The sequence below is a fragment of the Cucumis melo genome, chromosome 6 (assembly GCF_025177605.1).
Source record: "Cucumis melo cultivar AY chromosome 6, USDA_Cmelo_AY_1.0, whole genome shotgun sequence".
Classification (NCBI taxonomy): domain Eukaryota; kingdom Viridiplantae; phylum Streptophyta; class Magnoliopsida; order Cucurbitales; family Cucurbitaceae; genus Cucumis; species Cucumis melo.
In genome coordinates, this window is record NC_066862.1 from 6626559 (window position 1) to 6687506 (window position 60948).

The 60948-nt window shown below is 31.6% G+C and overlaps 7 protein-coding genes and 1 non-coding gene across 14 annotated transcripts in view; 3 read left to right on the forward strand and 5 right to left on the reverse strand.

Moving 5' to 3' along the window:
• Positions 1 to 3169, reverse strand: part of LOC103483992 (UMP-CMP kinase) — a 5812-nt gene extending 2643 nt beyond the window's left edge. For 2 of the 3 annotated variants that reach the window (XM_017043616.2, XM_017043615.2), the window contains exons 1-3: positions 2687 to 3169; positions 1567 to 1620; positions 1075 to 1126 (exon numbers count right to left, since the gene is read on the reverse strand). In XM_017043616.2, the coding sequence (XP_016899105.1) occupies positions 1075 to 1126; positions 1567 to 1620; positions 2687 to 2752 (172 nt within the window). In that variant the 5' untranslated portion in view covers positions 2753 to 3169. Of the gene's footprint in view, positions 762 to 1074; positions 1127 to 1566; positions 1621 to 2686 lie in introns of all 3 variants that reach the window. The other variant, XM_051086672.1, reaches the window with a different exon arrangement.
• An 11750-nt stretch (positions 3170 to 14919) lies between these two features.
• LOC103483994 (NADPH-dependent aldehyde reductase 1, chloroplastic-like) lies at positions 14920 to 16559 on the reverse strand. The gene is made up of 4 exons (XM_008440880.3): positions 16230 to 16559; positions 15613 to 15992; positions 15183 to 15541; positions 14920 to 15090 (listed from the first exon to the last, which is right to left on the reverse strand). Exons 1-4 carry the CDS (start codon positions 16515 to 16517, stop codon positions 15068 to 15070), a joined length of 1050 nt encoding a protein of 349 aa, XP_008439102.1. The 5' UTR covers positions 16518 to 16559; the 3' UTR covers positions 14920 to 15067.
• Positions 16560 to 18183: 1624 nt separating this feature from the next.
• On the forward strand, positions 18184 to 29101 carry LOC103483995 (mitochondrial intermediate peptidase, mitochondrial). 4 transcript variants are annotated; one of them, XM_008440881.3, is made up of 17 exons: positions 18184 to 18510; positions 19276 to 19357; positions 19460 to 19512; positions 19634 to 19688; positions 20669 to 20807; positions 20892 to 20946; positions 21423 to 21630; positions 21908 to 22003; positions 23813 to 23932; positions 24061 to 24186; positions 24371 to 24526; positions 25201 to 25317; positions 26136 to 26261; positions 26379 to 26446; positions 26881 to 27016; positions 27105 to 27270; positions 28643 to 29101. In XM_008440881.3, the coding sequence occupies exons 1-17, from the start codon at positions 18308 to 18310 to the stop codon at positions 28891 to 28893; spliced, it is 2157 nt and encodes a 718-aa protein (XP_008439103.1). In that variant the 5' UTR covers positions 18184 to 18307; the 3' UTR covers positions 28894 to 29101. The 4 variants fall into 4 exon arrangements, with proteins under 4 accessions (XP_008439103.1, XP_050942632.1, XP_050942630.1 ...); XM_051086675.1 differs by having other exon boundaries at positions 18445 to 18510; positions 19485 to 19512; positions 20698 to 20807; positions 23813 to 23977; XM_051086673.1 differs by having other exon boundaries at positions 18452 to 18510; positions 19485 to 19512; positions 23813 to 23977.
• A 2693-nt stretch (positions 29102 to 31794) lies between these two features.
• Positions 31795 to 34241, forward strand: LOC103483996 (protein LPA2). The gene is made up of 2 exons (XM_008440884.3): positions 31795 to 32413; positions 33932 to 34241. Exons 1-2 carry the CDS (start codon positions 31963 to 31965, stop codon positions 34078 to 34080), a joined length of 600 nt encoding a protein of 199 aa, XP_008439106.1. The 5' UTR covers positions 31795 to 31962; the 3' UTR covers positions 34081 to 34241.
• Positions 34242 to 40286: 6045 nt separating this feature from the next.
• LOC103483997 (protein EXORDIUM-like 3) lies at positions 40287 to 41706 on the reverse strand. The gene has a single exon (XM_008440885.3). It carries the CDS (start codon positions 41532 to 41534, stop codon positions 40497 to 40499), a length of 1038 nt encoding a protein of 345 aa, XP_008439107.1. The 5' UTR covers positions 41535 to 41706; the 3' UTR covers positions 40287 to 40496.
• Positions 41707 to 53176: 11470 nt separating this feature from the next.
• LOC103483998 (UDP-glucuronate 4-epimerase 2-like) lies at positions 53177 to 54777 on the forward strand. Its single transcript, XM_008440886.3, has one exon. The coding sequence runs from the start codon at positions 53236 to 53238 to the stop codon at positions 54460 to 54462; it is 1227 nt and encodes a 408-aa protein (XP_008439108.1). The 5' UTR covers positions 53177 to 53235; the 3' UTR covers positions 54463 to 54777.
• A 2848-nt stretch (positions 54778 to 57625) lies between these two features.
• On the reverse strand, positions 57626 to 57789 carry LOC127150097 (U1 spliceosomal RNA). The gene has a single exon (XR_007822114.1). It is a non-coding gene; the product is annotated as a U1 spliceosomal RNA (small nuclear RNA).
• A 1181-nt stretch (positions 57790 to 58970) lies between these two features.
• LOC103483999 (40S ribosomal protein S20-2-like) lies at positions 58971 to 60536 on the reverse strand. 2 transcript variants are annotated; one of them, XM_008440887.3, is made up of 4 exons: positions 60430 to 60536; positions 60183 to 60316; positions 59594 to 59707; positions 58971 to 59330 (listed from the first exon to the last, which is right to left on the reverse strand). In XM_008440887.3, the coding sequence occupies exons 2-4, from the start codon at positions 60292 to 60294 to the stop codon at positions 59188 to 59190; spliced, it is 369 nt and encodes a 122-aa protein (XP_008439109.1). In that variant the 5' UTR covers positions 60295 to 60316; positions 60430 to 60536; the 3' UTR covers positions 58971 to 59187. The 2 variants fall into 2 exon arrangements, with proteins under 2 accessions (XP_008439109.1, XP_050942633.1); XM_051086676.1 differs by having other exon boundaries at positions 60183 to 60299; positions 60430 to 60498.
• Positions 60537 to 60948: the final 412 nt, after the last annotated feature.

The window sequence follows — 60948 nt, forward strand, 5'->3', positions numbered from 1 at the left end:
ACTGGCAAAAAACACTTCCACAACTCCTTTGCAAGCCTGCAACCAAAAACCACTTGAGTGATGGTTTCAGGATGTTTCCCACAATAAGGACAAAGAGGAGAGATATCCATCCGCCTATCAACCAAACAAGTAAGCACCGGTAATATCATATGAAAAGCCCTCCACATCAAAATCTTGATTTTGGCCGGGATATTCAACTTCCACAAACGAATCCACCAATGTTTAGTAACAGAGGAATCAGAGCACCCAATCATGTTATGATGAAACATAAACAACCGGTACCCACTGTGCACAGAATGAAAACCCTTTGGATCAAAGTGCCACATCCAAGATGCCACCATCGTCCCACCAAAAGGAAGTCCCGAAACCAGCAGGACTTCCTCTTCTGAAAGTACCAAATGCAGCCAATTGAGATCCCAAAGCCTCAACGTTGTAATGAAAGAGCTTACCAAAAGCGGCACAGCAAGCATCCCACCCTCCGGAGGCCGAGGAGTACAGAAAGAATAAGGGCAAGGCAACCAATGCATATTTTCTTAAATATTTATTTACATCATTCAAAAAATTATTAACCTCTAAAAAAACAATAGTTCCACCAAAAGTCATGTTCAGCTAACTTGCGCAATAAATGATGGACTGAACTATACTTTCTCTTTCCTTTTTTTTTTTCCTTCTGTGCGTGCCATTTTTCCAACAAGGAACTGTGATGACATTCCATTAAGAAATGTTAAGACACGAATTACATCCCTATGTCTTCCAGCTTCCTACAGAGACAGAGATCAATATACGTAATAGGAATATTGAACAACTCCCACTGAGAAACAAACATGAACATTTACGTTTGAAATTGACCAAGGATCACATGTCATTAATAGAGCCATGACGTTTTACTTTCAGTTACTTCGAGACATAAACCTTTCAGGAAAAGAACTACAAAACAGATAAATTTATGTTCTCCCTTGGCTTCTTAGTCACCTTATAGATTAGGAAAAACCATATATAATTAACCACAAATATAAATACAGCTTCCTTCATTGTCAACAAAAATGGAAAGGAGGAAAATGCAGTTAACGTTACCTAATACAAAAGTTATGAATGGTGTTTTATCTCTTTGAAAGGTACCCTTTTCCTGCACTCAAATTAAAAACAATCTAAAACTTCAAATGTATTAGACAGAAATAAATAAACACACACGTGCATTTAAATCCATGTGGGAGCAGATGCTTCAAGGTTTAACCACCAATTTTTCATTTCTTCACATCATAAAGATGAAAAAGAATTTCCTGACACACAGTTCCACTTGATAAAGAGAGAAACTGACATGATATGGTAATTTTGGAGACAATAGTGAGATGCGAAGCAAATTCATATTGCACCTAGCTTTTCTACTCATTTCAGGAGTCAGGAGTTAGGAACCAGGTAGATGGTAGGTTTGAATGTTCAGAACTTGAGGTGCATGCTTTACAGTTGATTCAAAATTAAAGAACAGGGGGAAAAACCTACAAATATCTGAGCAGTTAATCATCTACAATGTTAAATTAACTAGGAGATACAAAATGCATATGTTACCTTTAAGGGTATTTCAGTAGTAAACGCTTCCCAAAACTTGAGTTTACAAACATCCTGCATTGGTATCAGCAACCAAAAAGGTGAAACGGTTGTAGAATTTTAGAGACGAAAATGGGCACATCTTTTATATGTGGCAATTTAACAGCACAAGTTTAAGTGAGACACATTTTAGGAAACTAGCGAAATGGAGTATGGTGAATGATAGAATTCTAAGAATTCATAAACTTCCAAAAATATGGAGGAAAGGAAACGAAGAATAGACGAAATGTCAAGGTTGCTATTCTAATACCATGTTTCCCAAGTCAGACCAGCTTCATTCCAGCATATGGTATCAAGAGATTCTATTGACGTGACTTCTAATGTCTCTTCCACACCTACTCCAGATATTCCCCAATTTCATTTAGATTAACATTTTACAGTCGAATCAATCCCACCAACCCAGTCATTTATAATCTGCTAATTTCTGGACTGTGCAACGACAAATCCTGCACAGACAAGGCCTACGATAGATTGTGCAACCAGACTCCTGACATGAATATCCATTCTCCCATTATTGCTGAGATTCATCTCGTATATACTTAATCCAACTTTCTACATTGCCAAAAAATTTCTGGCCTACAAAGCAAATATGACCCTAAACTTGAAGAAACCAATATTGTAAAAGCTTTAACTCAACATATGAGGAGATATTTTTATGCCAAACATAATCAAGAAAAGATAAGCTTCTCTTTCCGGTTCTCAATTGCAAGAGGTTCTTTCGCCAAGGAAATCGATGTCGCGAAAGAATGAGATAATATGGAATCCAAACTAACCAAAAGCTACCAAGAATACAGGAAAGACTTCCCAGTTCGCTAAGATAGAAACTGAATGATTTCAAACGCTTCCAACTCCAAAGAAGTTGCGTAAGGTAGCCATTTTCAGCGTACAGAGGAAGGATTATTCTTCTAATAAAAATCCAAAATACGTCAACGAAATAAGTTGTTCCCGGAAGAAACTGAATAGGCGTTAGAACATTTCTAGCCTCTCAAAATACATGTGTTCATAGAAAATAGCAATCAATGAATTGACAGCAGCCGCCCATTAGTGGTTGACTCAAGAGATGGAAGTAGATGTAAAATACCTTATTGTTGGCAATAGACTTATGAGCAAACGTGAAATGAGAGGCTGAAACTACTCGTCTCCACATCTTCGGATCTCTGGGAGTCTTCCAGAAGTTGTAGTTTAGTTGATGAGAGAGTGATCGTTCATGGGATTCAAATTTTCACATGAGACATTTCGTCGAACGCCTTTGGTGCATTGTTGAAAACCGATGGTACCCACGTCCCCGAAACGTGCTGTCAAGGTCTCCTTGGGAGGTTTGATCATAAATGAAGTTGAGAGTGACGGAGTGTAAGGGACATAGAGTGGGATCCACGTTGAGATCTCGCTGAAGGGACGGATCAGCTTCGGAAGGACTTGCGAATGGGGTTAGGTTATTTTTCAATAGTATAACCGTCTTCCCCAAATGTCTTTGATATTACGGTATAATATGCTGCCTTGTAATCATCTTTGGTCGAAAATATTTTAGTTTATTTTGTTATATTTAAAGATGTTCTTGTATATATTTTTTTTTATAAATTTAGTTTTTAAGATAATTTTTCATTTGAGTTATTTTATTTCTTATCAAATTTTAAATTTATAATTACTTATGTGAAAATCTAAATTGTTGTTGGTAGTTAAAGGAGAGAAAAATACTTCTGATTTTTTCTAAAAAAAAAAGCTTATTATGTATTTAAGTTATTTATTATTTAGTAAAAGGTTAAATAAAATAAATATAAATTAGTTACTATCTGTTCCCATTCTCACGTCCATGTGTAACTTATAAGTTAGAATAAAAGAGATTAGAATATGAAAGTTCTCACTTTATTTCAAATATTAAATTTTTAGAATTCATGAGTTTAGAATGTTTTGTAACTTCTCTCTTATAGTTATATAAAGAATTTTCTTTAAATTTTTTTAACTAATAATTGAATATTCATTTCTATTTATATTTGTTTTTCTTCTTCTGATACTCACTCTTTGCCTTATAATTTCAACCCTTGGATTGTTTAGTTTAACATTCTTTGGTCTTTATCCTTGCCTTTATGTTTTATTGTTGTATTAATACTTTTTAGTATTAGTAAAGACTTGAAGAGATTTGCATATATAGAAAAGCAAAAAACTCATGTCATGCCAATTTTGTGAAGTCAAGTCCAATAATATAATACTTTTGGTTTGATTTTTTTTAATTATGGTACATTCTTATATTTATAGATTTCATTGTCTAGGAGATCAAAGAAAATGATATACAATATATATATATATAAGTCGATTCGAGTCAAGTGTGAATTTTTTTTTATTTTAGTTTTTTTAATTTGCAGTACAATACTATATTCACTTATATTTCTCTATATTAATGAATATAATCTTCTTTTATGTTAATGAACGTAATCTTCTTTGAAATCTGGTTAAGTGGAGAATTAAAAAAAAAAAAAAAAAAACCATTTTACTCCTCTGTAATCTTAAATTTACAATATTATCATTTGTTATAAAGTCTAAATTGTTCTTAAAAAGTTGCTTTGCATTGATAACTAGAAAATTAAAAAAAAAAAAACATGATTGATAGTTCTTTTTTTTGTTATAAATCTATACTATATATAAGAGGATGGAAGTAGATACATTTTTTTAGTCTCATTTTACCATTTCATTATAATCTTCTTTTTGTCTTGTTTTAGTGGCAATTTTGTCATTCACATGGTTTTAATATTTATGGTCATTTTCACATTCAACAAGATAGAAGTTACATTTCCTTAACTTTTCTTCTCCTTATTATAACTTTTCTCAAAATTTTAAAATTTTCTCTCAAATTAATTATGTCATTTAAATTTATCCAAATCCATTCACATTCCTATTTATCCTTTTATCTTCTATCCTTTAGCTATTCACAATCCTTTATCTCATATTAACTATTTCTTATCTTTTTCAACCTTTCAAATTCTTCATTTTCAAATCTTTGAGTATAAATATCTCATTCTTTGTTTTTATTCTCATTCATATTCACAAGTCAAATTATGCTTTTCTATCATCTTCTATTTTTTTTTTTGTCTATTTTTTATATAGAAGTATGTTTGTGTATGTTTATTCATTTATAACTTTCTTTTTAGTACACGACAAAAATTGGGAAAACTTGAACTACCAACTCCATGATTGACATGTAAATTATATATATGCTCTTTATGCTTAAATCACATAATATTGAGAATCGTTTTTAATGTAAACCTAAGAATCTTGCTCATGTTTTTTTCTTCATTTAATTTTTTTATTAAAGCTATTATAAATTTTGAGATAGTATATTACAATATTTCTAAATTTATTATTCATTTTCCACACATTACAATGTGAATATAAAAAAAAAATATATAAATATGAAAATATTGAAATGACTGTTCTAATTTTATAAAATTAAATTAAAACTATAAATTTTTGGGGGTGATTTTTACATGCATCACACGTGTTGTTTACTAGTATATAAAAAATACTTATTATATATAAAAGTTAAAATTATTTATTATTTGATGAAGGTAAAAATAAATTAGTACCTTTTCACATTCTCACACTCGTACATAACCGATAGATATTCTAGAGATAAATATGTTAGATTATAAAAATTCTACCTCAACATTTCAAGGATTGAATTTCTTGAATTCATGAGTTTGTATCCGTGGATGAGATTCCTTTTTAAGAAAGAATACTATGGGTCACGGGTGAATCCAAACATCTATGCATGTGCATATCTTTATCTTTACTCTTTACTATATTAAAAGGAGGGATATGAGAAAATCTTTTTATTTTTTTATTTTTGTCTTCCTTATCCCTTCTACCTATTAAAAATTCCAATCATATCCATAATCAAACATATCTATGTATGTAACATATTGAAAGTGGAGGTTTCAATTAATATTATTGATCCACATTATGACTTAATAATAAGTAATTGAAAAGGTTAATTTACGCATTTTCCACTGATCATTAAAGCTAATTGAAAAGATACTTGTTATTATATTATAATTATGTATATAAGCAATGAATGAAATCTCTCTACATTTTAAACCCTCTAATTTTTCTCTTAACTTTTCAAATTCTAATTGGATAGGTCACATTTTTCTCTTCTAGATAAATAGTTTCACATATTTCTCAGAGTTTTATTGCTAAGCAAAGAAGAACTGTATCAAATGGCTTTGATTCAAGGTATATCTCAATCTTATTTTCAATTTCTTTCTTTTTTTAAATATATATACTTATGTATTAGCTTGAAAATCGGTTTAAGAAAATGTCCTTTTTTTTAATATGAATTTATTGTATAAACAGGTTTTTATTTGTAAACGAAATCATTACAAGATACATACATTTTTAATATATTACACTTTTGTACCAATTTATCTTATCTTACATGTTTAATGTCTTCATTCTTGCTTATGTTACTATTTTATATTCTTATTGATTAAGAAGTTCTAAAATTAATTAATAATGTATTTTCTTAAAACATTTATTCTTAAATTTACGATAGTAGCATTCGTTTTTTAACATAAAATTGTTGTTATTGAATATTTTAAGTAATCTAAAAAAAATCACTAACGTACACAATCCAATGGATATTTTTTAAAAACAAATAAAAAAAACCACTTAGGACATATTAAAGTTAAAGTGATTTAATTGTTAGTAATTATTAAAATATAAAATAAAAAATATTACTTATAAGTTAAAATGATTTAATTACTACTATTATTAAAAATAAAATAAAAAATATTAATTATTTATTAACTTTTAGTTACATTAATTATCACAACCTTTCTTAACCTACCTATAAAGATTTTAAGAGATAAAAGAGATTAAAACATGACAAATCTATCTCTTTATTTCAATGATTAAATTTCTAGAGTAATTCATATAAGTTATAGAAGCTTTTGTAACTTATATTTTTGTCAAATATAAAGAACTTTTTTCTAACTATTTTTTTTTTGCATACATTTGAATATTCATTTCTACTTAGGCTTTTTTTAATTTTCTTCTTCTTATTCACTCTTAGCCTTATTTCTATGATGTTCAAACTTAACATCATTCTAACATTGCTTAATTTTATGTTACATTATTGTTAATACTTTGTAATGTTAGGGAAGACTCAAAGATATGCGCATGTAGTTGAGCTAAAAAAAATGATGCAATGTCAATTTTGTGAAATCAAGTCCGATAATACTTGTAGCTATTTTCTTTTTCATTTGTAGTACATCATTACCACTACAAGAAATTTTGTTTCTACCGACGACAAGCATGCCGACGCTCCTAAATGTCGTTGGCGGAAGTGAGATTCTCTAACGAATTTTTTAATCATTGGCAATAAATGAAATCATCGACGATCAAAATTAGAGCTTTGGCGTAGATGGATTTTTGCCGAAGACTTATTTTTGACCATCGGCATAGGTAGACATGTGGGGATGGTTTATTATTACTGTCGGCTTAAGTAGACCAACGCCGATGACGTTTAATAGAACGTTGGCGCTTGTTGGAAAACAAAAAAACACTAGTCTCTATATTTCCATTCCCCTTTCTCCCTCCCAAGGCCGCCGCCTCCCCCCCGCCCCCTTCTCCTTCACGATTTTCCTCTTATCTTTCATGAAACGAGTAATACGATATGTCGTTAAGTTTATGTCTCACATCGGACATGTCGATTAACGATTCGTAGGCGAGAAACACTGGGAAAGGGAGTTCACTAGTGTTCTTCTTGACTTTCTTCATTCTTCTCGGAGATTGGATTTAGATGGCCATGATGGTGGATGACGATAGCTCGATATACATCGACAGTCTTCCTTACGATGCAAAAAAGGATAGTTTGTGTAGAATCTTTGATTTGCATAGCGCCATCATAGTTGTTAGGGTTAATTTCTCCAACAATCGGATTTGTTTCTTCTATCTTCTTGTGTGAAAAATTTTCTTTTACAACTGTTGATAATAATGTTACATCGTGTATATCTCAAAATTATAACGTAGATCTTTAGGTGTTTCTGATGGAATATTTGATTGCTTCAATATAGGTTTTTTTTCCAAGGCTATTCGAAGTTCAGATATCAATTCAAACTCAATTGTTTAGTTTATGACTTTTATTTAGAAGTATAGAAATGTTTGAGTTACTGAAAATGGTGAAAAAAGTTGGATCATGGTGAAGATTTTTTGTTATTGCGGAGAATTTGAGTAATTAGTTTACTAATGCTTCAATTAGGCTTGTTGAGTGGCTTTTTTACATGTGGTTTAATGTAATTCTAGTTGAACACTTTGATTTGGTCTTCAAATTATCAATGATCGTTCTACTAAGGAAAAGTGTGTTTTTGACAATGTAAGGCTTTGGATTAGATTATTGAAGGGCGGGTTGTCAGAGTTAATGGAGTGAAGAGTAGACTTGGAATCTTGTCGAACCCTTCATCGCACTGCCCCATTCGTTGTTGTCCTCGATCCTCTAAGCAAGTTTAACTTGATCTATTGTTTTTTCTTCAATGATAATATGATATATATATATATATATATATATATCTAATTCTTATAAGATCGAAATTATAGTAGATTAATTGTTTTGAGATCTAATTCATATATTTGTGCTCGAAATTATAGTAGATTGTGTTTGATTTATGTGAGATATACATACAAGTTTAGATTTGTTTTCTTGGATGTGGGATGAAATATAGGTTGAGACTTATGTGAATATTTTCTAAAATGTAAAATGTAGGTTTTGGTTGTCATTGTTTTAGTTGTAGAGAAAAGTTCATGAGTATAAGTTTAGGTTTTAAGTTAAAATGTAGTTTGAAATGTGAGTCTATATGTTGTTTTTATGATGTGAGATAAATTGTAATTAAGTAGTGACTTATATATGTATTTTCTAAAATGTAAAATGTAGGTATTTGTAGGTTTACTAGTTGGATTATTTTGTTTTGTAAGTTATTAATTGTTTTTGTTATTGTTTTGGTCATGTAAAGTAGAATTATTTAGTATGCAAGTTGTTCTCGTTTTGGTTATAGAGAAAAGTATGTAAGTTATTATTATTTTTGTTATTGTTTTAGTTATGTAAAGTTGGATTATTTAGTATGCAAGTTGTTATTGTTTTGGTTATAGAAAAAAGCATGCAAGTTGTTATTCTAATTAAAGTTTGTAAAGTTTTTGTATATATACATGTGTGTGTAAAGTGCAAAATATACTAGATTATTGAATATGTTTTTCAAGTTCAACTTTCAATGGAGATCACTCCATAGCAAACAAATTAGAAGTTTTTGTACTATTTATCTATTGTTATGTTTACTGTTTTGGTTATGTTTATTTTGTAAGAAATGATTATAACTATTATTGAAACATCAAATGAATTTTAGTATTTTCTATTTCTATATTTTCAATTGTGTTTAGGTAAAAAAAATGGTGAAAACATGATAATACAAATATAAAATATATATTTAAACAAAACCAGACTTTTGTCCACACCACTATTTTAAAATTATTGTCAGCAATATGAGGATATGCCGACGACATTCTCACACTGTCGGCATGCCCACGAATTTTTTTTGCCGTCGGTGAATATACCTTTACCCGACAGTTAATTTCTAGCGTCGACATAATTCCATTTGTTCACTTTCATCGATAGTTTTAGTATACACTGATGTTCTTTTTTTCGTCGTCAGCAGAGGCTCTTAAAACGAACCTACGTTGACGGTTTGTGCCGACGGCTTAATATCGTTGGCAAAAGAGAAGCCGATGCATTTTTGAAGATATGCCGACGCATTTTAATTTGTCATCGGCAAAATGTCAATTTCTTATAGCCACTGATTTTTGTATGTAAGAGAGTAAGAAAACAATATACAATATATTAACAATTGTTTGTTATTTTTTCGTTCAAAAATAAGCATTTCCCACTTTTTTGTCTTATTTTTAAATGTTTTTCATTTTGATTTAAGATAAAAGAAAATTATATAAACCATTTCTTGAATAAAAAAACACAATTTTATCTTCAGATTAAAATTGATTAACAAGATAATTGGTTTTTTAAGACTATTTTATACTCGTTTGTCAAAATCTTAAACTTTATTATTAGATATGTTCATACCTAAATTATTCTTATTAATTAAGTTTTTTTATATGTATTAACTAGACGAAAAAAACCCGCCACCCACCCACATGAAATGTTCTTAAAAAAGAAAATTAATAACTTTCACACGGTAAAATTTTCTAGTATGGAAAAGGTAAAAATAAGTTTATTTGAAAAAATGACAATAAATTTAGGAGAAATAGTTTATGTGAGTTGGAATTTAAGAGGAAAAGAGAAAAATAGTAATATTTAAAAGAAAAAGGGAAAGTAATATTATTTATAAATGGGCCTAAAACATCGTGCAGTTAAAAAAAGAACATGAGTCGTGCCCTACTGCTGAGCCATGAGTCAATCAACAATGTGAACCGTAAGTCACTCCTTCAATTCGAGCCGTTTGCGTTTAGGGTTTAGGGTTTAATAAGGTTTAGGGTTTATGAGGGTTTGTGTTTAGGGGGGTTTAGGTTTAGAAGAGTATAGGGTATAGGGTTTTGGGTTTTGGGTCTAGAGTTTATTTTTGTCCTAGTTGATCCTGATTCGACATTAGAAGTATATTGATTTTTTCCCAATAACCGAATACTTTTGTCTGTAAATATTGCATATTTGATTCCATCCATAAATTTTCTTCCTTATGAGTTCGAGTATGAAGAAGAATGTCAATCTTTACTGTTCATATGTTATGATATGAATATACCACATCAATTCGTTATGTATGGTTGATGAGATTCCATCGATACAAAACCAATTCCAATAGACTTATTGCATCCAGTATGAATTGAATATGTTTCTATTGTTTTCTTTTTATTTGTTTTTCAAGTTTAACTTTCAATGGAGATCACTTCATGGCAAGCAAATTAGAAGTTTTTGTATTGTTTATCTGTTGTTATGTAATATTTGTTATTTTGGACAAATTTACTATTTTGATTATGTTTATTTTGTAAGAAACAATTATAACTTTTATTGAAACATCAAATGCATTTTAGTATTTTCTATTTCTATATTTTCAATTGTGTTTAGGTACAAACAAGAAGAATAGTGAAAAAACAATACAAATATAAAATATATATTTAAAAGAAAAACAGGCTTTTGTTCACACAACTATTTTAAAATTACTATCGGCAATATGAGGATATGTCGATGACATTCTCACACAATCGGCATGCCCACGAATTTTTTTTTTGTCGTCGGTGAAACTTTCACCGACGGTTAATTTCTAGCGTCAACATAATTCCATTTGCTCACTTTCGTCGGCAGTTTTAGTATACGCCGACATTCTTTTTTCCATCGTCGACAGAGACTCTTCCAGCGGACTTACATCGACAGTTTGTGTCGGCGCTTAATATCATCAGCAAAAGAAAAATTAATGCATTTTTTAAGATATGCCGACGATTTTTGTCATCGAAAAGAGGTCAATTTCTTGTAGTATACAACCACTTATTTTTGTATGTAAGAGAGTAAGAAAACGATACACAATATATTATCAATTGTCTGTTAATTTTTCGTTCAAGAATAAACATTTCCTCCTTTTTTGTCTTATTTTTTTTAAAAAAAATCATTTTCACTTAAGATGAAAAATAAATTTAAATCTATATGATTATATTTACCCATTTCTTGAAAAAAAAAACACAAATTTATCTTCAAATTAAAATTGGTTAATAGGAGTATCCTTTTTTAAAACTATTTTACCTATTTGTCGAAATCTTAAACTTTATTATTAGATATGTTCAAAACTAAATTATCCTTATTAATTAAGTCTTTTCTATATGTTGACAACTTTCGAAAGAACCACCATCCACCCGCATGAAACTTTTTTTTTAAAAAATAAGTTTCAAAATTTTCTAGTATGAAAAAGGTAAAAATAAGTTTACTTGAAATTTAGGAGGAAAAGAGAAAAATAGTAATATTTACAAGAAAAGGGAAAGTAATATTATTTATAAATAGGCCAAAAACTTTGTTTAAGGTTTAGAAGGATTTGCATAGGGGGTATAGGGTGTAGAGTGTTAGGGTATAGGGTGTATAAGATGTTTAGGGTATAGAGTGTTTAGGGTATAGGGATTTAGGGTATAGGCTATAGGCCATAAGGATTAGGGATGAGGGTATATTAGGGATGGTTTAGTGTATAGGCCATAGGCCATAAGCCACAGGGATGAGGGTAGGGTATAGGGATGAGGGATTAAGGTTTAAGGTATAGGGTAAATTAGGGTTTAGGGTGTAGGGGTAAAGTAAGGTTTAAGGTGTAGGGTATAGGGTTTAGGGTATAGGGTAAATTAAGGTTTAGGATATACCGGGTATAGGGTATAGGGTATACCGTGTATAGGGTATAGGATATACCGGGTTTAGGGTATAGGATTTAGGGTTTAGGTAGGGTTTAGGGTATAGGGTATATGGAGGATATAGCTATGGAGGGTTTAGGGTTTATATATAGTTTAGGGTATAGGGTTTAGGGTATAGGTATGGAAGGTATAGCTATGGAGGGTTTTAGGGTATAGCTATGGAGGGTTTTAGTGTTTAGGGTTTATTAAGGGTTTTAAGGTTTTTAGGGTTTAGGGTTATAGGGTTTTAGGTATAGGGCTATAGGGTTTTGGGGTATAGGGTTATAGAGTTTTGGGATATAGGGGTTTAGGATATAGGGGTTTAGGGTATAGGGGTATAGGGTATAGGGGTATAAGGTATAGGGGTATAGGGGTTTAGGGTTTAGGGGTTAAGGGTTAAAGTTTAGGGGTTAGGTTTAGGGGGAGCCGATCAATAACTTGGGTCGTGGGCCGTTGGTCGGGCGACGTGGGTCGTGGGGCATGGGTTGTTGGTCGGGCGACGTGGGTCTAAGGTTTAGGGTTTAGGGTTTGGGATATACTGAGTATAGGATATATGGTATACCAAGTTTAGGGTATATCAGGTATATGGTATACCAGGTTTAGGGTATATCGGGTATAAGGTATAGGGTTTAGAGTGTAGGGTTTAAGGTATAGGATTTAGAGTATAGGGTTTAGGGTATATGGTATATGGAGGGTATGGCTATGGAGGGTCTAGTGTTTATATATGGTTTAGGGTATAGGGTTTAAGGTATAGCTATGAAGGGTTTTAGGGTACATGGAGGGTATAGGGGTTTAGGGGAGCCGATCAACAACTAGGGTCGTGGGCCGTGGGTCGGGCGGTGGGGACCATGGGCCGCGCGGTGCGGGCCGTGGGTCGTGGGCTAGGAGCCGTGGACCGGGGTGGGGAGCCGTGGGCCGTGGGTGGGGGGCCGTGGGCCGTGGGTGGGGGGGCCGTGGGCCGTGGGTGGGGAGCCGTGGGCCGTGGTGGGGAGCCGTGGGCCGTGGGTCGTGTTTGGTGAGCCGGGGGCGGTGGGCCGTGTTTGGTGAGCTGGGGTCGTGGGCCGCGAGTGGGGAGCCGTGGGCCGTGAGCCGTGTGTCCGAGCCGCAGCTGCGGTTGAGTTGTTAGCCGTGCAGCTTCCATTCATGTCGCTAGCCGTGCCGGTACCGTCCTAGCGGTGAATTCTGCCGCTTTTTCTCGAGCCGTTAGCCGCGCCTCTTTTGTCGGAGCCTGAAGCCGCGTCGCGCTGCTTTGGATGAAGCCTTCTGCCGTGCCGTTTCTGTCCGAGCTTCGAGGCGCGCCGTTTACGTCTGAGCCGCTCCGCTTTCCTCTGAGCCGGTAGCTACGGCACTTCCGTCCGTGCCTGGAGCCTAGCCTCTTTTTGCGTAGCCGCGGGCCACAGCTCCACTGAGCCGAGTTCCTCGCCGTTTTTGTTCGAGACTGCAGCCTAGCTGCTTCTTTCTGAGCCGCAAGCCACACCACCTCGAGCCGAGCCGCTTCCTACAGAGCCTTGAGCCGCGCCTCTTTATCGGAGTCGTGCCGCGCCGCTTCCGTTCGAGCCTGGAGCCTAGCCACTTCTTTCCGAGCCGCGAGCCACACCTCCTCCGCCGAGCCGTGATCCCCGGCCTTCCGTCTTTGCCCCGAGCCACTTCGGCCGAAGTCATTTTCCCTTGCCAGCCCAGCGCCGTCCTCCTTTTCAATTCGTTTCCTTTTAAAACATTGGTTGAGTGTACAATTTCACTAATAACCCTTCAAACAACAATACTAATATAAATTTTCCGAGAAATCACACATGCATACGAATAAAAAATACTAATATCTAATTTAAAACTCCAAATGGTCGAAGTCACTTCTAAAATCTTAAAAATCAAATTCACCATCAATTTAAAACTCCAATTCCAAAAATGTAATTTCCCCAAATAAAAATTAAAAGGATATTCAACATAATTAAGATTAATAAGTAAAGTTCCATCCTAACTGAAATTTAAGAAAATATAAATTGAGAAATTCGTTAAAGAAAACCAAATTTATAACTGTTTAGAAAAGCATTATTTCTAACTTTAATTTTAAATTTTAAACTGAAATAAACTAAGAGTAAAATCAATAACGAAGTGCAAACATTAAAAAAAAAAAAAAAAAAAAAAAAAAAAAAAAAAAAAAGGGGTAACACAAAAATTTAATAAAGAAAAATTTTAAGCGTCTGTTAGCAGACACACTCAAGGACAAGAAAATTGCATCATCTAGCTGAATTCTTCTGGAACAAACTTTCTTAAAAGCACAACTCTTGCTATTTTATCCATCCTCCATTATTGGTCTTACTCAATATTTACAATTTTATGATTATTTAGCTCTTGAGATGGAGGTGGAACATCAAGCCGTATCCATTTCATTACAATATAACAGCTTCATACAAGGAAACTCTGGACCAATCTTAACTAAACAAGTAGCACACAGGAGAAAATTTTACTCGTTATGTAAATTTCCTCTCTGTCACTAGTGGTAATATGGCCTCATTTCCAGGATCATCAGGGAACAATCTTCAGATGTATGAGCAATTTGTTTCGGCAACAAACACAAATAGAAAAGCACATTAGTCACAGATCCATATGCTACACAACTTTTATGTTTGTTACAATCCAAACCTGCAGCAGGATTTTTAACAGGCTTTTTATCTCTTCCTAAACAGAGAATCTTATGTCAGGCAACATGATCAAATCCAACCCACCATGGAAATAGGAAGAGACACGAGGTACAATCAAACATATCATCATGCCAGGTTTTGTTGATTCCATTAGTAAGAACTTACCAGCGCATCTCGAACGAAACATCACGCCATTTTGGTTTCAGAAAAGATTCTAGAAAAAATTCCGACAATTAATTAGACCACTGTTTCAGATGAAACATCCATGTTCTTGAAAAGGGAGAACTTTATTTGAAGTTCGGATATTTTTTTACATTATTCACATCTTTACCACACCTCTAACAAAATTCCATACAACTATATCATTCATTCTCCAGCTCTCAAAACTCCTCCATGGGAATCCCACACAACAGAACTCAAGCATTCACTACAGTCCCACCTAAAGGGTAAAAAGAAAACACACAAAAAACCCATAAGACATAAATAAACGAAAACAAAACAGAAGAATTTTTCTCTTTTTTAAAAGCTTACCATTTGGGTGGAGGACTTGGCCAGTAATATAAGAGGAATCGGCATTACAGGCAAGGAATACATACGAAGGAGCCACCTCAATGGGCTGCCCAGCTCGCTTCATTGGAACCTGAGACCCAAAACTAGCCGTCTCTTCCTCCTCAAAGGAGGCTGGAATCAACGGCGTCCATATCGGCCCCGGCGCCACGCCATTAACCCTTATCCCTTTGTCAGCTAACTGCAGCGCCAGGCCTCTAGTAAACGCCACAATGGCTCCCTTTGTGGAAGTGTAATCAAGCAGTTTAGCATTGCCTTTATAGGCATTCACCGAGGTCGTATTGATTATGGAGCTCCCTTCTTTCATGTGCTTCAATGCATGCCTTAACTCAAAAAATCCAATATGAATTCCCAAACTTCGGAGCTAATTGCGTTGGAATTAGAAAGAATTTACCTGGTGGTGAAGAAGTAGGAGAAAATGTTGGTCCGAAACACTCTGAGGAGTCTTTCCTCGTCGATGTCTTCAACAAAGGAGGATTTGTACTGCACGGCAGCGTTGTTAATCAAAATGTCGATTCGACCGTAGGCTTTGACCACCTCATCTACCACTCTCTTGCAGTTTTCATCGAACCCCAAGTCCGCCGGTATGGCTAATGGGTCCTTGACTGCGCTGGATTTGGTCGCCTTCTTTATCATTTCAATGGTGTCTTTGGCATCTTTGTCCTCCTGACCCTTGACGTAGGTGAAGGCCACGGTTGCGCCTTCTAAGGCAAAACAGTAACAAACTGCCCGTCCTATGCCTGAGTCCCCGCCCGTCACTAGCGCCACCTTCCCCTGCGCTCAAGGTTTTTACATTTTGACATTTTTCTACACACTTTTTTTTCTTTATATTTTGCTATAATTATAGCTACGGCAATATGGTGAGAAAGGATCCTTAAAGTTGTAGGTAAGTTAAGTTTAGGGCATATCTAATTAAAAAAAGGTATCCTTTTTATCTTTCTTTTTAATGAGAAGAGTGAAGAAGCAATAAGGAAAAATAAATAAAGATAGAGAGGGAACAAAGGTAAATGCCTGAAGCTTATTGGCAGGGTTGTAATCAGGTGAAGTGAACTGAGGAGTTGGATCCATGGCATGCTCTTTGCCAGGTTGAGCTTGTTGCTTCTGAGGAGGAAACTGTTGTTGGCCTTCAGACGCCATACTTCTCACCCAACAACGTCGACTAACAATGGAACTATTAGTATTACTTCTACAGCTGCAACCTGTAAAGTCAGCACCACAAAACCCACCCAACAAACAACAAGGAATAACTAGAGGTCGAATATTGGGGTATGAACAGAACCTAGAAATTAAAGCAAGCATACATATATAAGAAAAGGGAACTTGCCAAGTTCGTTGATTTGGAGATGTATATTGAGAGAGGTGTTTTTATAGGTGTGGAAAATGGGGGTGAGTGGACAATGTCGACGTGTCTTCACAGTCGCTTGCGGCGGACACGTACGTCTTTGGAGACGGAAAAATTTACAACGATTTTCTATATGAAAATTAGGGTAAATGACGAAAGAATATATACATATTGTATCAAAACCGATAGATAGGGGCAAACTTCTATCAATTTATAGAGACACTAAATTCTGTTGGTATTTAGATCAGTTTGATATGGCATTTTGCTTTAATTTTGTAAATGTAAAGATAGATCGGTGATGTTTAATATAAGATTCGAATCCTATAATGTAAAAATGGGACACAACTACCACGATATAAACGTAATTTGCATGAAAAAAGTAATATATATTATAATCTAATACTTCAAATTTAATATTAAAATATAAAAATCGATAAGATAAAAGGAACACTTCTATTATTAAAAAATATTAAATATTTGATCTCAGAAAATATTAAAAATAATCTTCTTCTTAATCAATTTTTCATGAACATTTTTTCATGAACGTGTATGATTGATCATGAGTTTTAAAAATATACTTTTTTTTTAATTTATAGATATATAATAATATATTATTTTACTTCCAAATTTTCAAAATATATCTTCTGAGTTAATTGAATCTTTAAAAATAAGTTTAAAAGGCTTTTGAACAACTTTAGATTTTTATTTTAAATAATTACATGCTGTTTTAAATTAAAATTATAGTTTTAATATCGCATAATTATCTTTCAAAAATGGAAAATTATTGTAAATATAACAAATCACCAAACTACTTATGGATAAAGTAAGCAATTTTTTTAAATATTCTAAATTTATCATTCTATCTTACTTTCTTATTTGTGATTCGTATTCTCTTCTATTTCGTCTTCTTCGTTCTTCTCCTGTGATTTCAGTCTTTTTTTTCTCGATTTCTTTCCATCATATTTCTTATTTTTCAATTATTTATTTTTTTTAAACGAATCTGTATAAAATTGTGTACAATTGTGTAAACAGAATAACAAAATCTAAAAAACTGTAAATCTTGAAAAAAAATCACGATCATGTAAAAATAAACGATTGTAAAGAAATCCAAATCATCGTATAGCAAAAGAATTAAAATAAACGTGTACCAATTTAAAAAAAAAAAAAATCTAAATTATAGTCATATGTAAACGATTGATTATATATTGAACCACATCGATATATTAAACCATATCTAAATGATCGTATATAAATTGCAAATATATTATAAACGTGTTATTGACGGCGAGGTTGACGGACTATTTTTAGTATCTCGGAATTGTTGAAGTGGTAAATATTTTGTCGTTTTTCTATATTTTTTAAAACACCTATCTAAAAATCAAATCTAGAATACTTTTGGATATAAATATATTTTTTAAATTTAAGAATTAAAAAATATATTTAAATTGGAAAACCAAATATATCTATTAATAAAGCTGGAGACTACCGTTGTCAATTTTTAAAATTCATTAACCAAAAAACAATGTATTAATCGATAACTTTTCCCGAATATTATGATAAAAATCGGTTTTTTAATAAATAAATAAATAAACCAGAATTCAAATATTTTATTCAGTAGGGACTGGAATGCTTCCGTGGACAAACCGGAACTCAAAAGCTCACGCCCACGCCCGCGTCCAACCCCCACTCAGACCACGAAGCTGGAACGTCGAGGTTCAACGCTGCCTCGCCTTCTCCCCGCCGCAGTATGTCGAGCCTCGTCCGCAAAACCACCGGGAAACTCACTTCCGGTCTAGTTCTAAAATCATCCTACTGGAACTGCTCTAGGTTCCGTTCGATTCACGCCCCAGCCTCAGCTCCACAGAAAGGTGCTGCAACCGGACTCTATGGTTTTGACCACCTCAAGTCGCCTCAAGGTTTCCGACGTTTCGTCGATGAAGCAATTGAGAGGTAACAACATTATTGCTATACGTTGAAAGCTTTTACTGCTCGAGAGACGAGACTCCATCTGGAAGCCTAAGTGAAGAAACTGAACGTATTAACTGATATTGTAGGGAAAATGCAAAAGCCATTTCTTTTCTGGAAATTTTGATTTGTTCTTTTCTTCTGTATCATCGGTTAGTTTAACACTAAAAACATTAAACTTAGTTATGTATATAGCACACAGAACATTAATCAATAAAATATTCAATCACATAGCCAAGTGGAGGTGTTCCATCTTGTTTCCATGTTAATCGGTATGTCCATGAGCTTAACTTAATGACTCGTTTTTTTCCTATATGTATATATAACGATTATGGAAATAAGAATTGAGGTAAATATATACAGTACTTAATCTCTTAATTATTGGAGGTTCTTTTGCAAGATATACTGACCTTTCTGATAAATTAGATCCAAAGCTATGTGTTTTTCCTTCGTTTCATTTACGTTACATTCTATTGGAGTTTAGGGAAGTTCCAAAACTAGGCATTTACCAATGCCGATGGGTATCTTTCTTTGAATTGGAGGAGTAAAAGAAAGTGCAACATACAAAGGATTTCAGAAATAAAAATCGTCTACTTGTATACGCTATCATACAGGATGACATGTGTTCTGGGTTTGGGAGCCACTTTCATGAGATATTAATACAATATTTTTACTACAAATCTCTAATTCATTGATAATCTGGGTATTCTTGAAACCTTCATTAGTTCTAACAAATTCTCTGATTTTTAGGTCTGGCGAGCTTGTTACTTTCATTTCCAGCATGCCTTCTTCAGCAGAAGTTATCCAAGCAATGGATGAAATTTCCAACAGTGTAGGTTTAGAATTTAGGACTTTAAATTTTTATTTGATCTGTCTCTTATATTTTAGCTTTGATGCAGGAATTCTTTGTTTAATTGTGGAATTTATTTATTAGGTCTGCTCTGTTTTTGATTCTGCAGAACTTTGTAGGCAAACTCATCCAGACAGGTTTTTACTTTTCATTTTGTTTACACCCTGGTTATTGTTACTCTCATTCATATTACTTTCCCAGTCTGTCTGCCAATTGTTCTTCTCACGAGTGCTTGCTACAATTTTTTTATGCAATTAGGGAATTTGTGGAGGAGGCAAACAATGCAGCTATGAGAATGAATGAATATTTTCATGTGAGGAGCCCAGAAAATCATATATATTGAATGTGACATTTTCACTTCCTTGTCAGTAGTCAGATAGCTGGTTTGCTAACTAATTCATTGTCACTCTCACTGTTATGTCTGAGCCCTATCTTCAGTGGAAAGCAAAAATATGTTCTGGAGTAGTGTATTTTTCTCTAGTTATGGGCTCTAATGCCAAGATATATTAAAAAAAACTTTAGAGAAAATAATCTGGTGTGCTGAAATGATAAAATGTGTTATATTAGCAGAACTAGATTTGCTTTTTGTATAAAATTCTAAACCTTTTAGTAGAGTAATTTGGAGACCTGTATCAAGGGGAAAAACTAACACTTGTAGACAGTGGATTTGACAGTCTCACAAACAGCCTACTTTATAAGCTTCATCTTAAATGTTATCTCTCATGATTAAAAATGGAAGACTTCAGAAGTTAATGCTCAGATTAGTTATTATCAATCTCTTTCTCTCTTCAACATTCCTTTGAACCTGGGATATGTGGGTTAAGTAAACCTTTGAATCTAACTAGATACATGGAGAGTCAATATTACTTAATTAATTAAGAGATTCCAAGTTCCATTTTTATATGTTTTTTTTTCCACCAGTTATTTTAGTAAATAACTATAACCTACTGAAACTGATAACTACTTAACGTAAGTAACATGGACCTACAGAATTTAAAAGTACCCAGCATTTAAATTTAAACGAAAAAAGATTAGTACTTTTAGCTGGGATTAAATTTAGTTTAGGGAAAACACTATATTTGAGTCTAACATGAAAATAATGAAACGAGTTATATGTGTATATATATTAGTTTTCTACCTTATTTAGTTTTGCACGATCCAGAGAAGGAAAACCAAAATGATCACTAGATTTACTTTCTTTTCTATTTTGAATGAGTAATTGTTGTTGGTAATGTTCTTGACTGTTTAGAAACTCAGACTAAAAATTAATTCATGTTATCTCTTTGTTTATAGTTTCTCAATACAAATCATACTTTGTATAGTGCTGTAAAAAAAGCGGAGCATGAAACTCATCTACTTACACGGGAAGCTCACATGGCTGCCCATTACCTCCGTGTTGACTTTGAAAGGGCTGGAATTCATCTTTCTGCTGGTAATTTCTGTTTTGAGTTAACTCTGTTGCTTCTTACTCATGCTTCTTCATTAAAAAACTAACACCTTCATTATACTTGTGCAGATAAACTAGATCGAGTAAATCAGCTGAATATAGAGATTTCTCAGCTTTGTCAGGAGTAAGCTCCATATAGTAGTTGCTAGATCTTGGTTGCTTCCATAGTCCTTCCAATAATATTTTCTTCACATCATTAAAAATTAATGATGTCGCTAGCTGTCAGCCTCTCATTATAAACTGGACATACTACTGCAGTCACGAAATTCATTCTCCTTTTTAATTTAACCATCGAATAGTTCATATCTGTCAATAATAAAAGAAAAATACTAGTCATAAAATTCAAGTTATCTTCAATCAACCAATTTTATCATACTTTTAATATTCAGAGCTACTATAAGTGCTTGATGAATATTCTTTTTTGGTAGTTATTGGGAAACCTCATTATATTTAAACTTATACTGATATATGCATGATGCATGTAATCGGAGCTATTTAGAGTCTAGACAGTATTTCTTGCATTTTGGAGGGCAAGAAGAGAAAATGAAATATCTTCCATGCATGTTTGTTAACTTTGTTGAATATGTTTTGTTGGATCAGGTTCAAAGAAAATATCGTCATTGACCCAGGCTATGTGGATATATTTCCACCATTGCGTATGCCAAACAACTTGTACCATCTTGCTAAGCCCATATATCGGTCAAATGAATTGTTAGGGTCAAGAAGTAGCAAGGAGGAAAATGGATTTAGGTTAATGACTGATTCAGATTCTCTATCTTCTATTCTGCAGTTCACATCAGATGATGAGGTTAGTAACTCTGTTGTTGTATAATAATACATAGGATGTATTCTCAGTGGCATGGGGCAGTTGAAGAATGAGAAGGTTTCCATACATTCTTGTAGGTTTAAGACTTAGGCATCAGTTAAATCAAACTGATTTAGCTATTTACGGAAGGAAATCTTATTCGAAAGATGATGAGATGTTTTATAAATTATGGTTTGCTGAGGTATCAGTTCATTAACCATTCCGATCAATCCTTTTTCTGATAACTTTTTTTTTTCTGTACACTCGAATATTGTCTCAGGTTAGAAAAATGGCTTATGTCAAGGGAAATTCAAGTCCTCGTGCTAACCTTGGTGTTCTTGATAAGCTTATTGCCACTCGCCACTCTCTAGCTCAGGTTATTCATGCTTATTAGTTATTTCCATTCTCTGCAATTTGTAAAGAACAACAGAATACCTAACATTTCTTTCCTAAGTTTTCCCTTTATTCAATACTGAATTCTTAAAATGGTTCTACCATTGGGATGAGTTATTCTAATATTGTGGTGCAAAATTTTTTATCATTTTTTTGTGGGGGCAATTGCCATGTGAATAGTGAACGTCAATCTTGCTTAATCTTAAGTCTTATTTTTCAACTGTTTCCTGCGGAGGTTTTTTGTTCCATCATTCATGGTCATGCTATATTTGATCTTTTAATATCCCTTAGGAAGAATATTAGACTTGTTAAATAATACATGGTTTAATAGTGGGTTAATATTAAATGGCCAAGGATCTACAAATCTCCTAGTCTTTCAAGAGGTATATTTCCCTCAAAAAGAAAGTAGCTCCTAAATTAACAGAACTTATATGGAAAGAACTTGTACACTCTTCTTTGATGATGCATCCTTAAAGTCTGCCTGGTTCAGGATCTGTGCAACCTTCCTCAAGCATGCGTGAACCAAACAGGCTTCTTTTTATTTCTATCAATACTGCTTGCTTGCAGTTTCACCTTGCCGTCTAGATGAAAGCTAGGAAATTTCCCTACCATTCAACCAAAGGCCTCCAATGTGGCTTCATCTTCTAGTAAACCTTCCCACTGCTTAAGTATCTCTAATCTCTTTGTGGAATTAAGTAGAGGCCGATTCCTAAGATGAAAGCTGGCTGAAGTAGATTTCTAAATCAGAATTCATCTGTGGGGAAAGATGACTGGAATCCATATTTTCCATTTTTACAGTTTTGACTATGTTAAATGGAATGCTCAGCGTCTCCTTGGAGACAGAGGTATCTGCAACTTCCAATCTTCTCACTGACAATGAATGTTCTAAATATGTGGTGCAAGCACCGTAAAAGGTCTTGCTGAAAAGATTCATTGTTACATCACTGTTCTTTACTTCTCATTGCCTTGCATCATTCTACTCTCCCAATATGGCTTCGTTAGCCATTTGTTTGCCTCTTACTATATTCTGTTGAACCATTTATTTGGTGATGCTACTTTTAGATTCTTCGCGATGCATAAAAATTGCCCAACTCCCTTGCATGTCTGTGTAAATGTTGACATCTTTCCACTTTGTCATCAAAGTTTCTAATAGAGATTCAACTAATTCTGTAAAATTATCCATTCTTTTCCCTCTTGGCATTCGCATGGTATAGGACTGAAATGTGATAGAGCTAGGGAAGAAAAGTAGGTTTTCCGTATTGAATTAAGTTGGGAAAGGTTGCAAAACTCTTAGAAGTGTGAGATTAATGGTTTTTTTTTCAAAAGAAAGCTAGAATTTCCCACTCCCGGATAACTTTCTACTTGCCACTACATTTCTGCTTGCTGCCCTGCCCATCACAGCCTACCCTTGTCAAACTGTTATCTACTGAATTTAAATGGAAAGACTCTTGAGCTCTTCCCTCATGATGGCATCTCAGCTCATTCATTTCTGTTTGGCTTGTAGGCCCCCATCGACCTTCTAAAAACATATCTGAAGCACAACAGGGAGCTTGCTATTTCTTTCATCTTCACAATCTATGGATCTACGAGAAATTAGAAATGTATCCGATTACAATAACAAATTTTATTATAAATCTACTAAATGCCTTGAGATTTTTGAAAAAGTTATATTTGTTCCAATCTGTGAAAAATGTTAGAAAATGTGTTTCTTACATATGGAAAAACGATCATGTTACAATTACAGTGCAGCCCCACCAATGCTTTAGCCTTTTGCTTCACGTTGCTTATGCAGATATTGGGGTATAGATCTTTTGCAGAATTTGCAGTAACGCCTAACTTGGCTTCATCTCCAGCTGTGGTAATGTCCTTTTTGCAAGAGTTGAGCAAAGTGGTCCGTTCTAGAGCAGATGAGGTACTACAGTTTTTGTGTCGAGATGTCAGTATTCCAATTTGCAAGGCATGGAAGAGCTGTTTCCTTATCATCACAACTCTTTGAACTTGAGGTTTCATATTGTAACGAGAATTTATGACCACCTCCAGGAGTTCAATCAAATCAGGGAATTCAAGTTAAAGAAGTGTATGAATAAGTTCGAAGATTTAGAACCATGGGATGAGGCTTACTATACATCAATGATGAAATCTACTGCATATAATTTGGATTCGTCGGCAAGTTACACCTTCTGTTCCTTTCTTTCTTTCTCCTATCCTCTTTTTTTGTTTTTTGGTTTTGTTTTCTTACCTTGGTAAAGCAGGTTTCTAACAGTTTTTCTCTGGCCTACTGAGATATTTACAGTATTGTTTTCCTCCTCCTAACTGCTAGTAATTTTGTATTACTCTTTCCTTTTGATAGGCCATAGCATCATATTTTCCTCTATCACAGTGCATTGAGGGTTTGAAAACTCTTGTGAAGTCGTTGTTTGGGGCATCATTTTATAATATTCCCCTGGCACCAGGTGAATCATGGCATCCTGATGTGCTTAAATTGTCTCTTCAACACCCTGAAGAGGTAGATACTGAATAATATTAACTTTAGGTTTCTTCTCCATTGATTATAGATTTTTCCTGTATCAGACAGTCGTTTGATGCAGCATCGACTAATATTTTCCTGACTTCCATTTTATACCGAGCCCCAAGATTTTCAAATGGTTAGCAGAAAATGTTTTTTTTATGTAAGCAAAAAAAGATTCATGGTACTGTTACTTGTTTAGTATGTATCGAAAAGAAAGGTAACCACATCTATCTTTGTAGTTGTAATTGTAGAAAGCTAATGCGATTTCTGAGTGGAGGAGTATCATTGATCTTTTCTAACTTTCTGGAACAACACTAATTCCCCAAAAACAAAGTGGAGCTGATGATGATAATCTTTTGAAATTTGTACATTCATAGATAAATTTTTAGTATTGAGATCAAAGATCACACATCTATAATCTTGGAATGAGAAACTATTAGAACAAACTCTAAAAAGATGTACATGACTAAATGTCTCCTGAGATCAAATCCTTTGGGCTTAATTAACAGATTGTATTATTTGAGTTATGGTACTCAGTTTCGTAACAGTTTTTTGACATAACTGATAACTTATCTTCAAAGTTTTCATTGATGCACATACTTAAACTTCCCCCTTTCTGCAAACGTCAAATTTACTTCCCTAAACTCATAGTGCCATCATATTTATTTCAGGGTGAGTTGGGATTTTTATATCTGGATTTGTACTCAAGAAAAGGAAAATATCCAGGTTGTGCTCATTTTGCAATTAAGGGAGGCCGCAAGGTTTCTGAAACGGAATACCAACTTCCTGTATGTATTAGAATAGAACTTCATGTTTGCTAGCAACTCTTGATTAATATAATTCCCAGTCTTACAACAGCTGTATGTCTGTATCTGATTAAGCTTTTTTGTGATGCTTCGATTCTTGTTTCTGTAAAATTGCATAGACATGGAATCCTCCCAATTATTATTATTATCAGTCATGCTATAATCAAGAATATTGTGAAAACCTACTTACTTCTATGGGGGAATAGGAGTGGATTGATTCTCTGGTGAAGGATATTACTTATTATTACAACTATGCGATGCCTCGATGAAAATGTAGCTTATGATTTTCTTTCAATTCAAGTACAAGTTTAGTCCTTGAATTTTAATGTTTTGATCTATTTGATCCTTGAACTTTTCAAAGTGTCTGATAGATTCCTAAATTTTTAGTTTTGTGTTTCCCCATTATATTAAAATATTTTAAAAACAATTGATCTATTTGGTATAAATTTAGATTATGTTGTAGTGGAAGTCTAAACTTTTAATTTTGTGTCAAGTAAGTGCAAAATCAAAATCTCAATGACTAAATTTGTAATTTTGAAAATTCAAGGACCAAATAGACACATTGCTCAAAGTTTAGGAACTAAAATGTGTAATTTAACCTTTTCTTCCCCTAATGTCAAACAAGTTTCAGGATTATTAAATGATCTTTCGTGGACTCTTTCAACTTGTACTCAGGTTGATAATTTAATACTAATGATATATCCATTCAGGAAAGATCCTGAGGGAAGTACTTTTCTAAAGGTCAAGCCAGACTGATTTCGTCTCCTTTTCAAATCAAAAGTTGTATTCTTTATGTGCAGGTTGTAGCTCTTGTTTGCAATTTTTCCAGTTCAAATGATCGATCAAATGTGAGGCTTAATCATTCAGAAGTAGAAACTCTTTTCCATGAATTTGGGCATGCTCTTCATTCACTGCTTTCAAGAACGGTACTTGGTGATTCTTTACTCTCTTGAACTGTGGAATTTTAACACCCCCCCCCCCCCACACCCCACTCCAGGTTTCTTTTATTCTATATATAACTCATGAATTCTCAACTACTGCAGGAATATCAACATTTTTCAGGTACAAGAGTGGTTCTAGATCTAGCAGAGACACCATCAAACCTATTTGAGTGAGTAAAAATTTCACTTTTATTGCTTGCCCTTTTGGTCTACGTTTACGAAGGTCATATAGAGGTTTTCAACCACCCTTTGCTTAAGTTATTCCTCTAATTAAGCTATGCAGTGTTTACTATGGCTTTTGTAAGAAAGACATCCATTTCTCTTTTTCATCTATGAAAATTAAATTACGGGATAAAAAGTGGGCCAAATTGTGCTTGTCTCAATTTCTAGTAAGAGATAATAAATAAAAATGTATATATAATTACTATTTTTTAAATATGGTGCCGTAATTATTTAATGTGGCTACAGCATGGACATCATCCTGCTGGAATAAGTTGTACTAAGTACAATCTTGTACATATAACCTGACGAAACCTTCCTCTTATAGTCTCATTTCTATATCTTGTTGCTTAATAATAGTTATCACTGATATAATTGGCTCTAGGTACTATGCATCAGATTATCGTGTTTTGAAAACGTTTGCCAAACACTATTCAACTGGTGAGATAATTCCCGAAAAGCTTGTAAAGTCCATGCAGGGTGCCAAAATGATGTTTGCAGCTACTGAACTGCAGCGTCAGGTGAAATGTTACTGGTACTTTTAAATGTGAGAATATCTTACATTTTCATTTGAACCAACCAACTCTTACTTGCCCCTTCGATTACCAGATTCTTTATGCTCTAATTGATCAAACACTGTTTGGAGAAAAGTTAACTTCAGAGAGAGGTACTGCTTCTGTTGTTGCTGATCTAAAAAGACAGTATACCAGTTGGAAGCACGTGGATGGCACTCATTGGCAGTCCCAATTTTGTCACCTGCTGACTTATGGTGCAGGTAATGAAAGTTAATCTATTCTTGTGTTTGAAACGTCAAATATTTTTGCTAATTTTGATATGGAATCTTCTATTTCTTAAGTCCTTGCTTCATGCCAATATTTTGCCTGATAGTAAGTGTAGTTTGGACTTCAAAATACCAACCTAAATTTTTGTCTGGACCAACTTGAACTGCTACATTTCTTTGCTAGATTTTGCAAAAACTTAAATAGCATGCAACTGAGGTATCCATATGTTTTTTTTTTTTTTCTCTCTTTTTTCATAAAGGAATTCGTTCTGAGAAATCAAAAATCCAAATTCTAGGCAACTTCTACTTGCCATAAAAAATTGAAGATGTATTACCAAGTAAGGATAACTTAGTGATAATTGACATCTTCTCTTGAGACCAGAGATTTTGATCTTTGTACTCCCAGTTGTACTGAAAAAGAGAAAAGCTCGACTACAGGGAATCGGCGGCAAAATTTTGTGTTATATATGGTAATCTTTATGAAATTCAAATTATACACAGAACTTCAAGAAAAGAGGTGGGTTTATGGTTTATAATACCACTCCCCCTTCATTAATTGATACTTTGAAGGGTGTTTCATATGGAATGAAAGAGCAAAAAAGGATTTCTGAAGGTTTAATTACTGAATCACTTACCAACGATATGTTTTGGGTTTGTTTAGATAATGAGGATCCAATTCTAGGTTACGTTTCAGGAAGGATTCAACATAGTTTTATCCATATACTAGGTAATAGAGAGTAAAAAATTCAGTAAGTTGTTACAATTCAATCAGGACCAAAAGGCGTATAATTTATAGACTACGAAACAAAGATTCGAATGATTAGGTGAAGTAGTCTTTTCTCGTGCAATATTCTTTTTTTTGTAGGGAGATACAATTCAAAATAGAAAATTTCAAGAAACTTATTTTCTTCCAACAAGTAGATTCGGAATTAAGGTAAAGAATAAAAAATATGAAAATAAGGGCCTCCATTCGGAAAATTTGTGAAAATTGTCACTTGATCCGTAGGCGGAGATGAATTATGGTAATTTGTTCCAATCCGTGTGCTAACACTATATTGCCTTGATTCCTCTTCTGCTCATTGATCTTCCGCTGGCTTTAACTTTAAAGTTTATGTGTTCTCTAGCTTTTGTTTCTTTTTTGGAGCTAGTTTGCTAGATCTTACAAGTTTGCCTTTTGATGTATCTCAATTGTATTGTCTTTCTTTTTTCTTTGTTTCTTGCTTCACCTGAAGCTTTGCTTTCAAGCATTAGTCTCTTTTCAGTTTTTCAGTGAAAAATTGTGAAAGAAAAAATCATATTGCCTCGATTCATTTTTCCTTGTATCATTTCTTAGTGGTGAAAGACATTCACATGCTTCTCCTTACAGGTTACTACACCTACCTATATGCTAAATGTTTTGCTGCAACCATATGGGAGAAACTTTGTAAGGAGGATCCTCTTTCAAGGGAAACAGGAAATGCCTTGAGAACAAAATTTTTAGAACATGGCGGCTCAAAAGAACCTGTTGATTTATTAACTGATCTCGTGGGAGATGGGATTATAAGGTATAGGGAAGGAGGAGTAATTCCTGACATAACCAGTCTTTGCAAGGAAATGGGCCTAACTAAAAACTTGTAGCATAAAGGGGTTGTTTCCTTTTCGCATCTTTTCCCCTCTTATTTATTGTTCTCCCAATTTTGGTCCTCAATGTCTTCTTATTGGAAGTTCTCTGAGTTTATTTCACACCATTCTATGTCAAAGAAACGGTGAAATTTACTAATAAGAGTTTAGTCCAATTGACATCTGAACGTACTAATAATCGTAACATTTGTGGTTTGAATACTTCTATCCCAATTCTTTTTTTAGAAATAGGTGAAATTTGACTTGATTATTTTAACTGTTGGATAATACATTCTGTGTAATATTAATTTGTCGTATTTTATTTCTTTTAAATTCAAGAGGCTTGACTTTTTTTTTTTTGTATTTGTGATATTCAACTTATACACCTTCATTGATCTTATGGGATAACCCGCTTGATATTACGACATTTGATTATGAAGAAAAGAAATTAATTTCTTAGTAGGTGATCACAACGTTTTCTTAGTTTTCAATATTTTGAAAATATTTTAAATAGCTAATCTAATTATTGTTGAAACGTCAATTGCGAATGTTTAAACGGGTTATTGTTTGATAGGAAGGGGAGAACATTTGGACAAGAAAAAAAGAAATAAATGAAGAAAATACTCTTTTGGAGGTTTTTCAAAATTTGGAGAATTGTAATTTTAGGGGAAATTAAAAGAAACAGTAGCGCAGGTTAACCTTTCTGTTATTAATTCAATCGAATTTCATAAATAAAAAATAAAGTATATTTTTAATCCTTAGTTTTTCTTGTCTTGTTTTTAAGCTTCAAAATGTTACCTCTTAAATTCTTAAATTTGAAGTTTAGTACCAACTTAGTCCATGTAGATCAAAATCTAACAATTTTCTCTTTCTAATATGAGTTTTAGTTTAGGTTTTAAGATTTAGAATTTTAACTTCAATTATAGACAAAAATACTCCCTTACATCATAATATCAATATCCTATAAATTAATTTAAAATTAGAAATAACGATGAAAAATAGTACAACTTTAATAAACTATAATTGAAATTATCGTGAATAGAAAAAAAATAAAACTACCTTTACATATATTCCAAAAAAAAAACTTGGATCAACCATAAGAATTTTATAGATTTTGTTAGATTTATAAATATTTTATATTTTTATTATATTTGAACATGTCATTTTTAATTTATTTAAATTAATGAAGAGAGACATTTAACTTTAAAATATAAAATGAATATTTAGTAGAAAAGTTTAGGTGAAGTATAAATTTTAGGGGCGATAAGAAGAATAGCAAAATATAAGGTTTATTTTAGATAAATGGCAATTTTATTTTTAAATTGGCAAAATAGCAAAATAGTTAATTTTTACATAATAAATAGGACAACTATGCCTTAAAAGCTCTATCTAATTGACAAATTAGATTCCTAAATATAATACTAAGAAAAACCATAAATACACTATAATTAATACATACTATGCACACCCTTGAATATTCTAATTTTCCCTCAAACAAAATAAACCATCTTCTTCATGCAACCACTCCACTTATCCAAGAAAATCCTAATTTGTCCTTCTCTTTTCCTTCTTAAAATACGATTGCTTGGTCTCTTCCTCTTTTAAAGGCTTTGCACTGTCACTTCAGATATGCGCCTTTTCCACCGATTGCTTTCCTTCCCTTTTAGGCTCTCTTTCCACCGGTCTTCAACCTTCCGTTTGAAAGTGTTTAGACAATAAAAATATTAAAATTTCAAATTTTCGTTTCTGGGCCATCAGTGTTTTTATTGTCAATACGGTTTCCACGCGTTGCTTCCGCTAATCTTTTAATTTTGTTTCCCTTAATTCCGCATTTTTTTCCTAGATAATTAATTGGCATGATTTTAGGGGTTGAATTTTGAATGTAAACTTAACTAATTTAGCAAAGATAATTATTTGCATGCCATGATTTTAGAGAGGATTGATATCTAGGTGCATCTAAATTTTGAATCTTTTAAATTATTTTTCGTTAATTTTTTAATGTCTTTTTAATAATTATTTATTGCATTATCTTTGTCATGATTTTAGCGAGGGATTTATAATTCCAAAATTTTAAAAATAATATTTGAAACTCTTTTTCGATAATTTCTTATTTTTTATCCTAATAATTAATTGTTGCATTATATAATTTTGAATCTATAATACTTTGGATAAGGAATTAAATATTTGAAGTTATTTTTCATTAATTTGAAAGTAAAAATCGGGATAATTATGAGATATTGAATATGTTTAGGGATCTATGAAAGAATATAATAATTTTTTGATTTAGTTAATAATTATCATAAGTGGGTATGTGATATTTTATTTGATTTTTCGATCTCACGAAATACATTGTATTTGTATATGGACAATTGTCATTTGTGGAAGGATAATTTCGGGCCAAAGAAGTGGAAAATTACGTGGTTAGTTTTGCCATAAAAAAAATAAACAGTCTGGTATTTTTTTTATTTTCTATTCTTATATTTTTCATTTCCATGTATTTCCCTAAATTTTAAAATATGGACTAAATTCAAACAAAACCAAAATTTAAAAAATAAAATTGTAAGATTTTAAAACTTAAGAATTAAATTAGATATGAATTTTAAAATATATTACTTTCTAAAATTTGGTCCCCACAAAAAAATTAGATCGAGACCAATTTTATTTTTTAAACAAAATGGTAGAGTTTGGAATGTTAAGCCAAATATAATTTACACCGAATTTCATGAGTTTTTTTATTTTTAAATATATTGAAATGAACTAAAATAATTAAAAAAATATGACGAAATATTATAATTTAAGATAAACTAGAAATTAAAATATTAGAATTTGAGATATTATAACGATAGATTAAGATAGACGGCAATTTGTACGGTGATTATATCGAAGTTTTGTTATTTGAAATAATTTTTAAAAGAAATTGGAAAAACCCCTAAACTATTCGTTACTATGAAGGGAGCGTGTGGGAATTTAGGAAGTGGAGGAGGGCACAACATAAAATATGAAAAGTTCATCCAAAGTGAAGTTTGAAGGGAACAATAAATTTTGCTAATTCCCAATTGAAGCAAACCTTAACCAAATAAACTGAAAATGGCGCTACAAATACTCCATCATTCTCCCTCTTCTTTCACCAAAAAACCCTATCATCTTCCCAACCCATCTCTCCATTTCTCTTCTAAACCTAAATTCATCATCAAATCTCAGAACCCGTCTGAATCTGAGAAACCCATTTCCAAAATTGTTGATGATGCTCCAATTGCGACTTCCTCCAAGCCATCTACCTCATCGCCTCAAGGTTTCGGCTCTTCATCGCCTCAATCGACGTCCACGAGCAAATCAACTCCAAAGTCTGTGAAGCAGAAGGGTAAGCGTCAAAGGGCATCCATTATTCGGCGCTCTCCTGTGGAGAAACCGGTGTTTGTTGGAGAAGTTGATGAACAGGTTGCTAAGGAACAGAGCAGGAACGAGAGCTATTTTCTTCTTACTTGGTTGGGTCTTGGTGTTGTGATTCTCGTCGAGGGGATTGTGCTTGCAGCATCTGGTATGACTTCTGTATCTAATTTTTGTTCATTGCAATCTGAATTTCGGAATTTTGCTTTGTGAAAAATCAGGTTGTTGTAGTTGTTGTTCTGAGACCTGTAGTAGTCAAATTCCGATTCGTGTAGGATTTATTCCTTAAGACGTGGAAGTAGAAATTTTGAAACCATAGTCTGAACGTTAGGCGAACTGTGAAGGGAATTACTGTTTTGGCAAGATTGTGGTTTGAAATTAGATTATATGTTGAAAAACCCGAAAATAAGTTATGAAATGAAAAGTATTATAATCTAGGCCCCCTTCGTATGGTGTCGTGAATAGCATTGGTAGTTCTTCGATCACCAATCTTACTTTCTTTCTTTCGAAGTGCATATTTGGATTGTAAAATTAGGGCAACAGTCCATTACCGTTTATGAATAAACTAATGTTATGGAAGAGTTATCCAAAGCTAAGGATTTGAGTCGAGAGTAGATGTACATTGCTCTCATTGTTACTTTCTTTTGGTAAGAAGATTTGTCTTCAGTGTTTGCCTCACCAGTTATTTTATGTTCTTTAGTGTGATGGAAAGGTGATCTTTTGATAGTGGATTATAGATTCCCCATGTCCTCCTCTAGCAAATATATTGCATAAATATCTTACAATGCTTATTCATATATTAAAGTATAGTAACATAGACTTCCTTTTAGTTTATGATTTTCCGATCAAAATAAGATGCTATGATTTTGCTGGCCTTGTGATGATTAATTCGTCTGGAAGACCATCAACTAACTGGTCTATGTTTTGAATCGTATTTGCTTTGCTGTGTTACTTCATAAATGAATTTGACTAAATTACTGCGGTGCTAATTTATCTTTAATATTTGCTGGTGGTCCATTGAAATGGGAATCCACTTAACTGAACTTAACTTAACTCTTTTGGATTGTCCACCTTTTCAGATTCTAGACAGTTTTTCAGTTAGATTGTCATCCTTTCCAAATTGTTCCTCTAGTTAATGGTTCTGCAAATTATCATCCCAGCCTTGACTTCCATTTGGTATCCTTAAGGTTAATGTAGGTAGATAAGATCGGGCATTGTCATTTGACTCTCAAGTTAAATCCATTGTTTTCATGAAACCTTTATTTTGAAGCTTGCTTGATTAAGACTTACGAGTTGTTGTCTAGAGTTCAATGGTTTGACACTTCATGCTTATATCTGCAATTGAAAACGTACAACCATGTACGTCATTTTTTGTTAATTCTACCATCAAACTAATTGAAAGTGATAGCTATTGTCATGTGGACGAAATGTAGTGAACTTCCACTTCTATATCATTGAATTGTTAGATGGCTCTAAACATGTTAAATATTTCCATGCTTTCATTTGACCAGTACGAATATGCATTTGGTTTGACCGAGTTTTGAGCTATTTTCAGTGTAAAAATTTTGATGTACAATTCCTTTCGTTTGATGAATATGGTGTGCATAGTTCATGTTTTCCTTTCACTTCCATCCACCACCACAACTAATTGGTTGATGTGCACCTGCAGGTTTCTTACCAGAAGAGTGGGACAGGCTCTTCGTCAAATATTTGTATCCTTCCTTCACACCAACCGTCTCTCTGTTTGTTGCTGGAACTGTTGCATACGGAGTTTTGAAGTATCTTCAGAATGAGAAAATAAAAGATGAAAAATCATAATTTGATCCTTTTTGCGATGCTTTGTATTTGGTGTGTAGACCTGAAAAATCCCAAGTGCCTATAGATCTTGTTTATATAAAGTGTCTCATTTTCTGAGAAACTGAGATGAAAATCTTTTGAGCTCAAAAGCAAATAAGATGCTGTTGTTGAATCCTAGGAAACTCTTTCCCATCATTATTATTTTTGGGCTTTAATTTATCGACAATAATCTTCTGATAGACCCCTTCTGTAATTATCTTAAGATTGAGAATAACCTATTGTACAGATCCCTTAAGTAATTTAAGGAGCTGTCTGGCTCGCAAGTGAACCTCAGTTGTCTTCCTTTCTAATCTGGTTCCTTTTTCCTTTCTTCTTATGCCGTTTCCTTCTATTCTAGGATTTTCTTTTTCTGGGAAAAAGAGTAGATACGTCATCTTCTCCTTTGGCCCTTCCAAACTATAACGCCTTAGCCCAAAATTTGAGCAATGATTTCAGAATGGGAATTCAATATCTGATTGACCCCTGACATTTCCCTACAATTTGACCATGCTATCTACTTATTTTGAACTTCCTGGGGAGGGAATATTATGACAAGAGTCCTTTCCCTTTCAACCTACATTGTTTTGTTTCAAATATATAAAAATATCTTTTATATAAAGAGATCACTCAACATAAAATTCCTCTAAACTAAACACTCTAAAATTTTAATTTTTTTTAATCATTGAACCATAAAAAATGAGGGTGTACCATAAAAAGATGAAGTTTATTTAAGCTATGCTTTCATAGCTTAAGAAATGAGGAGTGTAGTCCATATATGGTTTTGGTTCATTCACATATTTTTTTTGGACTCAAACGTAACTAAAACGAATTACAAAAATAATTAGGAAGGAAAAGTTACATAAGCCGAAGGTCCCGTGGATAAAAGAGAAAAATGTGCTCCAAATCACTCTAAATTTCTATTACTTATTCCTTTCTAACGAAATCGAGTTGAAGATATCTGCCCTGAGGCATTCTTCAAAAGCTCGCTACCCTTTCCTTTCAGCCACCAACCATCTTGAAATAACTTCTGGAAGACAAGAGTAATGAGGAAGCAACATAGACAATGTTTGTTCTGTCAATGAATGATGCTGCGATAGTTCTCTAAATGTATATGCAAACTGATCTTTGAAATCACTGAACCATTGATTAAGCATGCATTTGTGACCTTCATACAAACTTTGACAAAGAAGTTTGTTTTTGTTGGTGAGACAGGAGGCAAGTGGACTGAACCAACCACAGAACCAACTGTTTCTTTGCTCTGACAAAAATGTCGCCCAATCCATCACTAAAAAAGCAGGATTGTTTGCTTTCTTATTCTGCTCCCCCAATCATTCTCTTCTTTTACTATGGATCTATTGAGACCTCCTTTCTTTAAACACTTTTATTTTAACTCTCCTCCCTAATTTATTTGTTTCTCCAAGATTTGAATTTTGAAATGAAATCTCTTGTCCGTCGTTTTTAATATTTTATCTTTTGTATTTTGCTGTGGAGTGGAAGCGGTTTCATATCACATTTTAGAAAAATGTAACACAAACATGTTGGGTTTCTGAAATAGCAAGTCCCTTTGCAATTTGTGAATAGACACAAACAGACCTATTGATTTATTGGGTTAATGTAATAATATAAAGTATGAATAGTTGGCCACAGATGCTTCCATTATTTTTCATTAATCATTATATCAAACAGTAATACTAATGATTTTTTAGTATTATTATTTTAGTCCTAAATTTTCAGAAGTCCTCTTAATTTCTTAGGGGAGATTCAACAACGAATAGTATTTGCTTAATAAAAAAATAATAGTACTAAAGTGGAATATAGTTTTAGCAATACGAGGTGAGGATGAATATATTTAGTATAAGTCAAAGATTAAGCTCCATGCGCCGCTCTGCTTTTTGGCAGCAGACCAATTAAATCCAACCTTATTATATCAACATTTTATGTAATAATTCATATTATTATTTTATTACTGCAAGAGAGAGAGAGAGAGAGAGACAAAGAAAAGATTATATAAAAATAAAGAGGTGGGGTATCCTTGAAGAAGAAGGGATGCCTTTTTTTTCAAAGACTTACCTACTCCCTCACTCCACTTTTCAATAATTTTTCTTCTTTGCTTTTTGGTCTTATTTTCCACTTCATACCCTATAAAACCAAACTATCTTTATATTATATACCCAACTCTCCTTAATACAATCATTTTTTGCTCCCATTAATTAGATATGGCCCCAACCCCATTTTATTGGTTCAACTTTTTTTCTTTTCTTTTTCTTTTTAGTGTTATAGCAGAGAAATTAGAATATATAATAAAAGTTCAAAACGTCTTACTTTATGTTTTTTAAAAATTGAATCTGTAAACATTAATATTTACCTGTATCTTTCTTTATTTATTCAATGGTTCAAAAAAAATTAGAGTAATTTTTTAAAATAGCTTTCAAAAGGATTTTAAAAAAGAAAAATTAACTAAACAATTAAACTATTATATTTAAGAATATATGCAAATTATTATAAGATATGGGAATGGAGTGGGATTAATCTTTTTAAAATAAAAACAAAACATAAAAGGATTATCAAACCATTCGTGATTATTTATTTTTAATATTTTCTTAGTTTTTTGTGCTGATTCAAAATCGACATGGACTAATTATAGTGCTAAATAATTTCTTTGAGAGAAGAGTGGATACAATTTCTAAATATATTTTATAATATAAGAGAAAAGTGTTAACCATTTGATAACAATTTTTAAAACATAACATCTAACAAAATACAACAGATTTAAATAACCTTTTAATATAACTTCTCATGAAGAAAAATAAAGTCTTAAATTTTAGTAACTCAATTTTATTTAAGATAGCTCAAAAAAGTTGAAATAGACAAACGTAGACCATAGACCATTTGTTCTTTACACAAAAGACCATGAACCATCCATTTTTGAAACAATAATCAGTAGGTTAATTATTTAGGAAAAATTAGCAAGGAAATGAAAATTTTATTTATGAGGGGAGTTTTAAATTTGATTTGATTTGACTTAAAGTTTGAAAATGGTAGATTGGATGTGTGTACATTATGCAAAAAGACAGTGTCTCGTCTCCCACTTTTTCAAGCCTTCTTTTAAATACACTTTTGACTATTCATTTATTTTACCATTCACTTTTTTATTTTATGTTTGTTTCTCACAAATTCAAAATTGTATTGACATTTTTCTATAATAATAATAAATAATAATAATAATAATAATAATAATAATAATAATAATAATAATAATAATATTATTATTATTATTATTATTATTATTATTATTATTATTATTTTGCCCTTCTTTTCTTCTCTTGTGTTAACACAAACAACACTGTCTCTCTCTCATTTTTTCTCTCAAATAATTTCTGTCAACATATTTTACAAAAAGAAAGAACAAAATTTGAAGGAAAACTTAAATATAGTTTTGAGATCACATCTTAACTTAAGTTATTTTAGAAAAAATAAGAACAATTTAAAATTTATTTTGAAGTGTTTAATTTAAAAGATGAATTATTTTGGATAAAATTTGATGTTATTTGACGATCATTCAAAATAACTTTAGAAATGTATTTTGAACAACTTTCATCATAAATATTTAATTGCATGAAATGTGTATTTTTTAAAAAGTAAGAAAATTTATTTTTAATTTTTAGTTTTTTAAAATTAAGTATATAAACACTTTTTCGTTTTTAAATTTCTTAAATATATATATACAGTTTGGTTCATTATTTTAGTACCAAATGAGTCGAGCGATTATCAAACAAAACATTAATAATCAAGTTTTTTTTAGATTAAAATATTGATGTTGGCATTGAAATTTATAGTTCAATATTAAAACTAATAGTTACATATTTATTTATATCTATATAATGTATGCATGTAGATTGGAAGCAAAAGAAGGGTTTGTGGCTTTGTGCAGTTGTAAGGTAACATCAGAAAAAAGAAAAAAAAAAAAGGCTCAAATCCCTATAGAAAACCATTATTAATTTAAATTTATTTTTTTATAAATAAAAGAAAATTAGTTTGAAAGAAAACAAAATGTAAAAAGGAAAAATAATCCCTTTCACTCTCTCTTCTTCTTTTGATTGTGACCTTTGTCTCTCTGTTTGTTTACCCACAACTCTCTATAATTCCACTCATCATTCCCTCTCTCTTCTCACTTTCCTTCTCTTCTTTCTTTTTTTACTTTTACTTTTACTTTTACTTTTACTTTTTAACCCCTCCCTCTACTTAGTCCTTCCCACCTACATGTTTTACCCTTCCCCTTACCACATTTTACATATTTTTCTCTTCATCTTCCTTTTGACTGTTCTCTCTTTAAAAACGCATCTAAAATGGATATGATCCAATTTAGCAATTCGTTAATTTTGAAAAGTTAAAGATGTATATATCTTTTTTTTCCCATCACGAATTTGGAAGGGGATATATATTTGAAATTTTGTTTAAAAAATGAAGTTAGATATTTCATTTCACGGTACATGTTAGATTCTATGTAAACTTTGAATTTCTATTTAAATGATAATGACGATAATAGGTTTTGTTTTTATACTCACAATCATGCTTAAATTTTATACTTACAATAATGCTTAAATCAGTATTCATATACACATAGGTATGTGTGAAAATCAAGTGCTAATAATTTTAAAGATAGAATTTTAATGGATAGTGAAACTTTGATTTAATTACAACAAATAAAATTTAAAATTTTAATTCATAAAAGATAGTTATTTTGGTGTTTTAAAATTTAAATAATACAACTTTCAAATAGCAAATATAACTTTATGAACTTTATAATAGAAGATTTGATTGCATATACCCTTACTTACTTAGTTAACTGAAAAAATAAATAAATAAATAAATAAATAAATTGTTGTAAATGAGGTTAAAAGTATTTACAAAATATATTGAGTTTCGTATTACCTTAGAAACTACTATACACTCCTTGATTTTTATTGATATTTATGAATCTTATATGTACATAAATCAATAAATCTTTAGTGTTTTGTTATATTTTGTAAATAATGTTATTTATTTTGATTTATTTAAAAATATTCAATAAATAAATATCTTCGGGGTGATTATCGATTAATATTTTTTTCTCCCAGAAAGTAATTCAAAGATCTTTTCGATTTTCAAAATTTTACTCTTTTTCTTTTCTTTTTTTTTTTTTTTGTTCACTTTTTCTTTCTTTTTAACATATTCTCTATATCTCTCACTATCTCTTTTTCTTTTTCTCCAAAACTTTTGTTGCTCTCAATGAACCTTTTCTTTCCTTATCAATCTTTCTCTTTTTAGTATTTACAAAATTAACTAAATAGCCTAAAACTTCCTTGAAGCTTTTATGATTTTTGTCTCTCTCTTCTTCTACCCAACTTTGTCAAATATTATAACATAATACAATTAAATTTTGAATATGCATAATGTAATATTAATATTCAACAACTACCGTTTTTCTATATTTTATAGGTTTACGGAAATTTAATTTCAATTATTGGATTTAATTAAAATGTTAATATCGAATAAGTAAGAAGTATCAAAACATAATTAATGAGTACTTCATGAAATATTTTTATCTTTGAATAAAAAATTATTCAAGTTCTAAAAACTAAGTATTCATAAAATAACGAGGAAAACTAATGTGAATATTAAATAAAATAATAAGCATTTAAACTTATTTTGAAGTCTAAAAGGTTTATTCGATTAATAAAAATATATAATTTAGATTTTTTTGTTTACGTAATTTTTCTCAAGGGTTTCATGACACCAGCAACTAAAATTACAATGTTACATTTATTCAGAAATTTACACTTTAAACTATTATTATTATTTGAGAAAAAACATACACTTTATTTTACAATTAATAAAAACAAATAATTGCACAACATTGGATAAATGCATATAACAAATTCTATTAAATATATTGAGCACAATAATTTAAGGTTTAATGAAGCGAAAAAAAAAAAAAAGAAATGAGAGAGAGAGAGAGAGAGTAGTTGAATTCCGATTTTAGTGTTTCAATTAAAACTGACTTTAATTTAAGAAATAAATAATATATAAAATTATGTACTCAATAGTCCTTTTCGTTGTTTTCACCACCTCCAAGGTTCGTACAAATTTACCAATTATCTATCTGAGAGTGTATCGCACTTCCCAATCTTGGCGCGTGCTGGAAGAAATACCATAATTAGTATACGCAAATCTTTTTATTAACACGTGATTAACTACCGTTTAACTAGTAAGTTACTAATTAACAGCCAGTCCCTCACACGGCCCATAAAGCCCAAAAGCCCACTCCAAAAATATAGCTCCCCCCTCCCTCCAAAATTAAAACCAAAAAAGTAAAAAAAAAAAAAAATAAAGAAAAAAATACAAAGAGATATATTCCTCTACTGGTCCAATGCATTAGGGCCAGTACAGTAATTTACCACATGGTTCCAAACCCACTGGACCAAATACCTACGTCTGATCCCATTCATGTTGTACGTGGCCCCATCACGACCGTCCATCAACTGCCCTGTGTAGGACCCACCTCCTCCGGTCCCGTATATCCCTTCGCAAAGATCGGCTATCTCCACCGGCGCAATCGGGTCTCCGCCGGCGTACCAAGCGTTCACGAGTGGGTTCGACGCCAACTCCGCCACTTCATGAGCTATCACACTGATCATTCCGTCCACTCCAACGTCACCGTTCGGCGATTTCATCGCCTTCAGCCCCGGAATGTAACTCGGCACGGCGAACGGGTAAGCACAGACACCGGGACAGAGTTTCTCCGAGTTCCCAACCCAAGCGTAGGGCAGTGTATATCCTACAATGGAAGGGAACGTGAAGTAATGAAACCCACAAACCTGTCCACAGAAATTCTCTACATAAACGTCATCGGAAGTCAGTAAAAGGTACAATCCGTTCTTGGCATTTATCGGCAAAGGCCGGGATTTCGCCGTCACAGCGCTTTTAATCACCGACTGAATGGAAAGCCGAGTCAACGATTTCCCATGGGAGTAAAACCGGTCATTCTTCTCTTCTCCAAGCCGGACTGTCCTGGAAATGTTGGCTCCGGTCTGGTCGGTGTAGAGTTGAACAGTCCGCCACCAGCCAGAGACAGAAGGGGATTTGGAATCGTGGGCAGAGATGGAGTTGATGAACTCTCGAATGATTTTCTTCTGATTTCTCTGCCACGTGCCGTACCAGATAATGTGAACGGTTATATTAGCGGTGAGAACAGGACCCATGTGGTACTTCAAATGGACGAACTCCGAGGAGCCCTCGTATTTTTTGGAGTCGCCAACGAGGGGGTCATCGGAGACGTTGGATTTGGCGAGGTGAGGCCAAGGACGCCATGCGGCGGCCGGAGAGAGGAGGAGAAGGAAGAGGGAGAGGGCAGCTACGAGGGAGATGACGGTGGGGGGAACGAGTGAAGGCCCCATTTGGGAGGTTGGGGAAGAAGGGTACAAAATGACAAGTGTGTGAGCTCCACTTGTATTTATAAGAGAAAGGAAAAAGAGGAGAGTGTTTTGTGTTAAGGGAATATAATTCAAAATTTTGAAAATTTGATGGTTTTTGTTATTATTGTTTAATAAAGAAAAGAAAAAAAGAGAGAGAAAAATAGAGCATTGATCGGCGGGGTAATGGAGGACAGTTAGATTCTTTAAAGTAAGTAAGAGAAGAGAAAATAAGAGGGCCAAAAGTGGGGCCCTATGCTTCTTGAATTGCTATGATCATCATCATCCTCATCATCATGGTGATTGTCGTAACCTAATCTATTTTTACCATTGCGCGGGACAAAAATGGACCGGTCCGAACCGTTGGGCGTATTTTCGACATTTTCTCTCATTTTGCTCTTTCCCACTCTCCCTTTTCTTATTCTTAATTTAGATTTGAAGTTAAAAAGCAATTAGTTTTAAGTACGTTTGATATTGTATTTTATAAATTATAAAACTACTTATGACTCTCTTTTAAATATTACTTGAAACTGTTTATAACTAATCTACTAAGCATGTTTTTATGTTTAAAAAATGGTATGAATTATTGTTTTTAATATTATATCATTTATAATTTATTACATAATACCTATTGGCATACAACATTTCTAAATATTTTTCTTTATTTAATCAATTATATGTTTTAAACTTTTAAATTTTGATACAATAACATTGTTATTTTCAAAGTTTGCATGATTTAGACTACAAGCAAAGATAGATAAATTCATGGAATATGATTTGAAATATAAAATACAATCATATTTCAAAATTATATGCCAATGAATCTTTCTCCAATTAACATTGTTTCTTTAAAGCCTAAAGTGATTTATGTGGTCTTTTTTTACCTGTCTCCTTGCTACCATTTTCAAAATAGTTCAAATTGTAATTTATCTTCTAAAGTTTTGGGGTCATGTTTCAAAAGAACGCTTTCTAAATTATGGTGATTTGATCCACGTTATGAATATTTTGTTTCATTTGTTTTAAAAATAACTTTAAATTTTTAAAGTAAACAAAAATATTCTCAAATGTCAAAATATATACTTATCGAAAATTTGAGGATTCAAATAAAGTGATAAAGAAAAAATTACATCCTCTCCTTGATGGAAATGACAATACAATTCTAAGCCTTGATTTTTCTACATTTTTAAAGATTTTTTCATTATAAATGTAATTTTAAAACAATTTCATAAATAACATTGCAGCTTTTAAAAGTATAAGAATATCTTTGAATCAAATGATAAAATTCAATTAAAGAATATTGTTATAAATTTATCCTTTTTTTCTTTTTTAACTTTTCATTTTTTTTTTAAAGAATGACTATTTTTTCATAGATTACATAGTTAAGTTGATACATGATAACCGCAGCTACACAAATATTTTACCAAATTTTCTAAACATATAAACCAATAAGCTGAAAAAAAAAGGAAAATAACAGTGAGATATTTGTAGTTACATTAAGTAAAATAAGACAACTTATTATAAATATAACAAAATTTTACTACTAGATATCTATCGTTTCTATTAGCCATGTGATTTTGTTTTTAATTTTAAAATAATTACTAAAATATAGTATGTATAGCCTCAACACATAAATAAATAAACAGTAATCGAGTAATTTTTTAATTTTTAAATTTAGTTATTAACACATATGCTTCCCTATTTTTAGAGACATCTAGAATCAATTATATTGTATATGGAATATTTATAAAATATAACAATAATGTTTCATATGCTATAATATTTTTGTAATTCTATCCTTTACAATAACTTTTCTAAAAAATACAGTGTTATGGTTTGAAATGTTATAGTACTTTGGTTTGAGATAGTTCTAATTATTACTGACTCTATGTAATTAAAAAAAAATGTTTTTATGAGAAGTACTCGAAGATTAATTCTACAAAAACATTTTATAAAAGAAACGATGATATATTCTTTAACCAAACGAAAATGACAAGATTTTGTGATTTAGCAAGTATCTTTTTCAAACCCATTCAAGTTGGCCTTTCAAACATCCATGTCCAACCATTTATTTTCAAATTAAAAAGAAAAAAAAAACATTTTTAAGGCTTATAATTTGGTAGTAGTTTTGTTTTTAGTTTTTAGGTTTTTAAATTTAAGATTGCTTCATTCTTTTATTATTGTTATTATTATTAGGATAAACATTGGTTTTATTAAACAATGATTTGAATACTTAATCAACAGTTTTGCGTCAAAAAAATAAAATAAAAAAATAAACATTGTTATCATATCAAAGTTTTAGTTTAGTTTATAATTGTCACATTGTTAGAACATCATATCTAATTAAATTATAATCACAGAAGTACTTGTATATGTATAGTAATTATGCATCAACTGGTAGGATTAAATCATATAGAGATAGCATAATAGTTATTAGCAATAATTTGATAGGTGTACGAAACTATTTGGTCAGTGATTTATGGTTCCATGTTCTAATAAATTGTAGATAATAATTGATTAATTCTTAAACAAGCTACTTAATTAAATTAGCATTTTCAATGTCTATCACATAATGTATATTAAAAGTGTTGTTTAAGTTTTCTTAAACTGCTACCTCTACGAAACTACTTTTTTTTTTTTTTTTTGTATTTGCACTCTAATTTAACTAATTTTAGGATATTAATAATGAAAATTAGAATTAAGTTTGAACAACTCCAATAAATACGACGAGGGATTCGGAATTTAAGAGTTTTTATTTATTGTGCAGTTGAAAAATGGTTGGAATTTCAGTGCTGGTGTTTTTTTTTATTTAATTTCTTTTACTACTAGAAAAAAAACGAGAGTAAAAAAAGTATATTAATGATTGAATAATGACGTGTAATTAATAATGTTATCTACGCATGACGTGTATGTAATAATGATTGAATCAGGTCAATAATTCCACAAACATGAATGATGAATTTACCTTTCATAATAATGATAGGTTAAAAGAAATTTTATATTTTCATTACCAAAATCATCTCTTTAACTCAACCTTTAACGTCGTATTTTGGTTTTTCCATCACACATAGTTAATTTAATATATGTATAAAGAGGGTAATTTGATGTTACAATTACATGAAAACCATATCATTATAGATAAACTTAACATAAAGTTGTTTATACCAATATTGATGCTGGATAAAAGAACTTATATATATTACAGATTTGTTGGTGGAGAAGTTAAGTGTATGTGCATATATTTATTTATGTTTGAGAAAGGGGCATTTAATATTTTACATGCCATACTTGAATATTATATTGATTAGAAATGAATGATAATTAAATGATATATGTTTTTGATTCACCACGATAACATTAAAGCAGAGTCCAACGTAAAGAAACGAAGCAAAAATACGATAAAAATAAATAATAAATACAAAAAAAATGGGATTGCTTGTAAGGGGAAGTGGGTGACAATGGGTGTGGGACCGCCTCGGTGTCCTAAATTCCGGTGGCAGTCCTTAAAATGAGGGCATTCTTAAGGGAGCCTTTTATTTAATTTTATATATATATATATATATATATAATTAGAAAAAAGAAAAGTAAAGTAAAATGCTGACGTGGAAAAGAGGTAAGAGGGTGGGGGTTGCTCACAAACGGACATTCCTACTGTTAATTGAAAAAAAAAAGTATTCTTATCCATCCCCTTTCCAAACATGTTTGACTATTGCCCAATATTGTACTCTTTTAATTGAAAAAAAAAAAAGAAGAAAATGTTAACCAATTTTGATGGACTTTTATCTTTATCACTTTCGGTGACTGTCATCAAATGTTGCTACATTTCGTATATAATTTTTTACCAATTTTATATTTACAATTTTTTTTCTTATATGATGTATTTATATTTTCATATTTATCCTTGAACAAGGATTTTCTTTTTCTTTCTTTTTTTTTTTTTTTTTTTTGAGGAATTACTGTCCTCGTACAAATTTTAATATTAGCAATATAGTTTGGTGATTTGCAGGCATTGGTAAACGTTTCAAGGATTTCGTGTGAAGGGTGAAAAAGGGGAATCAAGCCAGTAACCGTTGGTTATTATTTTGTTTTCTATGTTTATTTATTTATATATTAAAAGTATAAATAATAAAAATTTATATTGTTATGTGTTGTATCTCTTTAATTAACAACAACAATAATAAAAGTTTTAACACATCGTTAATCACAATAAAATAGATCTTGATATAATATGTAATAAAACTAAAATCTTATTGGTTTCATTTAATACCTAACAAGAAACAACCTCAAAACAATCTTGCAAACAAAGTTAATTAAATTGAATTGTGCTTAGTGTATGTTATATAATATATCTTATATCATTCAATGTCAGGTGATTTGAAAAAAAAAAGATGAAATATTAGCACAAAGATTATTAGTGTGATGATGGTATGACATTTTCTGCTTTTTTTATCTAAACCGAAATCTTAGTTTAATTCTTTTAGTTTAACTATAAGTAGAGGAGAGGCTAAAATATAAGTGCGTATTTATTAAGTATTTGAATTATGATGTTGGCTAACAACTAACTATTTTTGTCTTAAACTAAATATATACAGATGTATGGTTTTAAATATACTTTATTAAAGCTTAATATGAAGCTTTTTGGTCCACTACCTTGAGGATTGGTTTAAACTAAATACGTGTGGATGAAGGTTGGAGAGATGGAGATTATCCTTCTCGAATTGACATCATAATTGGTGACTCAAATGGCTCTATTTTAGCTGCATAAATTTGGTGTTTTTCAAAATCCAACTCACAGTTTAATTTGGTGCATTTTGTTTCTTTACCCTAACAACAAATATGGATATTAATCGGATTCCCTTATTGCTATTATACGGAGAGAAGGAAATTGGTTAATTAATTAATTAATTATGAAATGTTGGAGTGAAAAAAATGGAGAGAGTGGAATAGTGGGAAAAAGGAGAAAGGTGTAGGAAATGAAAGAATTAAAAGGAGTAAATTACGCGGCTCACTTAATGATGGAAAATATCAATTTGTGAATGAAAATAGCGTTGGCATTTGTACAGCTCAGACTGATTGCGACTCTTTGTGGGCCCCCCCCCCCCCCCCAAGTCTAATGACCCTAAACACCAACATATTGTGAATAGCCACCTCCTCATCCTGGGCCCCTACTCCATGTTAACGTGATCTACACGCGTCATCACAGAAAGCTGTCTTTGTTTGTCTCTACCACTCTCCAAATCTCCTCAAAATTACTTTTCTTTTTCCCTTTTTTTTTTTTTCTTTTAAATATAAACCTTATTCTTTTATTTTTTATATTATCAAGAAAATCAAATACCAAACCACAACCTCGTTAACCATGAAAATAATTAAGAATTAATTGATTTATTGATGGTTTTAATGGTTAAAATGGAAATAACACATTCAAGTCAACAACTAATCTATGCATTAATATTGTTAGAAGTATGTACATTATCTTATAAAAATTGTGAAGACTAAGATAGATATTAAAGATAAAAAAAAAGGGGAGGGGGGGGGGGGGGGGGGGGGGGGAGAAGTGCACTTTATTGTACTTTTACATTAATAATAACAATAACAGTACTTTTACTCAAAAACTCAACCAAATCATCGATTATCAAAAAGCTTTTGTTATTGGGAGAGTGAAAATTTTGGGGCAAAGGTTTTGGCTTGGGGATTGTGACCAACAATTCCACAAAATGGAGAATATTTTTTTACTACTCATCTAGTATTTATACTTCCCTTTTTATATATTATTGTCATTATTTTAAATTCATCGTAAATGATAAAATTGTTAAAAACATTTACAAATAAAGTATTTATCAATATCACCGATAAAAACTGATATAAAACTATAAACGTTTATCATCGATAGAATTTAGAATTTTACTGTATTTTATAAATATTTTATTTTATTTTCCTCTGTAAAATTGTTCCTTATTATTTTGTAAAAAAAGTTATTTTCAATGAACCGTTTTCAAAAGTTTCATAACAATGCGAACGCCAGTATTTGTATAAAAAATTGTCATAAAAAAACATATATACTAAAAGGGATTTATATGTTACTTTTGTTCTCTATATCTATATTTTTATTATGGTCAAGTGGATCCTATAAATGTAAAATATTGGTTTTGCTAATTTCAAAATTAAAAATATAAAAATTAAAATGAACATTTAAAATTAAAAAAAACCCTAAATAAATAAATAAATAAAAGTAAGTATATAAAGACTAGATTAGCAATTCAATCTATTCATAAATATCGTACAAACAACTTTTCTTTCTATTATTACAATTTTCATTATTATTATTTGGAAAGGGAAAAGTTTCTTTCTTTATTGGAAATCAGGCACTAATTAAGATGGAAAAGGGAAAGAATTTTTTTTTTAGGGTTTTAGGAGAAGAGATTGGAAAAGCCACCGAAAGAACCTTAGCCAAATTTGAAATGATTTTAACCATAATTTTCATTCAAATAATATCTTTTACACTATTCTTTTCTTGAAGTGCTAATAAGGGATGGGGAGTTTGAATCCAAGATTTCTCGATCTTCATATACATACATGTATTAATTAAGTAAGTTGTTAACATCTTTTATCTTTATTATTGAATATAATTCAATTAGCTGTTTTTTTTTATGTATTTGATTTCTAAATAGACCAGTAATATTTCAATAATTTTGTTAAAAAAAAAAAGAAAGAATTGTCTTCTATTTCAAAATAAAGTTTCTAACTTGTTATAACCATTTTTATTATTTTTTTTTTCTTTTGAAATTTGTACTCATTTTATCATGTTTTCTAAATGAAATGGTTAGGAATAAAAAAATATTAAAATTATTTATAAAATATATAATTAAGACTATGGGTTTTATTTTTAAGACTTAAATTAGAAGTTGAATACATAAATTGAAAAGAAGAAATCTTATTTACTGTAGTATAGTATATATAACATTTAATTGCGGTGGTTTAAAGACAGAGAGAGGAATTTGTTTTTCGAGTTATGGACTATATCTCCAATCCAATCCAATTCTATTTTATTATATGTTTTACTAGCTTTTAAACATATTTTTAAAATTTCAATGATGGAAAATGTATCTTAACTAATTTGTAGAAATCTCCCTAGATTTATTCTTATAAACAAAAAGATTGAAAGGCATATTTTTTAAAATCTAGAATTAAACAGTAATATTCTTCAAAACATAGACACTAGAAAAGATGATTTTTTGTCCAAACTCTAAAGTTATAACATTTGAAGATGAGATACTTATTATTATTATTATTATTATTATTATTATTGTTATTGTTAATTTAAAAAAAAAAAAAGAATTACTTGAATATAAGTACTTTAAATTTTGTTCAATCAAAGTCTAATTAAATCATAAAACATAAATTTAGTCTTCCAAATATAAACTTCAATATTTTTTTATCTAAAAAGGACAATAGATAATATTAAAAGAAAATTGATAAAACATAGACTAATTTTAAGATTTATTAAAAACTTATGTGAAAAGAAAATTAAACAACGAAAAGTATATATAAAAAATCAAAATAGAACAAAAATCTAAACCATATATTAACCGATTAGGGATGAATGAAGTGTCATAAACAGTATGCAAGTCTCATAATTGATAGTCACAATTAAATATCATTAATAAAACTAAGAATATATATATATATATAAAAGAATTTTAAAAAAAAAATAAAGTTGGAGTTGAATTGAATCAACCCTCTTTTAATGTAAGGTATTGTGAGGTTGAATTGGAGTAAAGTAAATGAGTTATTATAGTTATTATTTATATATATGTATATATGATGTGACAAAAAAAAAAAAAAAAAAAAAAGGATTAAATTCCAATGTAATTAATTAGACCCACAGCATGGTTGGGCTCAGAAATTTAAAAGCTATCTTTCCCAAGTTTCCTAAGACATAATTTAATGTACTATTTAACCAACTAAAATACATGTTCTCTTTTTACTCCCCATTCTTTACACTCCATCTCTTAATTTTTCCTTTATGCATATTAATAACCTTTTGCTTTAAATCAATTATGATGGTAGGACCCATGCTTTCAAACTATAATGTGTGTATGGGCTGAAATTACAACTTTAGTCAATAATATTTTTAATTTATTTTTCTTTTAATTCGCCTATGAGTTTTCGAGTCATCTTATATATTTATATATGTATCTCACCTATTCTCACGAGACATCATGCTTGTTCATCTACGACATTTGAATGTCATGGAAACTCATAGAAAATTTATAGCTTCTTAATTAGTTATTAAGACCATGTCCTTTTTGACCAAGGATTTGGAATTCAAATTCTCGACATTTTCCTGCATCTCCTGCAACCTAGCAACATCTTTCTTATCTTATCTTAAAACCTTATTAGAGCGAAAATTGTCTTCACAAACCAACACGAGTTATTTCAATGTTTTGTCTTTACTCACATCATAGGAAAATTTCAGAAAGTCACCAAACATGTAATTATTCCAAGCTAAACACGTTTAACTTTTGAGTTCTTATGATTAAGTCACAAAAAAGAAAAACGTACCTTGTTGAGTTTAAATAGTAACTTTTAATTCTTTTCCGTATTTCTTAACCTTACTTTCATGTTCTCATGATTTCTCTCATTCAAATGTGAAATGGTTCATTTATGTCACTCTCCTAAACTCATGACATTACAAGAAATTATCATACAGGTTTTTATAAGGGGGTGTATTTGGGGCAATGAATTGGTTATTATAATCTTAGGTTTTTATAGTTGGGTTATAATCGTTGGTACTTGGGGTAGATTATTTTAGTTTGAATTATAATAATATGTGTTTGAAGTATAAATTATTTTAGTTTGAGAAAAAAGATAGTAAACAATGTAGCAAATAACAAAAAAAGAAAAAAAAGAATGAAAGATGATAAATATTGTAGTAAATTGAGGGTTTTGAAACCGTTGTTGATTGTCGTTAACTTGAGAGTACCAAAATTATATTTACTTGAACAAGAGTTGATTATTATAAACTTTGCTCCAAACTCTTTTCTAAATAATTAAATTTACGTACACAAATATATGACGTTCCACAATATATATAGTGTATTCAAATTTGCTTGTTGTACATAAAACTTCAATTTTTAACATAATAGCTATTTCAATCACTGGTCAGTACAAACGTTTCAATCCTTATTCCCACTTCTTTAAAATTAGCATTTGAGACATGTTAGGTACAAAATAACTACTACAAAGTTTGAAATTGCATTGAAGTGTCATTAATTTAGTGTAAACATTAGCTCCCAATAATAACTTGGTTCAATCCCTCTTCCCTCGATTGCATAAATGGGGTAATTATTATATGCTAGTCTATGCAATATGAAAGTGCACTATATAATATATGTAGGGATAGTGCTACACATACAGAGGTGTATGGACCTCTATAGTTTGTTTTCAATTTTCATCCCTTTTAAAGATGTCTCCAAACCATTTTTTCAATCTAAGTTTTATTAGATAATACAAGCATTAGGTTTCAAAATTAAACAAGATTTTAATATTTTTAACAATTTTGTATCACTTTCATCGCTTTAAATGTTAAAAGCTTATTTTGAATAATAATTATGTAAGAAGTTTGAATCTATCATGTATGCCTAAATAAAGAAAGTTTATAGAAGTCCAAATAACTAAAAGGAATATGATTAAGGGTATATGTATGCTTTAGGAGGACTTGTTCTCTTCTAATTTTTTTCCTTTACTAAAGTTTTTATAATTTTTTTGTTCAAATTTTGTGGGAAAAAAACAAAATTTTAAAATATATTTCTTTTAACAATTTTAAAATTAACTCGGTTTAGCCAATAAATACTTAGTTGAATTGCATTTTTGTAGAGGTCTTACTGTACTAAAAATTAACTTAGTTTAATAATAATAATAATAAAAAAACTAATTAGCGACTAAATTTAATGCATTTAAACTTACAAATTTAATACCTAATGACAAAATTGACAAAATTAGCTCTGCCCTACACTTTTTTAGACACAGATGAATAATATTACCAAAATTCATAATATTTTTGGTCATTAATTTAAACCTCTTTACCTCTGCCCTAAACTTTGTTAGACACATATATATTTACCCCCAAGTGAAAAAAAATAATTTACAGAAGTAAAGGCAAATTTCCCCATAATCAGCTAAAAGTAAGCCGAAAAAGAAAAGGGAATGTTAAAAAGAAAAAAGAGAAAAGAAAGGGATAAAAAGAAGACATAAAAAATGATGATTTTGATGGAACTAAAAGATAAAGAAAGATTTTGGCTAATGTTTTATTATTGTGAATGATTACAAAATTGCAATCTCTCTTGGGGATAATTACACAGTTTAATCATTAGATTCTCTCTTTTTATTTCATTCTTATAGGCTCCAAATCCAACATTGTTCTTGCTTATTTAGTTCTAACAAGAAACCAATTAAATTAACCACCCATTTTAAAGATTTAAATATTTTATTATAATACATATAGATTGAATTTAATATTTAAAGTATCGTCCAGTTTTCATTAATTTCATGAAATTACATTTAAATTACATTTTTGAACTTTGAATTATATTTGAAATTGATGGTTTTCATTTATAGAATACCAAAAAATAAAAATTATAAAGTAGTTTTATATAATTATGTAACACTTAGAATTTTGATCAAGTATTTTATCAAATTTAAGCAAAATTGAAGATTCCGTATTCAGAAAACTGATGGCTATGGTAAGGGACCGACTACAGAGGCAATTTCGCTGCAGAGTAGCGGGCCGGGGCCCAATTCGTAAGTTGGGTCAATATTCAAGCCCATTGAAAGGCCCATTCTTTTTAGATATTACTGTCAAACAGATAGCAAAAAAAAGAAAAAAGGAGATGTACATATATTTTGTGTATAATTTTATTTAGTAAAAGTTGCAAAAACTGATACATCATAGGGGAGTTTATCACTGCTACCAAATGTAAGTAATTTTTTATTTATTAGTCTAAATATTATTTTAAGCGTAACACGATTGGTCCAAACCTAATTCAATTACAAAAATATTTGCACTATAAAATTTTGTTTTAGTAAAAAACCTTATGAGTTAGGGATTGAACTCATAAAAAAGATAGGTCATACCAAGCTTAAACTATACAGTGCGGTATATTTGTAGCTATTGAATCTACAATACAACCAACTAAATAATTTTAAACTATCGTGTAAATCTTTGGTAATTAATATTCACATTTTTAGTAAAGATATGCTGATGTTAGATTTTGTTTTATTGTTTTAAATATCCATAATTAAAAAACAATATATATGTGTGTATATATATCCTGTCAATTTAAAAGGATTGAGATTTACACTTAAAAAGAATGATTTTCAAAAAACTCTTTCAAACTACAAAAACGATAAAAAAAAAAAAAAAAAACTTTCTTAAAGGATTAAATCTTTTAGTGTTTATGTTTACTACAATTTAATTTTTTTTTTTTAAATTTTATTAGATTTATTTTAAAAAAGAAAGCTTTATTTTCGGATGAAATCAAATCTTATGATATAGATAGAGAAAAATAAAAAAAAAAAAAAATTAAAGAGACGAAATAATAGTAAAGAATAAAATAGGAGTATGAGTGATGGATGAGTCGTAGTTGTTGTTTATTTTGTTGTGTTGAGTTGTTGATTTGGGGACGCGACAATGGACAAATCTCCATATCTTCATCGTCCCCGTTTCCTCACAAGAACTAAGCTTCTCGCTTTTTGGACTCTCATGTTTCTCCTTTTCTTACTCTTCCTCTTCCCTAAATCACCTCCTCTCTCCCCCGATTCCACTCGCCGGGTCCTTCAAGGCACTACCCTTTGGGAGAATCGGATCCGCCTCTCCGCCCGCTCCCATTCTCGTCGAGTTTTGGTCACCGGCGCCGCCGGATTCGTCGGCTTTCATGTCTCCTTGGCACTCAATCGCCGCGGCGATGGAGTCATTGGCATTGACAATTTCAATTCCTATTACGAAACCTCTCTCAAGCGCTCACGCGCCGCCATTCTCGACCGTTCCGGCGTCTTCGTCGTCGAGGGTGACATCAACGACAGCGCTCTACTTATTAAGCTTTTCGAATTGGTTAAATTCACTCACGTAATGCACCTCGCGGCTCAAGCGGGTGTTCGATATGCGATGAAAAATCCCAGTTCGTATGTGCAAAGCAATATTGCGGGATTGGTGAGTGTTCTCGAGGTTTGTAAATCGGCTAATCCGCAGCCGGCTATTATATGGGCGTCTTCTAGCTCGGTTTATGGGCTCAATTCTCGAGTACCCTTTTCGGAGAAGGATCGAACGGATCAACCCGCGAGTTTATATGCTGCGACTAAGAAGGCTGGTGAGGAAATTGCACATACTTATAATCATATTTATGGCCTTTCCATTACTGGGTTGAGATTCTTTACGGTTTATGGTCCTTGGGGTCGACCGGATATGGCGTATTTCTTTTTTACTAAGGATATTCTGAAAAGGAAGACGATTAGGGTTTTTGAAGGGGCGGATCAGAAATCTGTGGCGAGGGATTTTACTTACATTGACGATATTGTGAAGGGTTGTTTAGGTGCGTTGGATACGGCGGAGAAGAGCACCGGGAGCGGCGGAAGGAAGAAGGGGAAGGCTCAATTGCGGGTGTTTAATCTTGGGAATACTTCTCCGGTGACTGTCAGTGAGCTTGTGGACAATTTAGAGAAGTTGCTGAACATGAAGGCTAAGAGATTGGTGTTGCCAATGCCCATGAATGGTGATGTTCCTTTCACTCATGCCAACATTTCCCTGGCTCAGAAGGAGCTTGGTTACAAACCCACCACGGATTTGAAGACAGGTCTGAAAGAGTTTGTGGATTGGTATCGTCTTTATTATTCAAATTCTAGGAAGAAGATTGTTTTGTAGCTCTAGCCGAGTCATTTTCAGAATTATTCTGCTAACTACAGTATTGTTTTTCCCACATCTTCTACTGATCGAAACTGATGGGTTGTAAAGTGGGAGAGTTCTAGGACATTTGTGTATTGATTTGATGTCTGGTTTGAGTTTTTTAGGGACAACGATTTTCACTAGAAAAAAACTTAGATTCTTAACCTTTTTTTGGGGTTCTTTTTCATTCACTTATCTGTTGATTTAGTTCTAGAGATGTACATTCTTCTAGTTCTCAGGACCAAGACATTTTAATTGATTATTTATTTATTTGATGACTTTCTTTGCTGCTTCTACTTTGCTCTACCATTTTGCTGGTCTTCATCTTTCTGTTTTCTTTAATATTTCAAGATACTTCCTTTTCTTGCATATTATGCCATTTTGAGCTAATGTTTTGTTCTGTAGCAAAAGGTTGCATTTTTTGATCTCATGCAGGGACTGATAGGCTTTTTGTGAAAAGTTTGTATTGGCAGATGATTATAACACAAGAATTGAACAAATATGTTGGACAAGAACTGAACTCTTATCAACAAAATATATGAGTTAACACTAATTGTACAAAGCCAATATGATTGACTTCGAGGTTTATGATCCCTTCTGCTAGACTTTTCTTGCCGAGTATTTAAGAGTATTTTCTTTCGGTTCTCAAATATGTTTGCAACTTGCAAGAACTCGAGATTTCTGAAACTTGAGTGTTATTAACCAAGTCCAGATGAATTAGATTTTATATTTTTCAATAACCATACGTTCAGATAGGTTTTCAGAGGTTGTTTGTCGATGGTTTGTGGTCATGGCGACATTATAATTAGAAAATTTGAAATTGTTCTTTTGACAACAAAGATGGGTTGCAGGTGTGCACGTCATATGTTTCAGGAGCTCTGCACGAAGGCAATTTCTAAATGGTTCTTTTTTCCTTTTTGAAACATATGTCTTATGAAATAAAATGGATGTTTATTTCTGGGGAGAAATTCTCATAAATAAAGCAGTTATGTTTTCTTTTTACAAAACACCCTAGGATGTTTTCAAATTTGGTTAGTGAAAATCGAATTAGGCAAAATTTTTAAAAACATATAAGATTTGCGATGATTTGAAATTGATTGCTAGAATCAGGGGTGAGTAGCAAGCGGTCGGGGTTGGTTTTCCGACCAAACCGACCACAAGTCGGTGCATATGTTGTAAAATCGATTTCAGGCGCTATTTCTAACAAAATCATCGGTCCGACAGTCGGCCGGATCGATAGTCGATCGGTCCAATTTTTTATTTCTTTTTTTCTTTCTACGTTTCTTATTTCCTTTTCTTTTCCTCCCTTTTTATTTTTTTTTCTTTTTTTCTTTGTTTGATGAGATATGAAATATATAGATTCAATTTCTCTTTTTCTTTGTGAATTTTCTTTTACAAAGGATTGTGGTTTATGGTTGGACCAAAATAAACTATTTTAAAAATTAATAATTGTATTGTTTTGTTTTATTTTTCTTTTTAAACCTAAACTTATATTATATTATATATATATATATAAATACATAGGTTGGTCAATCGTTTCAATTTTTCAATCCACCATGTTCACCGCTAGTTAGAATCTATCAAGATGCATCGCAAATGCCCAAAACATTCCCATTAATCGATTGTTTTATAATTTGGACATTCTCATACATATTGAAAGAGGTTACACATTTTAGTGCTTTTCTTCAAATATTTTTAAGTCTTATATATATTTTTTTAAAGGAAAATCGGTTATCTTTTCTAGATATTATATCAAAATCTTAGTAATTTTTTAAATATTTAAATGGATTTTACTTTAGGTTATATCAAAATTTTAGTAATTTTTTGAAACTTCAAATAGGACAAGTTTAAAAAATAATGTTTTTTAAAAGAATTAGAAAAATCCTTCAAATAGTCCCTAGGATTATGATATGCTCCAAACGTTTATCAAGTAAAAGTAGAAAATCAAACCAAAGCAAAAATACGAGTAGCAACTACTACAAAAGGAAGCAACGTCGACAAAAGCTGAGTTAATAGTCCACCCAAACGTAGACTATTATAATCCCTAGATTATTAAGATACCTAGATTATTATAATCCTCACACGGTGACAAATCACTCCTCGCCCCAAACACCCTCTAAGATTTCTTTGAAATATATGAGAAAAATAGAAAATAAGAGAAAACTATTGTAAGAAATAAAATGATTTTTGTAGGGAAGGAGATAACTTTAACCCAAAAGACTGGTGATTTTATCAAAAAAATTGTGTGCCGGCGGGTACATGGCTTTCCTCCCCAACAATATTTATTATTATTATTATTTAAAAAATGTAAAGTGGATGCATTAATTTAATTATTATTTAAAAAAGTCGAGATTTTGTTATTTGTTTTAAAAATGTATAACTTATTTCAAAAGTTAAGATTTTAGAAATGCATCCATCAAATAAAAATTCTATAAAATTTTTAATGAAACAAGAAGGTAAATACGGAAGAAATATAATTGTATACGATAAATTATTTTGGTAATGACAAGACTCATGAATCACTCTAGATACATACATAGTCACGTTGTCAATGAAGACACAACTCGCCAAAGTCGTGAAAAGATTTCACGATTGCGATGTCTAGTTGCGAAGTTTGAAGAAAGAAAATTAAAAATATATAAGTTCTGCTGGAATCTTGGTTAATTTTTATCAAAGATGAGCCGGGCCCCAAAACATAATCCATTAGTTGGAAATCTCGGTGGTCGAGAAATATTGTCAGAAAAATGAATTGAGAAAATATTATTTGTAAAAGTGCGAATTTTTGTATAATGAAAACCTAACTGCTTCATTTATAATTCCCCTTGTTTGTGCAGTACTAGGGTGTATGTCTGTATGATTCACACATTTGTTGTTTTGTGACGTTCTAAGTCTTTTATTAGACAGTGAGACTGGTGAGGTCGATGTAGATTGTAAGTATCTATTTAGCTCATATCATAAAATCTTAGAAGGGGTATCTTTTACTTCTTTTTGAGTAGAGAAATACATCTATTAATCAATAATTATATTTGTGAAGGTGCATGCGCGACCCTCATACATCCCGTTACAATTTAATTGACCTTACAGCAATTTCAAAAATAATTGCTCACCTTAGTAGAAATGTTTTAATGACAGATAGGATTGAGTAGGGGCCGCGCGAACGCAGGCCCCCACAGCAACAAATAATGACGTAGGCTCTGCTACTTTGAGCAGACCTTAGGCTGGCACCCCTCCTCATTGTGCAATGGAGGCCACCAACCCAGGCCATGGGCCTTCTTGATCGCCCAATAACCCCGTCCAGGTAAGTATGTTCTACGTTAACCACTCCACTTATATTTATACCCGCTCCCCCTTTCTCATCTTCCATTTTCTCCGATGTGGGACAAAACAAATTCATTTGCTGTACGGTATCCCGAGTCACGGAGAGGATCTTTCCTCTCCGAAAATTTAATTTACCACGAACTTTTCCTGTTATATGATTTTATTTAATTTTGAAAAGCTATATTACATAACTTAACACATTTGAAATAGTTTGCTTTCCCAACTACTTAGGAAATTAATTATAGTACCCATTCTTTATTGTAAAGTTCGGCTTAATAACCATTTTATTTATGAGTTCACTTTTCATATTTTTGTTACAATAATGATTCTGTTCTTGTTAAGGAGAGCATTCTTTTATGTCCAATTTTAGTGACCATTTCTTTTTATTATTATTATTATTATTATTATTATTATTATTTAAGTCTAACTTCTTGATTTCTTAATCACGGTTTGTTTGTCCATTTTAAGTAATAGCATAATTTTTAAAAACAAAAAGAAGAATTGTCACAAAAAAAAAAAAACTATTAACAAAATATAGTAATAATAATAAGCCATAGAAAATTAATAGTTTTGCTATAATTTGTACTTTTTTTTTTTGCTAGATTAAAAAATGTCTCAAACAAAAACTTCTTTTTTTAAAAAAAGATGTTTTTTAAAAAACCACTTTTTAATTTATCAAGACTTGAATTGATTTTTTAATTTATCAAAACTTGAATTGAATTTTATTAATAATGGTAGAACGAAAATAACAAAGCATGTAATCAATGGTTCATAAGAGTGCTAAAGACTTGATTTCCCAAAAGGATAAAATAAAAAATCAAATTGTTGCCACATGACAATTGTTTACATCAATTCTTAAATTTCTTTTGATCCTGGGAAAGGAGCTTGCTACTTAAATAGAGTTAAAAGAATTGGTTCTCCAACTTCTAAAGAGAAATGAGTTGAGCTCATTTGGCTAGTTTATATGTATGTCATCATAACGACAGACTCACCTAGACGCCATTTATAATTTTATTTACCTTTGAAACTTTTCTTCCTATATGTCCTTATTTATTCACCTGTCGAAGAAAAAACCAAGAAGCTGTGATTCGAATATAAAGAACCGTGATATGGATTATTGAAGCATTGCACATTTAAATCTGAATTAAGAAAGAATTCACACAGCTATAGATACAAAATCTGCATAGATAGAAAAATTAACATTAGTTCTAAAGCAAGAAAAATTTGCCAGGAATTGAAAACTCTATCAATGTCTTTAATTTCAACATATAATGGGAACAACTATTGCATTTAAACCCCAATGACCTGACAGGTATGTTCCAAACCCAAAAAAGTAACAGCTGTCTAATGAAACTAAAAATAGTCGAAACATGAAAAAGAGTGCACTCATTGATCGGCGATGGTGACCTCAACCTCCACCCCAGGTTCAATGGTGATGGAGGTAATCTGCTTCACTACATCAGCAGAGCTGAAAAGGTCAATAACTCGCTTGTGAACACGAAGTTCAAATCTGTCCCATGTGTTGGTACCTACAATCAAAAACCGAACAAAGAAATGATTTCACTAAGAATTGGCCTTAGATGATTTTTCAACATCGGACTCATATCTATAAAAACCAAAAGAATCCACCCCTCTTTCCAAATTTGATAGCAAATATTGAAATGACGTCACAAGAAATGAGTTCCCAAATGGCAATGGACCGCGATGAAGGGATATTACATATATTAGTTTCAAATCCACGAAAAGATGAACTTAAACTCAGAAGATCATAGATAAGTGGAAAACAAAATACCTTCACCACATGGAGATTTTCTGGTTGTGATGTGGAGAACTTTAGTGGGCATTCTCACTGGTCCCTTCACCCTCAACCTCTTGTCCTTCGCACCACGAACCAAATCGGCGCAGACTATTGATTAAAAATGACATCAAACAAACTAATTGACAGAAGGGCCGTAAATTGGACAACTTTGAAAAACCCTAAACCCAATTACATGATAAGCCAACTATGCAGTAGAAATCAATAGAGTGAGGATTAACAATGCACCAACATCCAGAAAAACAAACTACAATCTTAAGAAGTAATTTAACAACCCCTAAACTCGCGTTGGTCATTAGGCATAAAATAAGGATCATTCATCCATTTTATCCAACAATACTATCTCTCAATAATTTGTTCACGTGTTTACAATATTATATCGTATTCAATTCATAATCAGAGCATTGCAAGAAAATTACCAACCAATCATCCTCTACTCACTTGACATGAAAGTTAACAAACTAAACAAACGAAAACGCAGTCTCATTTGAGTCCCATATTCACTAAATTACAAAAGAAGAAGAAAAAAAAAAACAACAATAATCCAGCATGTAAAAGTGAATACCTTTCTCGAGGTTCTTGACATTTTTGGAGGAGAGTGTAATCCTGATCTTATGGATTTGCTCTTGTGTGTCTTCTAAGCCTGGCTTAGTTGGTTTCATTGCTGCGTACGCCATACTTCCTGTTTCCAAAATGAATCTGTTGAACCAACCGAACAGTGGTTTCAATATTGACAAAAAGAACTCAACCACAGGAAACAATTCCAAAATACAAGAAACAATAAGCAATGGAGATAAGAAAAATAGAGAAACCTGGGACGGCGGGTGCGAAGGAGATCTCAACAATTGCGTATCCAGCTGCCTCTGAAAGAAGGAGAACGAGAGTGACGATATTACAATTTATATGATTCGGGAGCTATTAGGGTTTTTTTTTTCCTTTCCTGAAAGTGGGCTCGGGTTCGATCATCGGTTTTTGAGGCCCACTAAACTTGGACCTTTTCTTAGCCCAAGTGCTCTTTAATTATAATTAATTATTAGTTTACAATATTTGCCTAACACTAAATACTACTTCACATTTATAAGCTAATAGGCAAATTTTGTAAAATACTTCAACGTTGATCCACTCACTGTCGGTACAACCAAAGATAGGGATGAATCTACCTCAAGAGAGTACAAAATATTGAATGTTAATTATCAAAATTCTTTTTCCCTTGTGAGTAAGAGTTTTGGGGGTCGAAATTTTGTCAATTACTCCGTTTTATTGTTTTTCTATGTCAAGTTTTTTTTTTTTTTTGTTTTTTTTTTTTTTGAGAATTTTTGTTGAGAGATGAG

Coding starts and splice junctions, on each gene's coding strand:
- LOC103483997 (XM_008440885.3), bottom strand. CDS start 41,534: ATGGGGCCTTCACTCGTTCCCCCCACCGTCATCTCCCTCGTAGCTGCC.
- LOC103483998 (XM_008440886.3), top strand. CDS start 53,236: ATGGACAAATCTCCATATCTTCATCGTCCCCGTTTCCTCACAAGAACT.
- LOC103483995 (XM_008440881.3), top strand. CDS start 18,308: ATGTCGAGCCTCGTCCGCAAAACCACCGGGAAACTCACTTCCGGTCTA. Junction 20,808..20,891: donor TGGAATTCATCTTTCTGCTG/GTAATTTCTGTT, acceptor ATACTTGTGCAG/ATAAACTAGATCGAGTAAAT. Junction 20,947..21,422: donor ATTTCTCAGCTTTGTCAGGA/GTAAGCTCCATA, acceptor TTGTTGGATCAG/GTTCAAAGAAAATATCGTCA.
- LOC103483994 (XM_008440880.3), bottom strand. CDS start 16,517: ATGCTTGCTTTAATTTCTAGGTTCTGTTCATACCCCAATATTCGACCT. Junction 15,993..16,229: donor ACCCTGCCAATAAGCTTCAG/GCATTTACCTTT, acceptor CCTTGAGCGCAG/GGGAAGGTGGCGCTAGTGAC. Junction 15,542..15,612: donor TCCTACTTCTTCACCACCAG/GTAAATTCTTTC, acceptor TTTTGAGTTAAG/GCATGCATTGAAGCACATGA.
- LOC103483999 (XM_008440887.3), bottom strand. CDS start 60,294: ATGGCGTACGCAGCAATGAAACCAACTAAGCCAGGCTTAGAAGACACA. Junction 59,708..60,182: donor TGTCAAGAACCTCGAGAAAG/GTATTCACTTTT, acceptor TTTAATCAATAG/TCTGCGCCGATTTGGTTCGT. Junction 59,331..59,593: donor AAAATCTCCATGTGGTGAAG/GTATTTTGTTTT, acceptor TTTTGATTGTAG/GTACCAACACATGGGACAGA.
- LOC103483996 (XM_008440884.3), top strand. CDS start 31,963: ATGGCGCTACAAATACTCCATCATTCTCCCTCTTCTTTCACCAAAAAA. Junction 32,414..33,931: donor GATTGTGCTTGCAGCATCTG/GTATGACTTCTG, acceptor GTGCACCTGCAG/GTTTCTTACCAGAAGAGTGG.